This window comes from Dreissena polymorpha, chromosome 5, assembly GCF_020536995.1.
Source record: "Dreissena polymorpha isolate Duluth1 chromosome 5, UMN_Dpol_1.0, whole genome shotgun sequence".
Taxonomy (NCBI): Eukaryota; Metazoa; Mollusca; class Bivalvia; order Myida; family Dreissenidae; genus Dreissena; species Dreissena polymorpha.
In genome coordinates, this window is record NC_068359.1 from 94,921 (window position 1) to 167,009 (window position 72,089).

The following is a 72,089-nucleotide window of genomic DNA, read 5'->3' on the forward strand; positions in this document are numbered from 1 at the left end:
TTTCCTGATGGCATCTCTGTATGTACATTAGGAAGCTCTACTGTGTTTTAATATTCAAATACCAAAACCATTAAAACAGTTATTAATTTAAGCCAAGATGTGAAATGGATTATAAAATGCAAAAATATAAATATCTCGCAAAACTTAATACTCGCACATAATTTTGCCTGATAGGTGTTCGTCGGATAATTTGATGTCATTGGTCTTTGACAAAGCTATTACTTATACAAGTTTGTTGTGCATTGTAAGACAATCGAGGCTTTTCACTTCAATATGAAAACGATACAAGCACTTTGTAATTTAAACCGCGAGGATGCAAAACTAGATAAACGGCGCACAACCCGCAATACTCGCGTAAGTAATTGCCCCGATTGATTTTCTTGGATAATTTAATTGCTTAGGCCTTTGGACAAAGAGAGAAGTGATACAAATAGATGTTCTCCTTTGTAGACGCCACTGCTTTTCATCTTTAAAATGATCACACACAAATTAACAATTGAAGCCTTGCACTATTCCATCGTTTCCTTCCCTGATGAACGTCGGTTTCATTGTAATCTTTATAATTATAGACGAAATGCGACTTTGATCTAAACTGCTCATAGCACTGATGATTAAAACACTTAATGATTCATATGTGGGGTTTGATGATTACCGTAACCACTTTTCACAGCCATGGTTAACTTGCATAAATGGATGTAAAACTATTGTATTTCGTTAATATAAGAAAACATAACACATGTTATAATGTGGTCCTGGGGAATCAAATATTGCCCATGTCGTGTTGTGTTTGTCTGTTCTGTTTACGTTTTATATTACTGAACCGCCTTCGATAAATAAAACAACTTTTAATGTCGATAAGCTTTTGAGTTATACTACTTTAGATACATGGTTATTCTTATTCGGGGAGGAAAGTATATGATATAATATCATTTAACAGTTTATATATGGGAGTTTTCGGCGAGGAAAGTAAATTATATAAATATTACATGTCTGACAGGGTGTCAATAAATTTGTCAACTTGGGGAAATAGTGTATTTTTCCGAAAGTTGACAAATTTACTGTCACCCTGTCAGACATGTAATATTTATTTTATTATACCGAAAAAATTATTCAAACATGAATAATTTATATTATTATTATTATTATTAATTTATATTATTGCATTATTTATGGTCGTATGTTTACAACGGCAATGCAAAACTGCGTTCTGCGCATGCGCGAACGAAACAGTATATTTTTTACCATTCCGCACGTGATTGCTAAGGAAGGCGGGCGACAGTATTTTTGGACAGTGTTTTTTCCCGCAAGGTCTGACAGTATTTCTATGTCACGATGACCTATGGGAGTTTAGCATTGTGAATAAAAGTGAGGTATAATACTATATCAATATTACACAGTAAATTTGCCAACTTGACGAAATACTGTCGACCGAGGCGACCAATCAAGTTGAACAATTTACTGTCACCCTGTCAGACATGTAAACATATTTATTTATTATACCGATTTTTATACATGAACAATTTATATGAACCATGAACAATGTTAATATTCAATAATTGTATTTAATTTCAGCAATGAACAACCGTTAATATTTTGATAACAATAATAAAAGTACACTGGTTAACACAGTCAATTTGTTATCACAGACAATACAAATTCAATAGTTAAACAGTATTAAGTATGTCTCTTAAAGTGTTTTCTAAGTCTATTGTAACTCTGCTGAATCACTTGCTTTTGAATATCATTTGGATTACTGACAATTGGCGATACACTCTGATTATTGACAACTGACAATGCACTTTGATTACTGACAACTGGCAATGCACTCTGATTACTGACAACTGGCAATACATTTGGATTACTGACAATTGGCACTGCATTTTGAATACTGTCATTATTAGTTACATGTAACAACTCTTCAAACGCATTATCATTTAAGAAAATATTTAAAAGGTCTTGTTCAGACAGTTCATTCATGTCATTATCACTTTTTACAGTAGCGTTATCTTTTCTATTTGAAATGGCTTGCCTAGACAATCCGACATATCTCGTTGCTGATCTTCAATTAAATGTGTAGAATAACTTCGTATCGAAGCTTCTGATTTGTGGCCTGAAGCCGGCATTATGTGCCAGGCTGCGAAAACATGTTTATCAAGTTTTGTAATAGATGTAGCCCTCAAGCAATGGTTAGTGTACACCTGTGAAAGTCCGGCCTGTCTGGAAATGCTAGGAATCATTTCGGATAAAGTATTCTTGCCTTATGGTACAGCACAGTACCAAATGTCACTGGTCTCTTCATATGATTCTAACGGTCTTTGCCATAATGCTTCAAGTTAAGGGTTCAGTTTAGATTGGCTTAACGTCCTGCCCGGCTGCTCGTAGATCTTTCCTTTTCCAGTGGTATCATCAGGCGTATCGTCAATTCTAAGAAGATGAGTTCATAAAATTAGACACAGAAATCTGGTCTGACATTTTAAATTGCCCAAAACTGAAAAAAAAAATTTTTTGCTTAAAGATTATGCGGTTGATGTTTTTTTTTTCTGTCAAACAAATTAAAAGCCACGTTTTATAGTAAAATTCCTTGCAGCAACTGCCGGCTTTCATTAAAAGTACTACAATTTGAAAGTTTGACATTATTTATATATTTTTTTTAATTGAACATACCCGTGATTTTTGTTGATTCTCCGATGACCTGGTGTATGAACTTTCTCCCGGTTGAATCAGTTGCTATAGCAAATGTTGGCTTCGTCGTGGACCGTAAATTCTCTTGACCTCTCCTCGGAAGGTAGTACACTAAGTTTGACCACACTTTGTTTTGGAGACCACACGGAGTGTTGTAATTAAACAGTACATGTTGCCACTTAATTTTTCCAGATCGCTGTCGGATATATCAGGTTTGTGGTCGACACTCCCATGTCCACTTCGCTTTAGCTACTTAACTTTCGACTTGTAGGTTTAATTACTTGATGAAAATTGCTGGTCTTTCAAATTAATGTTATACGTGCTAGAGATACTTGGAAATTCCATACTTCAGATGGTCCAAAGATTTTTTTTTAAGTTCCTCGCCGTTTTTCTGACGTACAGATGCATAGAAATAGCGAAACTGGTTGTTTAGTTCAGCTGGATTTTCCACGAGATCGTCAAGATCCATGTCACTGGAACGAAAAATTTCGTTGAACAAGTTCACATCCCGTTTAACTACACGTTGAGTGTTTTTATAGTTCTGGCTACCATAACTTTAAATGTCGCTTTTAATGATTTTTTACTGGCGCGACTTTAAAGTTATGGACCAACCCCATTAGGTCAGTCAACCAGAAATTCCCGAAAAGTTGACAGCTAACAAAGACCGGTCCAATCAGCTTTTAAATGCAGTTATTGGCCCAAATCAACCACTTGTCTTGTTTTGTCTTGGATTTTCCTCCCTTTGTCATGGGAGCACTCCTCTATAGATGATGAATTTTCCATTTGTTCAATTAACGCATAATGTTGAACTTTTTTAAACTTAACTTTTTAACGAGAACTAATGCGTATATACAGTCTAGTATTTACAAATACAACGATACGCGCGGTCGGCCATCAATTAAGGTAGTAGGTCTAGTACATAGTATCGAAACGAAACGCGTGAGGACAATTATTATTATAATAATTATTTTCATTTATTCTGAAGGATTATATGTACAATTTGGATACCCATTATTTGCTACTAATTATTTTAGCTCTGTGCGTGAGAGTCTTTCGCAGTAGGCTTGGGACCATTTTTCTATGTCTGTCTCTTGTTTCTGTTGACAATACAACAAGGTTGTTTAGCGATGAATGGGTACAGTCAATAATCATCTGAATCAGCATATCAAAATCTTGTGTGATGGTTGTAAATTTGTTGTCATCGGATAGAATTGCTTTCAATCGTGTGACTTTTCTTCTCTGAGTTGGCTAATTGCCGAACATCTCCCCAGTATGTGTTCCCTTGTTTCATCATCTACGCCACGCAATTTGCAAGTTGCAGACACTTCACTCGTGTTGTACTTCATAGCATTACTGTGAAGGATGAATGTACCCGTGAGTAGCCGAGCTTTAATTTCAGCACGTTCTCCTTCATGTTGCCTTGGGCGAGTTGATTTCCACAAGTTGTGTGGGTTGTCCACCACTGGGTGTTGAACCTGTAAGTACTCCATAGTGGATTGAGTGGCCAATTCTTGTCTCCAAGTGTTTTCCCAGTATTCATTCGAAGCCTTTTTGAACTTTTCCATTTATCTTTTGTTTGCACCTCCTCTAAAAGCTCTTCGGGAGTTAGTGAGTTGTATTTTTCCAATATTTTCCTGAAGTTTCATGTGAGCGTTTTACTATCTGGATCTGCCATGAGCAGCTGTCGTCTGAGGATTTTATATTCAACATATTCTGGTAGACATGCAATAATTATAAACAGTGCCAAATAATTCCTTTCTAAGAGGAGTTAAATTGGTTTTCCACCGATGAGTGTGTGTAAAGCTGATGTTGATGTTCGTTCTGGTAGACCGTGTATCTGTTTTAAGACTTTCCTCTGATAACACTCTAACTTTAGGAGGTTTATGTGAGTAAGGTTTTGGACTTGAATCCCATTTAACAATCTTGGAGTTACATAAGTATTCCAAATCTTGTGAGCAACAATATGTGAGAACCCCCGTCTAAAATGCGAACCCGGACCTAATAAGGAATAAACAGTCCTCTGTGCAATTCTTAATTTTTCTTATATGTTGACAGTATGTTTTTTCCATTTCTGTAACTACCAAGATGTTTCACATCTTACACATTGGAGATTTCCCGACCATTCAAAGTTGCTTTTACAGTATCTTTAGATTTGACAGTAAGTATTTCTGATTTATCCGGGTTGATTTTGACTTAGTCACGAGATGTATTGAATTCTACGAGGTCCAACATAGGTTGCAGTTCATGTGGCGAGTTTGCTAGTAGCGCAGTATCGTCTGAACAAGTTGGGGTTGACACGTTAATATTTCCAATGGAGGCTACTAAGCCAATTTCACTAACATACTTCAAAAGATCGTTGTACTAAATTGTGTATAACGTCGTTGACAGTTGTGCTCCTTGTTTTTTGCCTTGTTTCAGTTGAAATTCATTGGATAGCTGACCCTCCCATTTGACTTTAACTGTAGATTGTCGTTATAAGTTTCGAAGAAGTAACCAGAATGGAATCTGTACACCAATGTGGTATAGTTTGTTAAATAGTATATCATGATTTACACGATCAAACACTTCCTGAGCGTCCAGCGTTTCTAAGAATAGAGGCTTGTTTAATTCCCTATGGTGCTCCATAGCCTCGGATATAATGAAGACTGCATTCATGGACGAGCTCTTTTCTGTAAACCCTCTCTGTAATGGATTTTGAAAACTATTAAATATCTTGTCAAATATGTTTTTGAGGATTATTTTTAGTATTTTAGCGAATGTATCCGATATGACGATTCCTCGGTAGTTATCTGTAAAAAATGTGTCGTTTCCATTTTTAAGCATTGGGTTTAGAAAACCACATTTTATAGAATTTGGTACATCAAGATTTTTGAAAATGTCGTTCACAATGTCAACGAGTATGGGAGTTAATTCACCTTTGGCGCATCTAAAATGGTCACTGGATATTCCATTCTCATCTGCTGCCTTTTCTATATTCAATGATTCCATTGCTTTCTGTACCTCAGAGTTGTCGGTATTTTCTAAAGTTTCTTGACCATTCTTGATTCGATTCTCAATAATAATGTTCGGTTCGAGTGCTAGTTTTACTTTGTCGTTTTCCTGAAATTCTTTATCTTCCGGGGTTGCTAGTATCTGAAAGTGATCTTTCCAAGCTTCTAATAATTTGTCTGTACCATTCACTTCTTTTCCATTTACTTTTAAGGTTTGGACGTTCTCATTTACAGTTTGCCTCTGTTTCTTAATTAGAGTATAAAACAGTTTGTCATTTGAGTCAGCTGATTCCATTATATCATTAAGATGCTTATGTTTTGTTTAGCATGTGTCTGTCTTTGGTGTTGGCGCAATAACTTCGTTTTCTGTTTTAATTCTAGTTACGTAGCACTACATGTTCTATTTGAGTTTTTACATTTATTAAAAGAAATCTTTGCTTTTTTCGAAGAATTCCCAGTTGGCGGATTCCATTTTCCCCGCCCTATCATTATCATCTATGTAATTCGTCACGTAAATCGCCTGACAGACAGTTCGGGAAAGCAGCTAGGACTCGCCAATGTGCCAATACAGCATGGGAATTTACTTCCTGAAGTGAGAGCTCCGGTGGTACTTCCCGGTTTTCTTTGGCACACATATTTCGCATCCATCGATGGTCCTCATCTGCAACCGAACTATCGGCAGGCAAATATACGGGTTGAGTGTGTCTAATATATTCCAGATGGCAGGGAATGGAAGGTCTTCGTACCAGTTTTTCTGCTAGCCATAACAAGGATTCCATCCGCTTTTCATGCCAAGCCTCATCGTGGAGACGGACTGACCGGAAACGCACTGGAAGATGTTTGGTCATTACATGCTTTTTTCAGAATAAATGGCCACCGGAAAAACTTTGCAAAACCGAAATTTCGCAAACTTAAGTACCCTATTTGTTAAAGATTTGCTACTTTGAGACATAGTATGCGATAAAAGTCTTATCGTTGATTAATAATTGGTTATTTTCACTCAAAAAACGCGTTTTCTTTACTATGAAATTTATAAGCAAAGTTGGGGTTCCCATGGGATTTTTGCATTTTCCCATGGGATTTTTTCTCCCATGGGATTTTTTTTCTCCCATAATTTGCAAATGGGAGAAAAATCCCATGGGATTTTGAACATTTTAAAAAACGTGTTTTATTTGCGTTTGCAAGTATTTTAACGTTATTTAAGGACTGTATATTGGTTTTATGCCAATTATATATATAAATATATAGTAATAAAAAAATCCCATTTTAAAATGGGATTTTTTTCTTATTTTGAGAGATTTATTCATGAAACTTTCAGAAACATCATATTTTATGAAATGATGAACAACTACGATATTTTAATGCGTTTAGTCGTGTTAAAAAAAAAAAAATTCCCATGGGATTTTTAAATCCAATGGGATTTTTAAATCCCATGGGAATTTTCTCCCATGGGATTTTTTTTCCAATGGGATTTTTCAGTTTCGTAAGCCGAATTAGTTTCCTTAATGCGAAAAACAACAATAAAGGAAAAAATAATTATAATTATGAATAATAAATTGAATAATATAAATAACATGAATATTTTTAAAGTAAGTTAAAATTAAAGGTTTATGCTAGTAGAACTTATCATTTCTTGTTCGAGCAGATGGTTGAGTCCAATTGGTGAGTATGCCAGCTTAGAAACAGTATAAATGCATCGCAGACAGACAACGCTGTCATACTGTTCACACCACTGAGTAACAATCTTTATTGCATTTCATTTTGCAGCAGAAAATGACTCCGTAGTATAATTGATCTTATATATGCCCTCTGCTTTTGAAAGCGTGCAACACATTAACATAACAATAAGTCCATGCCAAAAACTATGTGCAAATTCCATTCAAAACTATATACACGTTATAAAGGTCAGATGACCCGCGTCATGCGAAAATGGGTCTTATGTCATATGCGGCCAAAGTTGGTCCATCCTAGCTTGTCCAACCGCGCAGTCTGGTCAGGTTCTACGCTGACTGTTATATAAAGTCAAGCCATGATTCGTGATCTCATATCCAAACTCGGTAGCTCCTGTGCGAAACTTTCACCGGAAACGACGGCACCGAGACGGGCGCTCGAACTTTGCGGATGCGCGTTATATGTTATATATAATAGCGCGATGTGTTTTTTCTTGCCTCAAATTAGTAAGCCCAATCAGCGTTTTATTGTGTTCTTTGGTTCTACTATTAACAAGAACTTCAACCGATACGAACATGAATTTTATTTTAATATGTTTATTTAATGCTCGGAAAACTCATTGTATATTTAGACTACTACTTATAAAACAAAGTCGGGTTTTCAACATCTGTTTTCGGCATATAAATTGTTATTCCAAACCAGATTTTACGCACTTTACTGTACAAAAAACCGTTAGGGCCACCGTGGTTACTCATTAAAATCCAAAGGGCGAGAATGCGAGAACGCGAAAGTACGATGACGACAGTGCGACAATACGATGGCGACAATGCGTTCGTACGATTGCGAAAACGCGCTAGTACGATGACGACAATGCGACAGTGCGACAATACAATGGCGGCAGTGCGATAGTACGGGGGCGACAATGCGATAGTCATATCGTACTGTCGCCGTGGTATCATCTCAATGTCGCCATCGTTCTATCGCATTGTCGCCATCGTATTGTCGCACTGTCGCCATTGCATTTTCGATTTGCCGCCATCATACTATCGCGTTATCGCATTGGCACCATCGTACTATCGCACTGTCGGCTATCGCCATCGTATTGTCGCACTGTCGTCATCGTATTTTCGCACTGTCGTCATCGTATTATCGCACTATCGAACTGTAGTATTGTCGCCATCGTACTATCTCACTGTCGCCATCGTATTGGCGCACTGTCGTCATTGCACTGTCTGATTGTCGTCATCGTATTATCGCGTTCTCGCATTGTCGCCATCGTACTATCGCATTGTCGCCATCGTATTGTCAACCTGTCATCATCGTATTGTCACATTGTCGCCATCGTACTATCGCGTTCTCGCGTTCTCGCCCTCTGGATTTTAATGTGTAACCACGATGGCACTAACGGTATTCCGTAATACTGCTAAAGCACAGTATGATTAGGTCACTCCCAATGCTCAAATCTCTATGTCTATTTTAGTAACAACACATGTCTATGGAAGGATATTTAGGTAAAAATTACATCATTCGTGGTGAATATTTACATTATGACTGATGCTTATTCTAATTTGCTTTATGACAATTCCAACATGCTTGTTGTCTATTCGTTGATACTTGATGATTGCTGCAACATTACATCATTCATGATGAATATTTACATTATGCGTGATGTTTATTCTAACATGCTTCATGACAGTTCCAACATGCTTGTTCTCTATCGGTTATACTTGATGATTGTTTCAACATGCTTGGTGATTAGCTTTATTTCTTAAAATTTGACCCAGCATGTGTAGAAATATAACAAGATATATACATTTCCTAAAAGGAAATTCATTTCTGCGTTGAATAAGACCGTGTCACGAAAATCGCTGCAAAATTAATTTAGAAATGGCTGCTCAAAACGATGCACCCCGTTTGCGGATGATTTCGAGTTGGATACCTTGTTATATATAAAACGATAGTGAATTTTTTTTATAGAAAATTTGATTTTTCGTTTTAATATGATTGTTTATCATTCAAAAAGATGTTTTCACTAATTATTATCATAGCCACACGCTAACCACCTGTGTGTCCAGCACGTGTGCCGGGAGAACAGGGCTTAATATATTTTTTTGTTAAGCTCTATAATATTTATATCCAATCTGTATGAAAACATGTCGGTGAACATTATTCCGGTGTTAATTTTTGAAAATATTGAGGCATTCGTTAATAATGGATCTAAAACGGAACATTAATCCGCAAAATAAACACCGGGCATATTGCATATTAGATCGGACACATGAAATTATTTCGAAAGAAAGCAATAAGAGTTTCAATTCTACATGAGTAAGTCTCGCTGTGCACGATTACGCTCTTACTGCTCGTATATATTTGACTCTTGGCAAATACCTAGTGTTTTATTTTGCTTAATCTAAATTGTGTCATGCATCTATATGTACTTAAAGCAGCATAACCAACAGCTCTTTCATGTGTGAAAGAGATTGACACGAAATACCTACCCATCTATAATAAAGTTTATATGTGCACTTCAATATTATAGTTTTATAGCATTTAATGTGGTGCAATATAAAAGTACTCTAGTAAATTTGAAATTATGTAATCGATTTCCTCTCAACATACATGCATAGTTCCAGATAACTTTTTCAGCAAAATCTTGGTTTACACTCTATAAAAAATCCAGCCTTAAAGTCTATTATTAATTCTTTTTTTCAGGTAAGTATAATTTTTGGCACATCCGCATTTAGGTTTATAGTCTAAGAAGAGCTCATGACAATTGCCGGGTTACAGCAGACTTTTTGCGATAAAAGGACCAGATAATGGAAAACGTTCGGCTTTTCGATTGTTGTAAAGATGGTCTGTTATTCATAATAACGTTAAAGTGCTGTTGATTTCATAATTGTAATGAGGGCCTAGACGAGTGGGAACTCATTGATAAAGTGTTTACATTATATGCATTGATATTGAGTTTTACGCATGATCACACATTTTGAATTCTTATTTTATTTTTCCAATGTGTAACCGTACACACAGAATTTAAGTCTACTTTTTTACTAAATTTAATTCAATTTTTTACGACTTTAAGCGTCTTATCTGGAGCTCTGCATACATGCATTAGTAGCATATATTGAAATATATCCATAGACTTTCTTTGGTTATTGAAGGTAAATTACTGTACAAAAATTATGGTTAGTCATTAACCAAAATAAAGTTAAGTCTACAAACACGCGGTTAATTTCGGTTCAGTAGCAAATATCTTACAAAGGTGCGCAACTTCTCCTATAACATAAAATTTCCGTTATACGCCGTAAATTTCCGTAGTCCTCCGTAGAATTTCGGTATGACTGTCAATTGACATCATTGTATCATGCATGATAGTATGTTGCTTTGTGCTTGGGTGAAACTCACATCTTGCCATCGCGTTAATTTATTAAACGCAATAATATTTGATTCCATTATGCACTGCGCCTATTGCACAAGTCTCTCTGCACAAACCAACATACACATATGCAGCATGCAATTAACGAACAAGAATGTTGCATCTGTACACATGCATGATACCATTAAGCAGAATGTAAATGTAAGTGTCATCAAGCATGAAAAGGTGTCTACATACTAATTGAAAGTACCATCAAGAATCATGACACAGTCACAAAGAAGGATGTAATATTTTACCTAAATACCCTTCCATACTGTGTGTTTGCTTAATTTCACTGAAGAACGTCTACTGGTAAATCTTACAAAAAAAGTGATAAATAAGACTGAGTAGCAATTTTTTCGGCGTTGCTGTTTAACGTCAAATTTGGCCTTTCAACGAACTTTTTAAAAGCCCATTGAATTTTAATAAAGAAGTTTCCCGCTTGTAGGTCCGAATGAATTAAATCAAATTTTGCAATTGGCAATTTGATAGAAATCCCCATAAAACATTGCACATAGCTTTCTGAACTAAACAGGCCACATTGAACGCATTCACGATATCCAACAGCTCTCTTTGCAAAGACCTATCTAGTGTTTCTTGGCCGTGTAAGATCTATAATTAGAACATCGTCACCTACTAATAGAAGAGCATATTTTGGGGAAACAGATTCAATATGAGTATAAAACGTCCACGATCAATAATGTGTAGTTCGTTAAAGATATCACGGCAGTAGAAACATAGCACTTAAAAGAGACCACAATCTGGTACATTTGGTCAATTGTTGCGTCCGTGGCGGACAATACATTTTTAAAAAGAAAGCGTACAAAAAAGCAAACACAAAGTTCTTCGTAAGCTTGTTTTAATCTTAAAAACACATAATCGACAGTCATTCCAGTCAAATACAATACTAACAATCAGCACTCTAGAGATCAAAATTGCGGATATTAATATTTAATTCAGGGATATCAAGTGTATTAAGTTCGAATTCCGGAAAAAATAGCCGGTAGTCTGGGGCATTAGGTCCCTTACAGGGATAAAAGGTAAATCCCCGCCCGAGCCGTAGCTAATTGAATTATTGTAGTCTTTCTAGTTGCAATTTCTGGTGAGTACAATGCGGAATATTACGGATATTTGCAACATGTCGAAGATTTTCGGAAAGTAGCGAAGAGGTTTTCGTCAGTTAATATTCATGTCCGTGCCGGCCGCTAACTTATCAGAATCAATAAAAAAGAACCAGGAAAAATCGGTACCGATCGCAAATTTCCGGAATTCCGATAAAGCTTCAACATTATTTGTTCTCAATGATCGCGTACTCGAACGAATCTGTCCCTACGCCTCCAACTCCCTTAAAATCTCATCGGACGTACATTGATCTCAAAATCTATCCTTGACGACTCAAATCATATTTCCTGAATAGTTTGGCCTATTGACGTCCCTGTAATTATAACAATGGTCTTTTGGATAAACAACGCTATGTTGTTGCAATATAATAACAGTTTAAAATAGTTACCGGTTTTCATTTAATAAAATGATTAATTCATATTCGAGATTTCAGCGATTGCCAATATTTTGCTTTTGTTTCTCATAAGCATATGGTGCTTGGTATCTGCTATTGACTCCTATGTAGATTGCAAATATTACATAACCCTTACAGCGGCCGAGCGCAGATATCTGCACTTGGCCGCTAAAAAGAAAAATCTTTGCGCATTAATTTAACTCAAATCTCATTATCATAATCAAAATCATCATCATCGTCGTCGTCGTCACTACTACCACCACCACCACCATCATCATCATCATCTTCTTCTTCTTCTTCCTCCTCCGCCTCATCATCATCATTAACAACAACAGCAACACCAACTTAACATCATCATCAAACAACAATAAACATCGGTAGCATACAATGTACTTCATCAACCATACATAATTATATGCGTTAAAACACCATAATAGAACAGCATGAATGAAGCTGTCTATTACTCTATTATATTTCCTATACCAATAATTTTTTTTCGTTAATTGCAGGACTAGTTGAAATCTTCTATAAAAGCCCCCCCCCCCCCCCCTAAATAAAAAAAATAATAATAACCCAGCAAACAACAATAAACATAGATTAGTTAGTATACACTGTGCTTTAGCAACCATGCATAATGAATGTTTATGACTTCGGACCGTTGTGATCAAATTTAAAAAAGCAAGATGGTATGTATGCGGCACACAACAAATAGATAATTATAGTTTTATACCTTTAACGTAGTTCATCAAAATAAAGATAAGTTATTATCTATGTAATACTTAAATTAGTTTTATAACCTATGCATATTTGTCTAAAACTTGTGAAATGTGATTCGTAAGCCGACGACAACATTATCATTCGGACCCTTCTCCCCACCTAACAATCGAGATTAAACACCTGTGGAGATCCCGATCTTATCAATGAATAAACCGGTTCAATGATGTCAAGTCAAATAAAACATACTATTACTTTCCAAATAAATATCTATCAAAACATCTAAATTGATATACCTACTTAACTAAAACTAAACTTAAACGATTAGCAACAAAAATATATAAAGAAGAAGCAGGCAAAGTAGACAAATTAATTGTAACATATGTTTTCTCAGTCTCCCACTGTTGAACAATATAAATAGTATTTATCGCCACTCCAAAAGGGATCTTTATCACACGTTTGGCTCAACTAATATATAATTGTGACAGGACAAACTGTCAACAAATACCTTGTTAATTTTTTATACATAAGTCCATTCAAAAGTTAACTTCCAAGGAAACTGCGGCATGTTAAAACTGTTGATTATAACAAAATGTTGCTTAGTACAAATCAGTACAATAGCGTCTGTAATGTGGCCTATACTAATTCAGTTAAATAAAACTTTAATCGCAGAAAAGTTTAGATTCTTTACACCTTTAAGAAAATATATATAACAGTTCTTTCCTGTTTTAACAAAATGATACATTTAAAAATAAATTATGAAGCATCGCTAGCAATAGTAGAAAGAGAAGTAGAAGGAGAATTATTATAATTAGTAGCAGCAGTAGCAGCAGCAGCAGCAGTAGCAGTAGCAGAATCAGTAGCAGTAGCAGTAGCAGTAGCACTAGCAGTAGCAGTAGCAGTAGCAGTAGAAGTAGAAGTAGCAGTAGAAGTAGCAGTATCAGTAGCAGTAACAGTAGCAGTAGCAACAGCAGCAGAAGCAGCAGCAGCAGCAGCAGTAGCACTATCAGTAGCAGTAGCAGCAGCAGCAGTGGCAGTTGCAGTAGCAGTAGCAGTAGCAGTGGCAGTAGCAGTGGCAGTAGCAGTAGCACTATCAGTAGCAGTAGCAGCAGCAGCAGCACTGGCAGTTGCAGTGGCAGCGGCAGTGGCAGCGGCAGCGGCAGTGGCAGCGGCAGTGGCAGCGGCAGTGACAGCGGCAGTGGCAGCGGCAGTGGAAGCGGCAGTGGCAGCGGCAGCGGCAGTGGCAGTGGCAGCGGCAGCGGCAGCAGTAGCAGTAAGAGTAGCCGAAGCAGTAGCAGTAGCGGCTTTTTGCTTTTTTTTTTAGAAGTGTTTGTCGTATAAGAAGAACGCAAGGAAGACAAATTAATTGTACCATGTGTTATCTTAGTCTCCGTTGTAGTAGTATTTGTTGTATCTACACAGCCATTTTTCAGTCACCCGAGAGACATGTTTTTATAAGAGATTTAATTGTGGACCAATACATCGTGTATTAATATCAGTGTACCCACTGGGACACCACATGGGGCGAGGATTAACAGATAAACTAGGCCTTCAATTAATTATGCGCCTAGAAGCAAACAATACTATAACTAACTGATAATTTTAGGATTGGGATGTGTTTGTATCTTATTTGAAATTAGCTTGCTTAATTCAAAAACTAATTATAGCCTCATTATTATCACAAGAACATCATCACATATTCATTGTTCAATATATAATCATATCACCATCACAATATGCCAGAGCGTTAGTATTTATTGTGCATACTAATCCTACAGCAACATTTACAAAACTTATTACAAACCAACCACTCAATCTTTAATTAAGATTGATTTCAATTTATATTATGACATACATTAAAGATCACTGTCAATTAATTAAAAAATAGCTTGATGCTTCGTACTCAACGATTTAAATAAAAGAAACGTTGCGTACACATGAATTGGGGTTAATAAAAAAAGTCTGCAATTAAAATAATCTAATTTAAATAATACTAGATTTAGTTTCAAATTGTCGCTCAAAAAATGTATCAGTTATATCAGTTACTAGGAAATCGATTTGTTTAATCTCCGCAATCCAATAATAATTATGGTGTTTGTATGACAAATTAATAGCTATTCGTCATTGAATGTATGATACTCATAAAAATATTGAAACAATAACCACAACAACAACAACATGTGTGATTATGTATATATCTTCTTCAGATACTCTGTGTCATACTATCAAAATTATCCTCATAAGATTCATAATAATAAAATAAACACTATTGCAATCTTAGTAAAAACCAACTTAGCCGTTATGCTAATGATTTTATGTTCAGTATGCGTGTACATTTCAATATTATATAACAACAAGTGTTCACAAATACCTATGTTTAATAAATATTTAAAACATGAGAACCAATAAAGGTATTGCATTTTAATAGACTAGTTTTACCGTGTGTGTACATTCATATAAAATCTTTTGAAAATCACACTTGAGATAATGTCTTTAGGTTTTGCTATTTCTAATCGATTTAAACACCATAAAACCACCGTATTTTCTCTTACATTCTAAATTTTCTTACATTTCCTTTTTAAGCCAAAATATTTATGTTTTCATGATTCTAAATTTTCGGACATACGGATTTTCGTACAGTCAGTTAAACAGCGCTATTTTATCAGATTTTTGCCCTGTTTTTGCTTATCGGATGACCCTTCAATCATGCATTTTTACAACCGGATTAAAGTAATAAAACAGAATCATGCCTAAGGGCAATCGACCATTACATTTGCGTACTTGGGTAAATTACCTTGTAAACCTCTAATAAGCAATGGTTCCTTCCAACAGCGTTTGAAATGATATCGTATTAAGAAAGCCAAACGTTTATTGTTTTTACTTTTTATATTTTATTAAAGTTGATTGCAAAGCTGTTAAGTTGTATTTTTAAAGTAAAGAACGAAGGGAACAACACAATAAAATTATGTACATTGATGTATTATTTCTACTTCAATTAAATAATTGACAAACAAACATAACACACTTTTCTCTAAATATTTTTTGTATTTAAATTTTCCAACACGAAAAACAATATCTTTAAGTGACCGGAAACTTATAATTATTACGGCATATAGTAAAAGCAGAGTTGTCTGAACCATAAGTAAAATAAAAAATAAAAAATGACACAGCTTATTTTTCCCTCAAGTGTTAATGATAATATGGATAAACAATTAAAAATACATAAAGTCAATTGTGTTGATTACTCGTTATTGAAATATTGCAATGCCAATTATAAGACATCTGATTAAAAACAAAATGTATGGTGGAATACCTAATCTGGAAATACAAACTAATGATACTATTAATGCAACAACAACAATCACATCTTTTCAAGCGCAATCAGAAAACTGCTACAGCTTTGTATTAACAAACATAAATATGTTTGTGCTTATAGATTTAGATAAACTTCAAATCTTTAAGCGTGCTATGAATTGAATATAATTTATATTTAAAAGTTTTGCTACTCTGTTGATAACTAGCAACAGCAATAAGGAAGATACAATTTTTTATCATCTAATTTTATTTATATTTCATTGTTTATTTGTTTATGATCACAAGGATTGTTTGGATAACAGAGTGTGTCTAGATATACCGGTACCCTTATCAATATTTTTATGAATTGCAATAAAGCGTAGAAATTAAACAGGCCCTAATTCAGACACCATTTTTATCGGAATGCGATTATAGTTTCAATAGCAACTCGTAACGCTTTTTGGATTGAATGTGTAATGAATACTTTTAGCGACAAATTGACTTGGTCAAATACTGCATCTTAAACGGATAAATAAAATTGAAACCATTTATTTTCAATATTATCAACATTATTATTTAGTTATTAATACATTAAGCAGCAAACTCTATTAATCAAAAAGATTTGATATAACATCCGAATTCACTGCAAAAATGAGCTGAGCGATAGGTTTTACGGTTGTTGAAATTGTTCATGATGATAACGATGATGACGATGACGACGATGATGACGATGACGACGACGAGGAGGAGAACAACGACGATAACAATGACGATGATGATGATGATGACACTGATGATGATGATCACGACGATGACGACCATAACGATGTTGTTGGTGATAGTGACGATAATGCTGCTGCTGTTGCTGATGACGATGCTGCTGCTGATGATGCGGTGGAGGCGGAGGAGCAGGACGAGGACGAGGGCGACGACGACGACGACGATGATGATGTTGATGATGATGACGATGATGATGATGATGACGATGATGATGATGATGATGATGATGATGATGATGATGATGATGATGATGATGATGATGATGATGATGATGATGATGATGATGATGATGATGATGATGAGATGATGATGATGTTGATGATGCTGATAACGATGAAAACGATGATGTTGATGAAAATAACGATACTGTAAGTAGTAAATTAACTTATTAATTGTTATTATAATACACAAGCACATGCTAATGGATCTGTATCCGCAAGGCGGTCAAATGAAAACTCACTTGGTATAAATATGAAAAATTGAATCAAAATATCATAATGCGGAGTGTTAAAATGTGTTCAAATCTAGCGAAATTGTTGCAGTACTTTTCTACCGAAACCAATGCTTAGCCCAGTTATTTTAAAAATAATTTAAAAATACCACGATACACGTCAATTGGCTAACAAATACACTTGTAAGTTTTACCTCACTCAAAAACAGTATTTATTGAAGACAGAGCGTCAACAATGTCCGAGTTTCATCAACGTAGCTTAAGTACCTAAAGTACTTTTCCGTTTGATTTATCGCAGGATCCTGGGTCCGCACCCACAGCCTTTTAAAGTGTCTGCATTAAAAAATATAATAATTGTTGTTTGTAATAATCTTTGACAGCTCATAAAAACATGTAAATCCTCAATTCGTAGAGTTTCAGTATGATTTCATTTATATAAAAAATAAAGACGGTTAACATATTTTATACACACATATATTAGTAGCTATACGCCGTATAACATAGGACATAATGTATATTATAAATCAAAGCGCTGAAGGCACCGAAGTTGTTCGCTGTTGTCGTCCTTGATTAGCTTGTTCGCATTGCATATGCTTATCATTGTGCACAGGCTAATCTTATTTGACGTGCATTAAGCCCCGTTTTCCATGAAAGCAGCCAATATGTGCATATTTTAATGATAAACACTAGACTGGCCAATGGCGTTTACAAGCTGGTATATACATTCACTGCTAGGGAGAATTATTTGTCGTCTGCTGCAGACAGGCAGTGGTAATCGTTCCTAGCAGAGTAAGTTGTGGTTCTTGCCGTACTTAAGTCTTCTAAGCACCTACTGATATGCATTTATTACCCATTCTCTTGAAACGCCGACTAATAAAGTGCGATAAACCGCCTTTAAGCGCTTGGCACATTAACAAATAAGAACATTCCACACCTAACCGAGAACCGACGTCTTTAATCGCGAAACTATTACCAGAAATTGAATACCGCCAAAAACAACAATGAGCTCACTTCGATTAAAAATAAACACACTATATTCATTGTGTCCTAAGCAATCTAACATATAACCGAAAATACCAGCGAATACAGTATTATATATATCATCGGTTTTATATATCGCCTCAGACATGCGAGAGCGCCACGATGAGTGAAGAGTGTGTGTATCAGAGTTTGTTTACAGGTCCTAATGGCCTCTTCACGAGATTTGTGTAGCCCGACCTGAATGATGAATGAAATGGATGTAGTAACAATTATATGAACACGATATATCCGTACCAATATCCATGCGAGCACATACTAATAATAATTAATTTTTTAATCGCCATTAGCTTGAAAATAAACGTAAATAGATACAACAAAGACCAATTCGGAGACTGTAACATTTAAAATTACCTCCCCTGCAATAGAAAATATAAATGGAGACTCGCATTCTATGGAATATCAAAATCTCAATATATCTTTCTCCGATTTTTTTTTCTGGTAAAAATCATCTTAAATTTAGCTGTATATTCGTATGTAATTAATTAAACAACAACAACAACAACAACAACCTTTATTAGCATATAAGCATAATACAATGCTTTTTTGCCACAAAACAGAAAGTTACGCAGTGTGTGTGTTTAACAAACATTGATTCAATATTCAATAAGAGAAGTTTACAAAAAACAGTAGTACGTACAGCAGTAATCAATATAATTATATCATCAACTGTAATACGAGGAAAATGTAGAATTATTTTAATTATACAAACATATTCAATGAAAAAAATAAAATAAAAAATAACATGGCTATGTCTTGAAGAAGTTAACAATTATAACTGATTGTCTATATTATTACGCATTTCATTAGCATTGAAAATATATTTAGCAAGGCTTATTATGTCTCTTTTATTTGCTGACTGCATTAGAAAGTCAAATTTATTGAACGTTGGCCACCTTTGAAAATATGATTTTAAATGTTTCTTTCTAATTTCTCTATATAAAGGACAAACAAGTAGAAAGTGATACTCGTTTTCTATAGCGTGTCCGTTGCAAAACTTACATTTTCTATTATCTCGTAGTATGTTATTATAACGACCTCTTTCGATTTCTAATCTATGTGACGATAATCGAAATCGTGTAAGTGATGTTTTGTATTTCTTATTTGTTATAAAGTCAAGATATGGTTCTAACTCAAAAGTGTTTTTAAATCTACAATAGCTCATGAGTCTAGGGGAATTATTTATTTCACTATACCAGCTTTGTTTGTAATTATCTAATAAACGTTGTTTAATTGTATTGTAGATGAATGTTTGATCGGTTTGATTTATGATAGTTGTTTGATCCGCCCATATATTGCGTAACCCAAGCTCGTCAAGAGTGTTTCTTATGTGTGACGCCCAATTTCGATGGTTGTATGTGATATTTTGTTGTGCATCGTTAAATATCACAGAGTATATTGTTTTTGTGATACTGTTATCACTTGATTTAAGTATTTTTAACCAATAGCGGAATATTTGTAATTTGCGTATTATGTATAGCGGGTATCGTCCTAATTCTCCGTACATACCAGCTAGATTTGTAGATTTGTTTACTTTTAAGATTTTTCGAAGTAGTTTTGTATGTATTATTTCGATTTCTTTACCTTTCGTAAATCCCCATACTTCTGCTGAATAGTGTAGGGCTGGGGTGACTAGTTTATCAAATAGGTTTAATTTTTCGCGTGTTGAGAATTCGTATTGATTAATAATAGTGAAAAGTTTATGTAGAGATCTATTTCCACGTTCTGCTAGTGTTTGGGCTGTTTTATACCAGTTACCATTCTTAAATAGTGTTATACCTAAGTACTTGAAAGATGTCACTATTTCTAATAATTCCCCGTAGAGGTAAAAGTTATAATTTGTATGGCGATTACTTTTTTCAAAGATCAAGACCTTTGTTTTACGTGTATTAATTTTAAGTTGAGATACTATGCAGTAATTTTCAATGTCATTCAACATTGATTGTAATGATGTTGGTGATGTCGAAAATAGAACTTGATCATCTGCGTATGATAACAAGAAAAACTTAATGTCGTTAATCGTTATAATTCCTTCTGTGTTTGAGTTTATGTTCTCTACCATATCATTGACGAACATTAAAAAAAGTATGCTTGAACACGGGTCTCCTTGTTTTACTCCTGTATTAGATATTATATGATCGGATATTTGTGATTTCATTTTAACGGCTGCCTTAACAGAAGTATACATAGCTCGAAACGCGGATACAAATTTGGTACTAATTTTTTGCGATATCAGTTTTTGCCATAATAGTGCACGGTTTATGCTATTAAACAAGAGTTATGAAAAGGCATCGCAAAAATATCGCGTTTTACTTGAATAAGTTACCTTAAGCCTATCGGAATATCAAAAATACGTATATAATCAAAACGCGTTCCTTGCATAAGTGATAATAAAGCGCGTGCCCGTGCCACTCGTCCTCCAAATACTTACTAAATATAGTACAACGTATGTACAATCATTGCGACTAACTCAAACCTCAGTAAATAAGTAACCAGGATAAATATACGTTTTGGTAATTAAGGTATAAAACATACATATAAAAATTTACATGTTCCCTGTCTGCCGAACCCGATCCATGGACTATAGCCACAAGAGGTTCCTATGTACCTATGTAGCCGGATTGCGCCCTCGGAGCGCCCAACACCGACACAGATCACGCTACTCTCCGGTCAAACACAATACTACATAGGACTGCTGCCTTTGTCACCATATTATCAGAATCATTAACGTGCAAAATGGAAACTTTCAACTGTCCTTTCACTTCATACATAAGCCTAATTATGATCGTTTATCGGAGTAACGGTGATTTCGATATCCGAGCCTTAAGGTAGCGCACCTCTAATGATTTCCCGCGATTTATTTTACGATCATTGCCGATCTTCAATGATCGCTTATTTCCGAGAGATGCATTTTATTTTTTTAAACTTCGAATTTTGATATATGTTTAACTTATTCATTTAGAATACATTATTTTCACTATAAATATTGACTTTGATCCAATTAGCATCTGAAAAATACGACTTCGCGATTTCTTCAAAGATCGAGCGAGCCTTTTTACCTGTTTACTTATATATATCTAATTTAAGGTAACACAGATGTGATGTTGTCGTGGCCGAGTGGGTAAGGCGATGGATTAGAAATCTTTTGGGATTTTCCCGCGCAGGTTCGATTCCTGCCGACATCGCATACTTTTTGCGACGCGTTTTATTTCTTTTCTAACGTAATTTGATTTAATATAGCACATAAGCTATGTTTATTGTTAAATATGTTGAAAATTGTATGCACATCCTTCAATTTTAAAATTAAAACAACGTTATGGCTAAATTGATTAATTTACTGCTGAAAATACGAATGATGCATGTTGCATTTTTATTTTTATTTCAAAAAGAAAACGGTAAATCTGTCTATTTTTTTGGTATTTTTGCTGTATATAGTGTTTCTATAAAAACTAAGTTTAAAATATAACTTAAATGATACTATTTTGAATTTTATGACACTTTGTTTTTAACCGAACCAATTTTTACTTGGCTGAAATCACTTACATTTCATGGCGCTATTCCATAGATTAACATTTGCAAAAAATAAATGTCTGTAAAATAATACTTATTTCATCTTGTGTAAACTTTAAACACCTTTACTGCATCTGTACACACCAACTGCATGCCCATATTTGGAAATTTGAATGAATTATGGAACATTTATATACCCCAGGGGTGAAAATAAACTGGACAAAAGCCGAGCGTGAGGGTGGTTTTGAAAAAATCGGTTCATTTTTTTTTAAGCATGGAAAGCCTACCTACAAATTTGCATGTAGTTTAGTGAAATGATGCTGATTAAAAAAATAATTAATTTTATTATATTTGGATATGTGCCAATTAGAGGTGCGCAAGCTTAAAAAGGTAGAATCACCGAAATTCCCATTCTTACACGTTGTAGCATGGATCGGGTACTGAACACGATACACGTGTGTATTAGCACCCTACTGTAGTCCCGGCGGGGTGCTCGTTATCAACTGCATCAATACACCGGACAGCAACCAGGGGAATATCATATGAAAAAAGAACTATCATGCATGTTTGATGTGTTAAAGTGTGTCACAAAATTTCCCTAACTGCCGATGTCGGCTATAATTTCGGTATAAACATGCAAAGAAATTAACATATATATAATGTTATTGCCGGTATGTTATTGGACATTTTGTATGTCAAATGTTCATTATTTGTATTAAAATTAAGACGATGCTTATTTGCCAGAAAGCGTTTATTTCAAATTCAAAACAAGCAATAATCATACACACTGGGGGCTGACGAGGTCAAAGCGTAGTCCGTTTCGCTACGACGTCGAGTATATGTTTTACTACGAAAACATTGTTTAAATACACATGACATCGAGAACGGATAAGTCGAAAATTGTGTTTAAAACATGTAAGATTATGATTTTGTAATAACAAAACTCTGAATTTAAGCACAATGTCATTTCATAGGTCTGTTACATCAAATTATAATCCAAGATGTGTCTGGTTTATGCGGTTAAACATGAAATAGACCGCTGATTTATCAAACCGAAGTCAAGTTTCACTTTAAAAAAATGCAATTAAGGTTTACAACTGTGTTTAATTGACACAATTTTACAATTTCCATATTGATCTATGTATTGTTAAGCCACTGGGGTGTTTAGAAATGTGTAGGGTGACCCAGTTATCAGAAATAAAGGCTACATATTATTATAAGGCATGATCATGTCTCTGACAGCATACGTATATGCCTCGCTACGACAACGCTTTCGCGTGCATGCGTTTCTCACAGAAGACGTATTGGTTATCTCTCAAAGGCAAAATAAAGAGGAAAAAAAATTAATACAGAGTCATGGAGTGGCTGGATGTTTCCTTTGAGACAGAGGTAGTAACAACGGCACAACATGATCCGAAGCGCACAGTCGACATGGTAATGCACATTTTTATGATATAATTACATTCACGACTAGGCCAAAGGAAACGATTAAAATCGAAAATCCATATATAAGATGACAGTTGAGAGTCGAGAACCTAATGTCGTCGGTCTCAATAAAAATGACGCATCTTCACCTTTTGACAATCCCTTATACGTTCATTTTGATAGAGACCGACGATAGGTTTTCAGCATACGGTACTCTTTATCAAATGACATTCGATTCTCGTTATTCCCAACTCGCTTATCTCGAAACTCTGCTTATGTCAAAGTAAATCCCATGTTCCAACTTCGATCATTATTTATCTCATACGGATTTTGATTTTTACATTGTATATATCAAAGCGATTTTCTTGAAAATCGGTAATCGTCAACTAATTTTGAGGTGAATTTCATGTTCGTATACATGATTGTACCTGTAAAATCCACACCTGTAACAGCCGTAAGGTGTGGAAAGTAGGACCCCAATGGCACAAATCCGCAATTGCATAATCAATATATTGTTGTAAAGTTGTGGCAGTGGGTTTCTGTCACAGGTTATTGTTAACTGCGTACATGACGGCCGGTAAATTTACTTCGTGTTACAATGCGGTTAAGGCCCAGTCTCACTATGATGCCGGCGGAGCCCCAGTGCGTGATCAGGCATCTACCGGGATGAACCGGGGCCCTACCGGGATGAACCGGTGCTCCACCGGGATAAACCGTGGACGACCGGGGACAACCGGTGCTCCACCGGGAAAGTATTAAAATGTTTAATACCTCCGGGATGAACCGGGAGTCACCGGGTAGGACCGGCAACGACCTGCGTGGCACCTGGAACAACCGGGACTGTACCGGGAACAACCGGGACGGCACCTTAGCTCCATCGGGGCCCAAAACCACCCCGGCAGAGCTACGGCAACGCCCCGGTGAATGCCGGCAGAGTCCCTTTATAGCTACGTTACATAAGTAAACCGGTGCTCTGACGGTCCCGGTTGTTCCCGATGCAGTCCCGGTTGTTTCCAGTGCCAAGCCGGTTATTGCCGGTCCTTCCCGGTAACTCCTGGTTCATCCCGGAGGTATTAAACATTTGAATACTTTCCCGGAGGAGCCCCGGTTGTCCCCGGTTAAACCGGGGCGTTGCCGCAGCTCTGCCGGGGTCTGATGCCGGTATAACCCCGGTGAGTGCCGGCGTAGTGACGGTATACCGGGGCTCTGCCGGGACTCTGCAGGCTTTCACCGGGTTCAACCTTTTTTCGTTTGGATGTGCATGCGCACAGTGAAGCACGGCATCTTTTGCACTGGGAAATGGCAGTCTGCAGTAACTGAAAACTGCATGTGATATGTCCAGAAATGGATACAGAAACTTCGTTGAGCAACCTATACATTATATTTGTACTTCGTTGCGCAACCAATACATACTCTGTGCGAAACCTTTACATAAAACGACTTGTAATTTCCTTCGAAACAAAGAATTTGCATAATTAAAATATATGTTCGTAACCTGTTTTGTACTTTAAAATGTGTAATGTACACTGAATCGAAGTAAAATGTAGTTTTATTTAATTTAAGTTACCGTAATAGGCTATTTTAACAGAATAACCACCTTATGCATTGCTTCAAATCAAAATATTTCGATTTTAGCTCAAAATAAACTTAAAGGTTGCAACTACGCGCATTTGTTATTAGTTTGTTATTGAAAATAAGTACCTACCATTACTGGATGTTCCGTTCTCTAATCCATAAACACCAGAAAATATGGAACTCGCCTGATTAAGTAGTGTATTTACACCATGTTTTCGTAGTAAAACATATACCCGACGTCGTAGCGAAACGGACTACGCTTTGACCTCGTCAGCCCCCAGTGATACATAATACCAAAATATAAAACTAACAAAATGCCAACACTCTCGCTTAACGCAACGTTCAGAAGCACGCGCACTTAACAAAATTATTGCAACTAATGCAAGCTGTAATTAATATGTGACTACTTGCTATACAGCCAGTATCATGCGAAAATTGATCTTATTTAATTGTGGTTCCCTCTTTGAATTTATGTTGCCTGTCGACTTTTAGAATAATGTGTCAGTAAGAAATGTATTGCTCGCTCTACAACCAGCATCATGCGAAAATGGATCTTATTTAATTGTACATCCCTCTTTGAACTTAAGTTGTCAGTCGACTTTTAGAATAATGTGTCAGTAATAAATGTTTTTCTTCAGTTTCACATGTTTTTTTAAAGAAAATTTAGTGAAAGATGCAAATGTGTCTTATTTATTTTTTTCCGTGTCTTCAATGTATCTTACTTATATGTGACTGCGTGCTTATTTTTTTTTTCAAGAAATGAAAGATGCAAATGTGTCTTATTTTAATTTTATCCATGTCTTAAATGTGGCTTATTTATATAAGATAAAATGATATACTGCCAGTGTCATGCAAAAAGGATCTTATTTCTTATTATCCACATTCACGCTTTGTTCTTTATTAGCACCGTCTTTAATTAGGCTATCTCTATTTAAAGTACAGATTACTGTGAACTTAATACTTGCGCAACGGTGATGTTGATCCATTATCGTTGTTAATTTAAAATGTAGACAACAAGTTAGCAATTAATGAAATCAGTTATTTTGGAAGTAAATCTATTTTTTTCTGTACAGTAGCCAGGTGGATGTGTATTGAGCGGCTAAGATAGGGATCACCACAACAGGTTTCTAATACACAGTATAGACTTCCCCTATTATTGTATTTGTTATTTACCTGATTGGCATAAATAAAGTGTTAAAGATCATTTCATGTGAAAAGCAGGATTTCTGACATAATTTCAATCGTTTTGCTTTTATACACAATTTCATGGAACAATGAATATATTGGCGCGATGGAACACAATTTATAAATCAAGCTGACAGTACAGTATCAGTTTTTAATTATGTGTAATTTAATTCGCATCTTTCCCTTAACTCGTTCAATGACACGTGAACTTATATCAATTATAAAACATCACGTGCATCATTAAATATTTTTTTTAATTATGAAAACATATTATATGTTCTACATGGTTTTGTTTAGTTTTTTTTACTCAACCAGAGAGACATTATAAAACATTGTTATATATAAAGCGCTTTACTTTTCTACATTACATAAAGATATATCGATTTTTTTGTTAAGTGTACGTGCTTGACATATTTATAAAAAGGCAGTGTTTATTTTTGTAATAAAATCCAAAATTGACATTTAATTTGATGAAATCCACATTGTTTAGCGGCCAAGCGCAGTATTCCGCTCTCGGCGGCCGATGGTGTATTGCAATATATACAATTAAAAGCTGGGTTTCTGACATAATTTCAATCGTTTTGTTGACGCGGAAGTGCTTTTTGGTGGCCAAAATACTATTGTTCCCATTATTTAAACCTAAATCAGTATTTTTTTACACTTGAAGGTTTGTACAGCGGGGATTTCGGTACCGGCGCGGGTTTATGTGCTTGTTAAGAATTACCGAAATCCCCGCTAAGAGGCAACATATGCTGATTTATGCTTTGATTAAACATTGATAACTAAATTGCAAAAGTGTAAAGCATATTGTAAATAAGGTAGTACGATATCATTTGTTTCATCAGATTTGTTTGGAAATACTTTCTGAAGACTTATTATTACTATGTCATGTTATATTTACATATACTTTTGTGTAACCAATGTTTTAAATGTACATTTTACCTTTTTTACATTCGTTTACACATTTTTCACATTAATAAACTATTTAATAATGGAAAAAATATTCTGATAAGAGTGTTTAAATGATTAACACTAATATGATTGTGTACAAATCAACATTAATGCAAAGCCAAAACCCAAACATAATGACATATAGACCCTTTAAGGCGTAATATGGGGGATTGGCGTAAACATGGGTGATTTCGGCTCTGGGCGTACGAATGTAGCAGTACCGAAATCCCCGCTAATTATTTTCCAAAAGAAGTAACCGAATGGGAGATAATACATGTCACTGGTTGCTAATGAAAAAAAAACACTTTAATAATTTTGTTGACACTTGAAGGTTTGTACAGCAGGATTTCGGTACCGGCGCGCGTTTAAGTTCTAGTGTAGAATTACCGAAATCCCCACTGAGAGGCAACTTAATGCTGTCAAGAGTGCTTAATAATTAAAATTAATATCATTTTTTTTGCACCTTAACATTCATGTGAAGTCAAAAACCATTCATACCGATGACCTATTGACCCTTTAAGGCGTAAATATGGGGATTTCGGTACTAGGCGGGCGAATGAAGAATTACCGAAATCCCCCTTTCATCATCGCACATTAGTGTAGCATAAATTTTAACACAATATATGTAGGGAAACTCATATGATTCGCGTAATGTGAAAATGATTATTATGCTATAATTCGACCACGAAACTTGACGTGACTTAATACCGGACATTATGGAATGGAGCTACGCTGGCCGTATATGACATAAGACCCATTTTCGCATATTATCTTATCAATGCTTATATGAATTTGATTGCTATAATATAATGCGTATTCGACACGGAATTATTGTCAAGGTTTTCATTTTGTCAATATTTATCATAGCAGGGGACATTGCTGACATCAATATGGATACTGTTTTCATTTTCTGTCGAGAAATGATATGACTTATTATCAAGATTATTTTATAGTACGGTAGCGTTCTCTACACAAGTGAGATTTATTTGTACTTGTAAATTGCTCTTATACTCACCATTCGGCTCGAATAAAAATGTTAGTCGCTTAAAAGTACAAATTCATCATATTGAGCACGATTATTATTATAATTATTATTATAATTATTATTATTATTATTATTATTATTATTATTATTATTATTATTATTATTATTATTATATAGCATTTAGAAACTTAAACCTTAAAAAAATCCCATTGGAAAAAAAATCCCATGGGAAAAAAATCCCATGGGCACAAAAATCCCATGGGAACAAAAATCCCATGGTTTTTTTTTTTAAACACGATTTAACGCGTTGAAATCGCGAGAATTGCTCATCATTTGTTAAAAGGTAGTGTTTCTGAAGGTTACATGAATAAATCTCTAAAAATCAGAAAAAAATCCCATGGGATTTTTTTCCCATAAAAAAATGGGATTTTTTTTCCATCAAAGAAAATTGAACGAAAATAAGCACAAATGCTTTAACAATGCTTAAAATCGATAACTAAGCACAAACGAACGTGTTTTATGTTTTTGAAAATCCCATGGGATTTTTTCTCCCATAAAAAAAGCTGGAGAAAAATCCCATGGGAGAAACCAAAATTCCCATGGGATAATGAAAATCCCATGGGAAAAACAAAAATCCCATGGAAACCACAACTTAACAAATAAAGTTCATAGTGAAGAAAACGCATTTTTCAAGCAAAAATAACCAATTATTAATCACAAGTTAGACTTTTATCTTATACTTTATCACAAATAAGCAAACTTTCAAGAAAAAGGGTACTTCAGTTTGCGAAATATCGGTTTCGCAAAGTTTTTCCGGTGACCGTTAATTTTGGACCTCATCTTGCAGGCATCTATCGGACAGTGGGACAAAAAGGGAGTCTTATTTGTTTTATGTTTGAAGCAAGGATTTTCAGGACGCGATTGGTTCCGTTCAAGCTTCACTATGGGTATACCCTTCAAGTTCACTCGTCTCACAAGAGATCTGGAACGATTCGAAGACCGAGTAAATACTTGGGTCCAAATTTCCCGATCTTGTGCTCCTTGACAAACGTATGCTTGATCCGATTCATCGTTCCCATCGCTGATTACGATGACCTCCTGGTATTGTACTTGAGGAGACACTTCATCGCAATCCATGCCCTCTGTCTCCTTTCTTGATCAGACTTCCCGTTGCACTTCCTCCTGAGATGGAATGGAACATGCTGGCTCATTTTCCAATAGTCTATTAGGACTCTGGAAATCTGAGTTCACCGGACCGCAGACTTCCTGTTGCACTTCCTCCTGTGATGGAATGGAACATGCTCGCTCATTTTCCTGAATACCTGAATACATTGGACTGCTTCCTCCAGGTTCCTGTTTTACAACCAACGGAAGAAAATTCCCGTCGTCAAACACTATCGGTATGTCCTCCGGTCGACACTTTTTTGTTGCCGGAACGATTTGTACCCTTGACCGGCCTGGAAGCGACGAACCAAGTGTGGACACCTTCCAGCTCCGTTTCGGGGAATCTACATCAGACATCCTAACATTTCAAAAGTATATCAACATGTACTTAACATACACCATGAAAAGTAAGTATCTTGCTAATGGCTACACGAGGGACATTTAAATGTTTTAATATTCTGTGCTTCTTCCTCAATTACTCCTACGCATCTTCCATGGAACCATTCGTCACACCAGTCGCACCCAATAATAAATCCTCCATCATCCGGCTGTCTACATAAACAATATAACATACCATAAACAATATAACATACTAGCGTCATTAGTAGTAGACTACTGTCCATTCAGCAATATTTGCCGAAGAAATGTTAACCAAACAGGAAGATTACTGTCCAAACATGGTTTCATTCTGTCATGATTTATTGTCATTTCTATTTTTCTACCTCTTACTTTAAACAAGTAGGCAAAAATGCATTTAATCACCAAGAAAGGACCCTCCCATTGTTTTTGCAATTTTACTTTGCCCTTTCTTAGATGAGTTATTGAGTACGTAAATTGCATCTCCTACATGTACCGCATAAGATTTTTTATGCAATTTAAGATCATAATCTCTCTTTCTCACTTCAAGCTTTTGTTTCAGCTGTGACCTAGCTAAAACATGAGTTTCCTGCATAGCTCCCTCCAGTTGCTTGACATAGTCATGACTGGAATTGAATGCTAATTTGGATGACGGAAATACCAATTCTGCTGGCGTGTACACTTTCCTACCCAGCATCATCATGTTAGGAGTATAACCAGTGCTTCTACAAACAGTTGACCTTAAGGCTCCTGCTAATTGTGGAAGCCAAATATCCCATGAAGATTGTATATTCCACACGTAACACCGTACAGCATCCATTAAAGTCCTTTTATACCTTTCTACTTGACCATTGGCCGAAGGACGGTTTGCAGTTATTTTTGTTTTATGTATGTGCAATAAGTTACATAATTCGTTAAACAATGAACTCTCAAAATTGGTGCCTCTGTCTGTCAAAATTTTAAAGGGAATACAAAATCTGCTGAAAAATTCATTGACAACAGCCCTTGCGGTTTCATCTGCCGTTTCTGATGGAAGAGGGATACACTCTACCCATTTTGTGAACTGATCTACAATCATCAAGCAGTACTCATTTTGCCTTTCAGTTTTGGGTCATGGGCCTAAAAAAGTCTAAATGAATTCTCTCCATAGGTACTCCTGAATGATAGGTAGTCATTTCACATTTAGCATGTATATTGATCTTTTTACATTGACTACAAATAGGACAACTTGCCACATATTTTTGTACATCCTTTTACATCCGGTGCCAAAACATATATAACTTTGATTTTACTTAATGTGCGATCCTCACCCTGATGACCAGCTAATGGCACATTATGACTTAACTGTAAAACATCTTCACGACAATTCCTTGGCACAACTAATTGAATTAGGTTTGTTTTGGGGTCTGTTCTCCATATAATGCCTTTGTCTATTGAAAAGCAATCTCGGTTTATCCAATAGAACTTTGCCGTTGAACTTGCAAGAAACAAATCCAGTGAAATTGTACTGATTGAAGATATTTTAACTGGGTATGCACTCTCAGATGTCATATTACTTACTGGAATAACATCGTCTATTTCCACTGAAAATTGTCCCAATTATTCTCAGCCTTAAGACAGTAATTACATCCCCCACAAGGTAAATTCTTAGCCTGAACTCCCAATTGATAAAAATCACAGGGAATTTCAGATTTAATACGAGATAATGCATCAGCATTGCCATTTTTTTTCCAGCGCGATGGATAATATACATTTCATACTGGCTTCATTCTTCTAACGAGCGAGCAATTTGCCCCTGAGGTTCCTTAAATCTAAGTAGCCACGTTAGACTATTATTATGATCGGTTCTAAGCGTGAATTTCCGTCCCAGTAAATATGTTCTGTATAACCGAGTAAATCTTACAATAGCTAAAGGTTATTTACGCGTTGTACAATACTTCCTCTGTTCTTTAGTAAGAGCAAAGGAACCATATGATATAACACGATTAATCCCTTCTTGAATTTGTGACAACACCGCTCCAATTGCTTGGTCGGACGCGTCGGTATCTAAAATAAATGGATCCACTGAGTTTGGCAATCCTAAAACGGATGAAGTTGTTAAAGCATGTTTAAGATCAGTAAATGCCTTACTTTGCTCTTTTCCCCAATGAAACTGACCTTTTCCTGTCAATTCCTACAAGGGTCTTGAGCGATGAGCATAATTAGGAATAAAGGTTCTATGGTAGTTCACCAATCCCCAAAAAAATTCAACATCTTTTAAGGATGTTGGTGTTGGCCATTTGATCACCGCCTTAATATCTGACTGAGATATTTCCAACCCTTCAGGTCCCACCAAACGCCCTAAAAACTCTACTTTGTTTTGAAACAGTACACATTTCTTAGGTTTAAGCTTTATATGGAACGACCTAAAGCGCTGAAATAAATCATTTAATATCTCTTAAGTGTTTTTCAAAAGTATTTGCCATGACCAAGATATCATCTAGGGATGCTAGAACAGTTTTCCAATTAAACCCTCTCAACACTAAATTAACTACCCTTGAATAAGTAGCGGATGCGTTACAAAAACCAAAACACATCCACTCAAACTGAAACAGACAATATTTAGTGATAAAAGCGGTCTTTTTTGTGTCGGATTCCTTAATTTTAATTTGCCGATATGCCGAATTTGCATCCAGTTTGGAAAACCATTTTTGACCAGAAAGTAAGTCAGTGAAATCCTCTACTAATGGTAAAGGATATATATCTTTTACAGTAACTTCATTTAAACCTCTGAAATCAACACACCAACGCACCGACCCATCAGGCTTTCGTACTAATACAGGGGCGGCAGCCCAATCTGAACAAGACGGTTCTATCACCCCTGCATCAAGCATTTTCTGTAAATGAGCCTCCTCTTTTTTAACAAAAGCCATAAGAGTGCGTCTTATTTTAGCTTTGACGGGTCTTGCATCACCTGTGTTAATTTCATGCTCAACAGCAGTAAAATCTCCCAAATCAAATTCATTTTTAGCAAAGACTTCCTGATATTCTATAAGTAATTCCCGCAATTGAGTTTTCTCATCCTTACTAAGCAATTCACTTGATATTTCAAATAAATCAGTGAGATGTTCAGGCAGTTCTTGTACACCTTCATTTCCCCTTTCCCTTAAATACATATTTGACTCTTCCACATCTTCAACTTTTTCAGCAGTACCAACACATTCATTTTTTTTCAACTTCATGTTATGAGGAGTTAAATTCATAACACTAATAATGGGTCCTTCGGAATTATTATGTACTGAACGAGGAATTAACAGTTTTTAGGCTCATTGGACATAACAGCGTTAGTGCCAATTTGATCATCAATATGACACTGCACTTTTGTTACAGTATTTGGCCTTATAAATGTATTTCTTGCAATGGTAATTTTTGCTATGATTGGTGTTTCCTTTATATTTGAATTAGTCATATTTAACTTTTCGGTACCAAATTTAATGACTGACTTTAGAACATCTATTTTTGCCTTGTATTTTGTTAAAAAATCAAGTCCAATCAACATCATATCCTCTATTGGAGCAACATAAACATTTTCACGTATTTGCAAATGCCCTAATTTCATGTCAACTAAACCGATCATACAACCTTTCATTTGTAAATTTCTTCAAGCATTATTTAGAATAATTTCCTGTAAAATGGGAATCGAGGGATTTAACTGCTGATTTAATATATCAGATATTAATGTAATTTGTGCTGCTGTGTCAATAACAGCTAGCACTTCCCTGTCCCCTATTTTCACTGGAATATGAAGCAGAAGATTTAACCTGATTTATTTGAATAACTGGCAAATTTGAGCCAGTTATTCTTCGTGGATCAAATGACACATTTTGGTCTGATATTCCTGAATCAGATGGCAAGTTTGGAAATGTTCTTATTTCTGGGTCAGGATTTAGCCCTCCGACTCCGATTCGCTCGTGTATAAATCATCCTCACAGCCAACCTGTTTTACTTAACTAGGTTTTTGTTTAGAATTAGGACAATCTGCCTTTAAGTGACCTTCTTGATTACAAAGGAAACATTTGGACTTTGAAGGTGACATACTCTTCCTTGGAGAAGGCGACCTTGACCTTAAAGAACCTTCTTGTGACATATGTCCGCGTCCGTTTCAAGTATAGCAAACAACTTTAGCTGGACTACTGACTCGAGAAATGGATGATTGAGACCTTTCCTTCCGAGTGGACATAACGGATAATTTATCCATAATGTTATCAAGTTTTTGCTCAAACTTGTCCAATTTCTGCTCAATTTTATCCGCTCTAATCTCCAATTTGTCGATTCGGGCTTCTTTGGGATTTACATTTCCAACAGATTGGACCTTAAAGCATTCTTCAGAAGGGTTTTTAGAAATAGATCTAGATCTACCAAACATAAGACCATGAGTGTGTACAGCCCATTTAACTTTATCAATAGCTTCTTCTATTGCTTTAGGCCGCGTGTTTGCTACATTGTCTCCTGCTTCCTTATCATTTAAACCATGACAAAAGCGTAGGACTACTTGTTCATTCATGTAATTGTCTGGTAAATGTCTGAAATCCTTAGTAGCTAATGTGAGAATCCTATCGGCTCAATCATCAATAGTTTCATTATTTGTTTGTGTCGCATTTGAGAATTTTATCATGGTAGTTTCCGGTAACTCCTTGTAACCGAAACGACGTTCAAACTTCTCAACTATATTGATAAAGCTTAGATTATCTCGTTTATCAGTAACCAATTCATAAAACTCACTGGCTTTACCAGTTAGACTCAAACAAAGGTAATCTTTCATTTCCTGAGGGTCCCATTCATTCAGAGTTGCATACCAGTCAAATTTGTGTAAAATGCTTGCCAGCTACTTTGACCATCATATGACAAAGATCTCGGCAATTGACCTAATGGACGACGGTTGGAATTGTTTACCAATCCAGATCTACTGGAATAATTCCTTCCTGCAGCTGTGGACTCGGCAGTGTAATAAGGCTCAGAGACTCTCTGTCCTGAAGAAACAGGCTGAGAGACCTCATTTTTTGTATTTGTAAATGACGGCATCCAATCTGGGGGCATCATAGGCAACCACGGCCACATTTTAGGATATGGGAATTGTTGCATAGGATTTCTTTGCAAATTATTCCAATAGGACATGGGAGCTGGATTTGGTATCTGTTGGTTCATTGCATACTGATGCGGCACAGGGGTACTACCATGATTAATTGTTGATGTCATGTTTGAAGGAGACGTAGGATGGTAGTGTTGATACTGTCCATTATTTGTCATAGAAGGAAATTGAGATAACCTATTAAAGTAACCTGCCCCAGACTCATATTGATCATGTGTTTCGGATTTTTCCACGAGGTTTCGAGAATAACGTGCAGCTGCCAGTTTACTATCGTACCGATGAGTGGTTTTTTACTGCAAATTTATCTCTGCCTTATCTATTACATCAGTTTTTTTATCTGTTCCCTTTCACTCATTTTAGGCCTTACATCTAATCCTGTCATTAATTGGTTTACAGGGCTGTTTATTTGTTCCCTTTCATCTATTTTAGGCCTTAAATCTAATGCTGTCATTGATTGGGTAACAGGATTGTCAACATCACTATTTGTTCCCCTGAAATGGGGAATAGCCATCAATTGTGATTTAGTTATACGTGATTTAGTTATACACCCCTGTAGAGGCCTAAATGTGCTTTGCAACTTAAACTATTACAAATGCCTAAAACTGAAAATGTGCAGGTGTTAAATACTTTGTTCTTAGAAGTACTTGTGTAACTTCTTAATGTGTAACTCGTGTAACTACTTACATTAATAGCACTAGCTATCACACTGTCGTAAATACGATAAAATACTTAGTTGTAAGTAAGTAAATTAAAGTACTTCCGATAGTAGTACGTGTATTCGCCGTTATTTCAATTATGCAATTGACGAATAATAAACATAAAAGAAATTATATGGAAATAAACCGTGCTCATTCAATACCTGTTTTCTACCTTCTTAAATGGTATATTTTAACCCTAGCACTGATTTTTACAACACAAATTATTTCTAAACATCAAACCGGCCGCGTCGACGGACACAAAATACAAAAAATATAATGCAATAACACCAAATGCAATCAAAGTTTGCTAATAGTGTGCTATTTGCACACAAATAATGATCAATTGTTTGTTATTTACAACATACAGAAGTACAAAAACAGAAAAATCAAACCAAGATGGCGGACCATTTTCCGCGGAAGGTTCAATTATTGCTACTACAAAAAAATGAAAAAAAAAATAAAAAAAAATAAATTACTCGCAGCGCGGTCTCACACCTCACAGTTCTGGGTTACACATCACTAATTACCACAACAGCGTTTATGAGAGACTACGGGTTCCGACGACTGTACCAAATATACTGTTCCTTGTAGTTTCAGGGAGGATATCTCGCCAAGAGTATACGTAAATAATCATGCTTGTTTCTAATGTATATGTTAAGAGAAGGGCTTACCTTTTGTAAACGATAATATCGGTTGATAAAAACAACCATGAAAAGTTTTTTATTATAAGGAACAATACTCGCAAGTTAGGAGTTTGAACGTTACAAATGTACGATCATGCCTTCGGATCATTATAATATTAAATATTGAACTGGTTTCTTATATTGCATACAAGTGTGCACGTAAAATTGTTGTGAGTTTTGGAATTTTGCATAAATGGAAATCAATCCTTAAACAGAAGGCGTGGAGAATTTTTAACTTATTGAACTTATTGTTTCTTGATTATTTTCACTTTTCATATCCAAAGTCAGATTGAACATAATAGCTGTTTCGATAAAATATCGCTTTCTATATTTGTATAATTTACCATTATATGAAAGATTATAAAAAAAAATAAAAAAAGGTTCTCATCGTCTATGTCTTTAGTCTTGCAAGTTTCGCAACGTAAAAGAATTATGTTTGTTTTCCTAAATCGCGTGACAAAATTTCAATTTTTGATAATAAAATAATTTTTTTTTTTATTGCTTTGCAATGCTAATTAACTTACGGTTCTACACATAAAGAGTCTTACAGAACTATTAAAAGAAAAAGTACCAGCACGTAACCTACGATCTACCGTCTCGTATGACGGATGTTATGATGTGAAACGCACAAAGAGAAAAACTTTCATTGACAGGAGTTTCGGAGTTGTTGGTCCGAAACTGTGGAATGACCTTCCATTAAGCATCCGGACTTCCGCATCAATAAACATATTCAAAAGGAATTTGAAAACATTTCTCTTCAGAGACTTTTACACCCTATTTTAATTTGAATACCTGTGATTAAAAAAAAAATCGAGACTCAGTTGTACGGGCTTATTTGTCACTAGAACTCATAGGACCAAGCAATTAAAGAATTGGTCGGGCTTCTTTGCTCGAAAAGGAAATTTATTGTACAAGTGACTGGTAACCAAGAATCATTAGGGCTTCTTTGCTCAATGATTGGATTACATCACAACCAGCTGTCTTTTAGTCATGCTAAGGCCTTCTAGTTGTGTCTTATAGTCACACTGTCATTTTAACCTTCAAGTTGTGTCTTGTAGTCACACTTGGTCAGTCTATTTGTGACTTGTAGTAACGATAGTTCAAATAAGGTTAAAACCCAATAGGAGTGTCCTTAAGTATGACAGGTGACCGGTAGCTGTGGGATCAGACAGCCAGAGTGCAGAAATATCCTTTAACGTATCCTTTAAGTAAATGAAAAACAGTGTCTTTATGTTGCCAAATATTTGCTCATATTATCATTATAATTATTGTCTTAACTCTAGTTATATCAATTTATTACATAATATTTTACTTTAACTTTGTTTTAATAGTGTAGCCGGTATTGTTTTATTGCTTAAGTTCCTTAAAACATTATTATTTATATCACACATTTAAAGATCATTAATCCTTTAATTAATGCTGCATAATATTATCAATACCGCTTATTTTTTATCAATTTTATGTACATATATATGTTTTGTACAACGACATTGAATATAATTATATAAATAGGCGTTTCATCAAATTAGCATGTTTCAAGTTTCTTTGTTACCTGTGTATAAGTTGAACCCATTGTGTAGTAGTTTCAACTACTATCTTTATAGATCAAATCTAATCGTTGATCTATCTAGTTCTTGCGGAGCTCCTTGTGATAATGCGTGGCATTACTTTCTTGAATGTTTGAATTTGCACACATAAGATGATTAACTATAAGCAAATTGAACCATAACCTTAATCTTATTTTTTTGCTACGTAGTGAACCCAACATGTCTTTGGATATTAATGAAATGGTGTTCAGAACGGTACAGACATTTATAGCAGATTCAAAAAGGTTTCAAATTTTGTATGCAAATGTCAATAACATACATACAGTTGCAGATGACTATTCTTAATAACTTAACAAGTGTTTACCTACTTTCATGTTTATTAATCTTTGTATCTGTTATACTAACTGATTGTGTTGTTGAACTGTAAGTATTGTATTTTAGCAATTTATGTTGTATATAACTATATGGGAGAGGTCCAGATAGTGTTGAAAAAACGTGTAATATTTTATGCAAAAAATAAGTTAAAACTAACTCACCCAATTATTCACACAATATGACGTCTGGTCTTTCATATCTAACCTGTTACCTGTTCACAAATATGACTTCATGTCGAGTTACCAGTGTAATGAATTATCACCATAAGATAATAAACATCATTCACGTTAGCAAGTGCATCATTTCCTAAATATCAGTTGAAGTGCTATTAAAGATGGCATTGATTAAATATATACATTATATGATTGATGATTCAAGTGCATAATTTAAGTGTTTCAAGAGATCTTGCTGGCTAACGTATTTGCCTAAAATGTATGTCCGCAAACGTCGTAACCATGTTTTATGATGACGCGATTAAAACTATTTTATTTAAAGGGTGAGCTAGATCAATTTGGCTATTTGTGTAGTTCAATGTCTACACTTTATAAGTGTTTCAGATAATCAAGCTAGTTATCGAATTAGGTGCAGATTTTATTAACGCAAACATTGCCACCAAGTTTGATGATGATAGGATTAATATAATTTCAGTAATAGGACGAAGATGGTCAATATTTCCGATTTGTTTTCTATGCCAAAATTAAGAAGTGCTTCAGACGATTTGAATGATTTTCCAACTGGTACTTGTTGTTATGCCCACATTGAAAACGTTATTAGGTGTTTTCGTCTTTATTTCTATCATATTGCGTGTTTAATGTTTTCATATATTTTTATTACAAATGATTCGAAGATAATAACGCAATATGCATTATAACAATATCAGTAGGCACAATTTACACAGGACACAGCACAAAACCATGCTTTTATTAACAGCTCAGCAATATGTATGAAAGTGAAATGCAATATTGAATATTGAAATGATTTGACAGCAGTAAGTGCTCGTTTGTTTCCCGATGTTGATGTTATTGATATCGGTATGTATCGAACAACTTAATCGAAAAGCATCGACAGTCATCGTTATGTTTCGTACGATGTAAAATCGACTGTACCCTAGTGGCAGAAACATACTTTGAATTGTCAAATAAATTCAGCCTTACATACTTTTGTTTTCATATATGCATGTACGCGTATATTCCATGTACAAGCAAGACATTGGGGTCGTGTTTTTTTTTTTTAACAATTACTCAAGATCGACTGCACCCGATAAGCAAAAACATAGTTTGAATTGTCAAATAAATTCAACCTTACACGCTGTTGTTTTCATATATGTATTGAAGCGTAAATTCCATATTAAAGTAACACATGTGGGTCGTGTTATTGTTTTGATTTACAATTACCTAAGTGGTGTTGTCTGATAATGATAGTATCAAGTGTTTATGTTTTATGTTTAAACATACCAACAAGGCATGACAAAAGTCTTGGTTTAAAATTATGTAATAGCCTAAAATTAAGCGTATAAAAAGTTATAACATAAATTACAATAATATGGATAGCCTACTATTACACAAACGTTTTACTTTGTAACTTCAGTAATTTGTTTGCTAAAATTTACAAGATTTCTGAGTAAATTGTTATACACAAAACATAAATAAACTCTCAAACAATTACAAAGAACAAAACAGAAGACTACCTATTCAAACAAACGTATAAAAATGGTTTCGATATTTATCCACGTTTAATGGTAGTGTCTTATGTTTAAAGTTTAACCATTACAATTTCGGATCCTCGAATGTTGTTTGCCACAATTCGGGCAAGTACGGAATACATAATCGTTACATTAGTCATTGCACCGTAAAACCATAAATTGGATTTGTTCTTAAGTGAATGGCTCAATTAGAACTTTATCTCCAAATTACATTAACGCTCTCTATATTTCACAAGAAAAGCATCATGTGCTTGAGGTGTTGGGCTACTATTCGGAAATCCCACATGTTTTATTTTCCTGATGACTGGCAGCACTCTTTGATTACACATAAAATCATTCTACAAGCAACTTACTTTGCTAATATTTTGCAATATTTTTCTGGATAGAAGACGATTATGTTTGACCAAGATCATTGTACAATAATACCCCTGAAATCGCTCATACGCGCAAAATTTTACATTTTCTGATATACTGCTAAAATTGTAATTCAATGAACTGTTATACCAACACCTGATCTAACAAAAGACGTTTACGTACAAACGTAGAATCTTGAATTCTGCTTTGTGTAATCACGATAGATCAACAGTACGAATATATTAAAGATACACGACACACCACTTTGAACTGATATCCACGAACGTCGGTTGTAGTTGTGCGTATGATAAGCTTTGGTATGGTTTGTGTAGTTGTTCAAGCAATACACTATATTGAAAGTTCATTATCAGTTGCAGATCATGACTTATGTACATGTTTTTCGTAATATTTCAACGGAAACAATTCTTTATGTGAAGTATGGTAGTACATACATGGCTTGTGCTAAATGAGTATTGATACTGACTTCTGACTTACTTCTGCAATACAAATGCTTAGAAGATATTTCAATGTATTACATAGAACAAGATGTAAGTATGCGTTTATAGTTTAAAAATCGGAGGTGTTTGTTTTAAAACAGAACCTGCTACAAATTATGTTACTTTTGTCTGCAATATTTCCTCAATCATTCATGAACACATGAATGTCATTGTTAGTGGTAATCTTCTTTGGGGATTTTTAAAATTCTAACGCGTGTTGCCGAACAGCTGACTTTGTGATTCTTCTGAAATAACACAAATCATTATTTAGCCAAAGCTATTAAGTTGATTTTTAAGTTCCACCAGCATAATTTCGTGTAAAAGAAAACACACAACTCCGTTTTAAAGAAATTTGAGGAATGTGTATTTGAGTTCAATTTGTGCGACATGAAGCGTGTTTTATATTAGTTTAAATGGTTGGACAGGAAACAAAATAGGCTTGACTAAATTAAACAATATCACCGAACTTCATTATCGATATAATATTCTTAATGGGAACATCGGAATAAATAGAACATTGAATGCTGATAACATTTTTAAATAAGTACAAACGTCAAAAGTGGATTTGGCAAACAATATATATTCATGTCACAAATGGGTTAGTATATGGATATATGTGGATCCCATAAGAATCCAATATGACCCTTTCCTGTATAACCAATATATAACTACGGTCGGCCTATAAAGTGCAACATTTGATTTGTGATACCCAAATGGGTACATATGGGTAATATATGGGACCTATGATAACCCACAGAGGGCTTTATCGTCAATACCCATATTTGTCTTAAGTATAGGATTTGATACGGGTCCCGCATGGGTAGCCGATATAATTTGCAATCTATATACGTTTTTTCTTCCATAAGAACCCACAGTGGACCATATTTGCGTTACAATTATGAGTCGCGACGACCGGCATTGATATTGGTCCGCATGGTAAGCTTTTACGCTGCAAAATAAAGATTTTGCAAACTGTTTCCCTATTAACCAAATATGGCTTATATATTATACTTTCATTTGGACATACAGTTGAATCTGTGTTTTTACATATGTGGTGTCTGCATGGTCAGCCTTTCAAGGCTCACATGAGATTTGAAAACTGTGTATTGGTCCCATATGCGGTGAATAATGGGGTCGATCTGCTTGTCATAAAAGCGTGCCTTGGGTCGTATAATTCTTACGATATTGAACGGGAAAGGACGGCCTTTATAGGCCCACATGGGATTTGCACTCTTTATCTTGCATGAGTCCATTTTGGGATGATAAACTGAATCAATTTGTGGCTATGTTTTAAGTTTTAAGTTGAATGATGTACAGTAAACCATGGTATTAAATCCTTGATATAAGCCTACAGCGGGTCATGTATACTTACTGTATTGGAAGCATATGCCAATGTTACAGCCCAATATCATATTTCATTTGTGTAAAATATGTTCATTTATCCTACAGCTAAATGACTTTATATAAAAAAATTAAGGCCCGTTGGATAAAGATAAGGTTTATTCAACAAGTTGCCTTTATCCAACGGCTAGTGCATGTACATAGGGATTACTTTTGTGGTCTTTCATCTCTCGTTTATTTGTTCCTAAATTTAAATTTAAATATTAATGGAATATTTAATTTTCAAATCAGTTTACCGTATGTAAATAAAAGCCGTAATTTATCTATCCAAATGCAGCGTTTCTTTTATAATTCGTTTAGCTAAAAAGAAAAAATCCTGAACCAAACGTGGGATTGAACTAGTTTCCGGCGTGGTAGCCAGACACTCTTACTGCGACGCTAAGAAGCTTACACAATGCCTAATATGTTAGAAAAGTGCTTATTCTACTACACAGCTAGACCTTATTTTATTACACAGCTGACGAAATCACTTGATTGCATCATTCAGGTCAACGACGCTAATGTCTGCATTTGGTACGATTGTTTGTGTTTACGATTGATTATTATAAACAATGTGAGTAAATGTGTTGGAATACATTACTCGAAATGAAACCGGTGAGACTGAATTTTCGATTTTATTGATGTCGAATGTACTCGAATGACGCGATGTTTTATTGAACAATTGACGGTTTAAGAAAAGTGTCAGTGAATATGTTATTTAATTTTTCGAAAGAAATTGATGTTGACTTAAACGGGTTATTTCTTTGATGAATAAGTCGTTCTTTTGTCACTCGACCAAAGAATGTCTATCAAAAAAAAAGAATTTCCTGCTTACACCAAGTGATTTAAAATGGAAAAGATTGATGGCAATGAAGAAATGTACATTTAAATAATGTGTGCATAATTTTAATGGAATTTTCTCGTCATGGCAGCAAACAACATTTGAAGAAAACAAACATGGTTGTTAAACAATTTTGGTGAGTAGAACAATAAGCAGAAGATGTTTGAGATTTGTATGCCAATTAGTAAAAGTGTAAAAAGAAGAGCTGTTTATCTACTAAAATTAATAATATTGGCGGGGATAAATTCAGAATCATGCTTGACGAGTAAATTCAAAATGGCAGCATTTTGTTTATTTAGCAGTCGTTAAACTAGAATTTTAGTTTGAACAAAATCGTCTGTGTTCTACTCTAGTGTGTTACATTTGGAAAGCTGATTAAATTTGAATCGATGCATATAGCGATATTTTGTCTTGGTAATCTGCTTTTGAGTGGAATTGTTTCGAGAGGCGTTAAAGGGAACACAAACAAGTTTAATATTACTACTCAAGGTTAGATTCAGTTAATTTAAACTGTTCTTGCTATTGTTTTTAGCAATTAAAGAGTAAAGAAAAAATATTGGATCAGGAACAAACTCAAAAAAAATTGTAGGATAAATAGAATAAGTGTGATTGTGAACTTGAATTTATCCGTCTCGTTTCAGACAGGCTCTCACGGCTCAGCAAGCCTCGCCATGTAAACCTTTCTTCAACTCGTCGGATAAATTCAGGAACACGATAACACTAACATAGTATTCTCTATTTCTCACTGAATTTGTTTGAATATACATGCGCCAGAGTACAAATATACATTGAATAAAGAAAATTAGCTCTCAGATATCACATAAACATGTTAAGGATATTACAATTTTTATGATTTTCTCGATATAGAAAAACAGAGACGTAGATAACTACGTCTCTGATAAAAATAACAAAGTTCATCTTCACTAAATTTATTCAGAAAACTAAAACATAGAAAGTAACTTTAGACATTGACTTTAAATACTTTTAAATATAACATTAATTGTTTCAATTATTAGCAAACAATTGTTGTATGAACGGAGTGTTTTATACATATGTCACAATATATGTTACTTCAATTTAGAGAAACGTTTGTGTAACATCAACCATACCGTACGAAAACAATCTTTATAACAGCAAGGTATTTTCCTAGAAATCAATGACAACTAGTACACAAAAGTTCACAATTACGATGCAAAAAATATAAATTCACTCGATTATGTTAATGCACAAGAAAGGAATTCGAATTCGAATCAATAATTATAACAAATATTTTGCACCAACTGTTTACACAATATAAAACAAGAAACTGGTTTTGGAGTAAATATACTATTTCGAAATTCCCAAACACATTCGCACATCACACATCATGTATTTCTTTTAATCGATGTATAGACGCATTCATAAACGTAGTTGTAGGCACCAAGACATTGGTAACATATAACCTACAAACGCTGATCTTACGTCTGCATTTACAGTCACATTAGGCTCCAAAATTGCGAATGGGGCTCGTATCTATAAGCAACAAGACTGAACCATGAAAGAAATTACAGTATAACATTAATCGAGACTAATCAAGATCGTCATTCTGGAAATATTTGCTTACAAATTGTGTCGTTAGGTCTTCAATAATAAGCTAACGTGTCAACCACTCAATATATGATAAATGAAAGAATATAAATCAAACTGATGGAGACTCTGGTAAGCTACTTCTGCAACCGACCAGAATAGCTTTAAAAACTTAGAAAGGGGGTCCCCTTAGGATCATTGCTGTGATTGTTCCTTGAAATATGTACAGGAACTTAGGAGGATAAGTAGGTGAAAGAAAACATTAACGCACACAAAAACTCACGCACGCACTGACGGACGACGCGCAACACAGTGTCCTTAAAGTTACACATTAGTTGTATGCGCTCAGATGCGCTTATTTACAGTATCACTAAAACGTAAATACTCTCAAAATTTATATATATGTTGCTATTTCCTTTCGCATTAAAAATATAATTTATAATATACTTAAGTATTTTATTAGGAAAGGTAACAATGTTAAGACCTTCTCTAAAGACTTATTTCACAACAGAAGTGTCTCAGAGCAATTAAAAATAACTTTAACATGTTCATACAATGTCTACATATACTATAATAATTAGATTTTTGCAACAAACAATTTACAATGTTAAAGATATTTGTTATATTCTATTAACCATGTTGAAAGTAATGTTATCAGTAATACCTAATTATTTTATTAAAATAATGTTAATTAAGATCAAAATAAACAAAAGCAGAATAAAAGGATATAAAACATGACATTAATAGGCAAATACCGGTATTAAATTTGGCTAATATGGAATTCCAATATATTGTTTGAATTAGCCTTTAACAAATGACTCGCGGACAGAACTTAATATCTATTGACACTGTTTTTGGAGTTGTATTATTTTTGTACATAAATGAGAGAAATAAAAATTTATAACCAAACCAAGTAGGTATATTAAATACATTTAATGATGGAACTTTAAATAAAGCAGTTCTTTACATTATTTTGTTATTGATAGGTACTCGAAGAAGACGGCGATATCTGACATCAGCAAGTGTCATTTATTTAAGCCTAAAATTATTAATTGTCACACTGATTTGTATATGCATTCACAATACCTTTTCAAAGCTGTCCTTTAGACTGTTGTTCTAGACTTCCTTGTGCTACTCCTTTGCTCAAAATTGGCCCAGTCTCATTCACATGCAGGGCAGTCCATCCTGATGTATTCAAATATGAGAACCATAGCTTATAATATTTATTGTAGGAATTTAGGATTTATAAACTTTGACCTCATACCGTTTTTACGCACATGACCAAGGGTCAAACTTGGCCTAGATATAATTGAAAAAAAAAACACACATTCTGACTACATTTCATTAAGATTGCGTAATAAACATCATACATGTCCTCTAGAGCAGAAATAATGCGTCTTTTTAAAAAAAAATCGATGATTCAGCAAATAGTCATTAAACGAGCAATATCATTCTAAAAAATCGAACAATATTCATAAACTTCACATAATAAATACATTCGAAACATAAACACACTATCGGACACATGATGTCTCATCATTTATGTTACATTATTAATCTGCAAAAGATGTATCAAGTCGAAACTTGAAAGTTTCACCTTCGTCATCTTCTGTACCCGATGCATTTTTAAAATCCTGTACTGTTAAATTGCAACTACGGTTGTTGTTGTCGTTTTTTATATAGCTCACATGGAATAGAAGTAATTATCCCCGCCGAAATTTTTAAGAGGGGATATAGTAATTGGTCCCGCCCGTCTGTCCGTCCGTCTGTGCGTCCGTCCTTCCGTCCGAAACTTTGTCCAGAGCATAATTCCAAATCTACTCAAGGGATTTACTTGAAACTTGAAATATAAAAGATGGCAAGTATGAGAAGTGCAGTAACTAAAAACCATAACTCTGTCTCCTTAGTTTTTGAATTATCTCCCTGTATTTAATTTCAAAGTATTTTTTTGTTCGGATCATATCTCTAAATCTACTGAAGGGATTTACTTGAAACTTGATATATAAACAGATGGCAAGTAGGAAAAGTGCAGTAACTAAGAACCATAGCTCTATCTACCTTAGTTTTTTAATTATCTCACTTAATTTAATTTCAAAGTAAATTTTTGTCCGGATCATAACTCTTTTCTTGAAACTTGAAATATAAACAGATGGCAAATAGGAAATGTGCAGTGACTAAGAACCATAACTCTCTCTACCTTAGTTTTTTTATAATCTCCCTTTATTTAATTGCAAAGTAAATTATTTTCCGGAGCATAGCTCTAAATCTACTTAATGGATTAACTTGAAACTATTAATATAAACAGATGGCAACTAGAAGAAGTGCAGTGAACATAAACCATAACTCTTTCGGCCGTATTTTTTATTATCTCCCTTTATTGTTTTTATTTTTTTATTTTATTATTTATAATTGTTAATTATATTTAATTTAATTTCATAGTAATTATTTTAGCTTTTCAATTTTTAATATCTCCCTTTATCTAGTTTTACAATAATATGTTTATTTTAACACTGAAGTATTCACTGTAAATTGAGTTTAAGGAAAAGTACAGTGATCAAGAACAGTAACTGTTTATAGTCTTCTTTTTTAATTACCTCCCTTTATTTCTTTTTCGTATATTTTATTCTCTACAGCATAACCTCAACACTATATTACTAACTGATCCTTGAAATATAAAAGGATAACACAGGTGCCATGTTTTACAAATATTATTCTGCTCTCTAAAACAAATGTTTTCATACAAGCAAACACATTTCGGCGGTGATTTGGCACTACTGTGACAAGCTCTTGTAATTATGTAAAAATCAGCTTTAGTGTTCGTTTTGATGTTCAATCAAAATACAATTGACTTAGTTGAGTTCATTGTTTGTACATCGAATTGATCAAAATCATACATAAGAGTACGTATAATTGTAGTTCAAAAGATGGTTTAAATGAAATCTATTAAACTGTGAAACAGTTGAAAAAAATAAAGCATACGTATGTATTTAGCCGAGTGTTACCCATGCTCAATCCGTTGTTTAGCAGCCTTTGTTTGAATGGGTCAACATTGCAAACTTGCTAATTGTAAAGACGTGAGTGAACTAATTGACATTATCGGGGAATTTATTTCTCATTACGGGACTATTTTGTATAGTTTAATACCTCCCTTGATTGTATACATTGTATTGACTCCCTTGAATTTACATTTCGAAATGTTAAAGTTAAATGAGCACATAGAGTTTCACCTGCTGTCAAATGTGATATAAAAAAATGTCATTCCCTAACTGTACTGATAACATTATTTCCACATCTATATATCCCTTCTGCGATTATATTAATTAATATATTACCCCAAACACTATCCGCAATTAATTTAATACAACGCCAATTAATTATGATATATTTGGGGTTTCCACAGCCGATTTGCGTCTTGTAAACAAAAGTAAATGTCTAGGGGATAAAATTAAAATCCATCACACATTGAGGCAGGAAGTCTTGGTACCAACGTAATTTTAAAATCTAGAGAATGATAATCCAATGCTGTGATTAGCGTTCACTTACCCGCCATTGTGTTTCTCATGTCACCGTTCTAAATCAACCACATTTCGAAATAAAAAAAGAATACAACCGTAAATCTTAAACATTTAGGCAATTCAAGGGGCATAATATTAACCTTGTTTACGAACATGCTTTTTTGGAGACCGTGACTTTTGTTGCTGCTCGGGTCAAGACGTCTATAATCAAGGTCGTGATGCCTGTTGGTACGGTAGGTCACAGCCATCGCTACATTACATATTCAGCGTATTCATTTAACGTGCGCAGTGTACCAATCCTGACAAATGTTAAATTTAATAACCTGTCAAATACGTTTGAAATGTTATACGATGTGAATAGCAATGTGTGAGATGGTAATTTCACCTTTCTCCTGAAGTTAAGTTTTGACTATTGTTTTAATTATCAATACTTCATTAAGATTATGGACTATGTGTCATATTTAGAACAGTTCGACAAAAATAAGCTATTAAGCGAGCAAACAGGCTGATCTTCATCTTCAATTAAGCGCTTATCATCGACAAGATGAGCAACGAAATAAGAAATGGTTTACGTATGACTGAACCCGACCTAAAGGAGTAAAGTTCTACAATCGGTAACTGTGTGAACACAAAAGTTATTCCAAACCATTGTATACTCGTAAAAATTGGTTGATTCGGACAATATTTAGCGTCGAGTGTTTAGTCAAGGAGGCAACACAAATGCCATGTTTAATGTTAAAAGCTTTCTTTGTCTGTTCATTTCGTCCAATCAAAAGTGGTTTTAAAAGTGTGTTTACAGGAATGTATGTACATAGTTCTAATTAGTTTCATGACAATTCAAGGTTTTATTGCCGATATCGATATGAATGTGTTATTTCGGTTTACAATAGTAATTAAGAACATCATTATTCGCATACTGCATTTGTTGTTTTATTCATGTTTAACAAGAAACATCGTTATTTCTCGTGATATTTCTTTGCTACATGGAATTGGAACAAATTTCCTGGACCTTATCCGCATACAGAAAACACCGGAAATGTATATTTTTATAACTTTTTGTTGTGTTTAGAAAGACGCGACAGAATCGCAAGTAATGTTCTTCGGAGCAATGTATTTAAATGCACGTATACCAGTGTTTCGAATTAGTCTATTTTAGCCCCATAGGTTAGAACGGGGAGTTAATTATCGCCTAAAAAGTTGTTTGGTAGGTCAATTTCGATGATGAGAATTATAATCCGACTGATAAATAAGTACACCGCTTGAATTGCATGTACTGCTTTATTTTTGTTTTTTTTTAAGAAATTGGCAATGGTTTGGAAATGTTCATCTTTGATAATGCTTATTGTAAAAGCGGACGTTTTTATGTTGTCTTTCATAGAGACTTATTTAGTTTTACTTTTATTCATATGCCAGTAGGTACAGCAGCAAAACAAAGCCATCATGAGAAGTTTGGAAATCTTTCGGACATTCATATATTTAAAAAAAATGTATCATTGGCGTACCCATAGATATGGAGTTTAAGACATCATGTTAAGTTTTGTTGATCATTTATATCTACACCACTGGATTTATGGAGACGTCTGATGTTTTCATATCAGGGGAGACAATTAAAAATAACTGCTGAAATATGTTTCGCTTGTCACACTAAATTTTACGACAAGAAAATGTGACGAAAGCGCATCATTACAAGTGATGAATGAACATTATTATTTTAATATTGGAGTATATGTTTAAAATGACATTGTACAATTGACTATTTTAGTACTTTTTTCCATAAGGCCCACTTTTTATAATTGGATGCATGAAAAGCATAAATGCTCGGTAATGTGTTGATATTTTGTAGGACTCCTTTGTTTGTTATGATTGGGATAATTGAGCCAAACTTGTGGAATAATGATTGTGTCAAGGGCACAGTTAAATAATTTACAACAGACTGCAGATACTATTGATATCGTTGAAATAATGTATGCTGTAAAATTATTGTTTTATTGATTTAAGGCTTCATAGTGTGTAAGGTTATTCACGCATTTTAATATTTATGGTTTGACCAGTTCTAACTTAAGGTAGGTATTTGAGTGTTACATGAAAATAACTTATGAAGCGTCCATCATAAATTGTATTAGAATCGTTTGTTTTAAAATAATCGTAGAACTCGTAGATAGTAGGGATATATTGCATAGCTTTATAAATTATATGATTGAGTGACCTCAATCTCGTTGGTATTCTTTCAACAAAAAATTGTATTAAAAAATATAATTGTTTAGTTGTTACTTGTTAAAATATTATTTTGTTTGGTTTGTTTATTTATGGGGGGAGGGGGTTTAAACTAGGGATTCTTGTTGGTTTTACATAAGTTTATTTCTATAACCGTGTTTAGCCATAATGTGCATTATCATGTCCAATTGAATAATACTGCTTAACAATTAATCTAATCGTGTGCACTTCTAAATCAAGAGACACACACATGCTTGTATCGCTCTTTGAAGGATGAGGTAATGAGCGTTTGAAGCAAACTTACATTCAGCAAGTGGAGACTAAATTCTAAGGAGATTGCAAATTTACACATGTTTGATTTCGTTAAAACTCATACCGTGGACGATTTTTTTATCAAAGGAATAAAATATTCGTACCAGTGCTAGCAAAAGTAAAATATATTTATCATTTATTTACTTAGCAAATATTTCTCGATAAATCTTAGAAAGTAAACCCGTTTAATTTGTATTTATTACGCTTGAAAACCCTATACAAAATAAATTGTATTTGAATGCGTTTTACATTCGCACAATGTTCTATGATGCACAATGTTCATTGATGCAAAATTTTTGGGGTTGTTCAGTGCCAGTTTGGATTACAATAAAAGTGACTGTGGTTTTCAATAGTAATGTTTAGGGACTGCCACTTTTAATACGATTAGCCCGTCATGTATTTAATTTGTCCTTACACGAGCAGAAGCAAGGCAAAAATTAACATGGACAGTGCTGTAGGTTGATACAACGTTAACAGAATTAGTAAAAAAAAGTCACAAATATAAAAAACGCATATGTATTTTTAAAAACACATTAGAATGGTACTTTTACAATGATAAATGATAAGTAAAGCTTGATATCCCTCTATTTTTCCTTACATGTAAACATGTGTGGACTGGAAAGTCGGCCTGGAAATTATGTTTCCATAAAATTGAACGCTGAGTCTAGTATTGACATAAAATACCCCGGAAATATAAAAAAACAACATTTTCGCCTAAGTTTGTTCCAAGATGACCATCTCCATTTCCTGCTAATTTAAACTGCACCATCAAATATTGTCGGATATCCGTTTATGCACAATATGACTGTTGAACACTCAAAGAAAAGTTAACAGAGTTGATGACTTTCATTTGTAAGATTTAGTGTTTCCAATCCATTCTTAGACAAAATAAACATGTGTAGGCAGTACTTAATACATGCATCGCTATTTAAGTTTACTTATTTTTATGTTTATCGGTATCATACCGTTCGTGGTTGTATAATATTACAATCAAACATCAGCGCATTGCTTATTATGTCTGAAATCTTTTGAATTCACCAATATCACTTAAATTATGTTAATAAAACAGTGTTGTATTTAACAACAGTTTGCTTACCAGGAACGCCACAAAAGTGCCTCGCACAGTGAAGTATTCGAATAGCGTTTCGTCAAATAGCACACTCGTGTTGAAATTCATGAAAAGTGGTGTTTCTTGGACCGCAGCCAACCAACACACTTCCACACATTTGTCGTAGTAGGCCCGCAAATTGGAATCAACCTCGTTAGGAATCAATGCCTGAAAATGTGTCCACTATGTACATAATACTAGTATACATATCTCATTCAGTCATTCGCAATTATTTCGGTTGTGTATATAAAACACATTCAAACGTATAACACACTTTGATCGGGACATTTTTTTATATAAAGAGCGTTTTTCAGACTTTTTATCAGGGATTATGAAGGCATGGGTCATATAGGTCATAACAATCATAGACTATAACATTTAAAGGATTAGTTAAATCGGTCGCCGTGGTGTAATGGATATGCTGGCCGCCTTGCGACCGGGAGGTCACGAGTTCGATTCCCACTTCGGGGAAAGACATATGGTACTGGTTCTAGGACCAAGAAACGGACTGGAGAGCGTTTCAAATGAGAACTCGGGTCTGATATCGAAACACCGCATCCAGCAACTAGGGACAAGCAAATCAATACACAACAAACAAAAACTAAGAATAATGAAACAAATAATTATAATGCTATTGTACAAGATAAAATTGAACAGAAACGGAGTGTAGCATTCACTATCCGTGAACTGGAAACAATAAGATGCAGTCCTATGAACAAGCAAAGATAATAATAGACATAAAGACCAGCCATCTGAATATATATGCACGTGCATTGTAACGGCTCGATGTACAGGATTGGGGAAATTTGAAGACATGATGTAAGACGATGAGCGTCTACGAGTTGATTAAACAAATTGATGATAGGGGTTTTAAAAGGCAGTTATTTCTAGAAAGAGATGGTAAGAAACCTGATAAGCTAAATCTAAATCGAAAGAGAACTACATGGGCTATAAGAATGCAAAAATCGACGAACTGGTAGATCGTTTAACACGCAACAGAATCAAGAAGCTGGAAAGCGAAACAGAACAATAGTCGAAGAAACAAAAGAAAATCCAGGTCTGTCTGCAATCGATAGCTACGTAGTCTGCCCAACCAGCATTACCTAAATAGAGACAGCATTTTGACGGAGTCAGACTTAATCATAATGACATAAGTCTACATAAAGGCAGACTTTACAAGACTGAGCCCACATTTGTTAATGCGCAATTAAAAGAAGGTGAGTGATGTATTGCAGTGCAGGATGTTTGGCCAGTCAACGGAAGTATTCGCTACAACAACAATTATGTACACTGCATTATGCTTATCTATGTACCTTTAACTTTCTCCATTTCCCTAACCGCTAATTTTATTTTTCGAAGAATATATAAAACAAAAGCACACGTATGTATGCTCAATACAATACAATATATTTTGTAACGTAAATGAGTCAACCGTACTCATCACCACGTGTAACAATTTGACCAGTTCAATTCAGTTAAGTGGGGCCGTGTAAAAAGATATTTCATAATGTGTAAACTCTTATTGCGATTCAATCAGTACCTAAAATATACTTTGCACATTGAGTATTATACAAAAAATATTAATGCTGAAATATAAAATGTATGTATTGAAAAAATATAGTATGCACATCCATAAGCTATAACATAATTAATGGGGTAAATCATATTTAAAGAGATCCAATTGATTAAACTATTGAACGTTTTGGAGATGCAGAATCTACTTGGAGATAATGTGCTTGATTGCAATGTGAATATATCTTTATCGAAGTGACATAGAATGATAGGGTAAGTATGGCGTGTCAAACGTTGCAAAATTCAAATGATATATTTGTTGGATAATTTTCATATATATGTTTGATAATTTTCATATATATGTTTGATAATTTTCATATATATGTTGGATAATTTTCATTTATTTGTTGGATAATTTGCATATATATGTGTAGGATAATTTTCATACATATGTTGGATAATTTTCATATATATATATATATATATATATATATATATATATATATAATATATATATATATATATATATATATATATATATATATATATATATATATATATATATATATATATATATATATATATATATATGGATAAGAGGATGATGCACGCCAAATGGCATTGTACACCATCTGTTAACAACGGAGTTATGGCCCTTTGTATCTTGAAAAAAAATGCTTTTTTGAGTGTCAAATATAATACTTTTGTGTCCAGAAGCATATTGCGGATATCAATTCAACGAATTTGCTTGTTGTTTTTTTTGTTTTTGTTTTTTTTTTTGGGGGGGGGGGGTTGGATCAAGGAAACTATTACAAAAACTAAAAGAACAGTTACCCGTCAATATCTTGAATGTGGATGGAGATATTGCTCTGAAATGTTTTATGTATGTAAGCTTTCAATAAGATCTAGTTTGGGATTGCATTTTGGGCCAGCTTGGTCAAGCGTAATGTCCCTGTTTAGCATTACTTTAATAAGAAAAAAGCAAACAAATCTTTCTGATCAATAATTGTAGTTTTTATAGATGAAACTTGACAAAGTGCGTGCGTGGAAATCAAATTTGGGTTGTAGTCAGGGAGGTTTGGATACAGATCAAAATAACTGTTACTCAAAATTAGAAAATTTACTAACTCTCAATAATTTATATGGAAGTATTGTACATAAATTGTGTATGTAGATTATAGGAAGACCTAGTTTGAGATTGAATTTGGGTCCCGTTGGGTCATTGTAAGTTGTATGCCATCGTTTTGATGTCATATAGAAGTCGAAATGTCTGTCTATCAGTGCGGCATTTGTTTTCTCAACGCTTTCACATATTGACCTGATTTTTGGTGTGTGAGTCTACGTGCATCACTTACATATCAACTTCAAGTTTCAGTCTGGTCAATTGAATTTTTGCAAAGTTATGAGCCTCTTTGACTTAAAAATTATCTCTACAATAACAGTTTTCTGTTAAACGCTATTTACCTGATAATAAGTGTGTGAGTCTATCTTCATGACTTAAAAATCTAGTTTGAGTTTAGTTAATGTCCCTTGATTATTGACAAAGTTACGAGCATGGGACTCAGAAATTTACTTCCTTCAGAATTGTCTTCACCTGGTGTAATTGTATGTTGTTTACATGTGTATCTAGGGATTCATTATAAAACAGTTGTGTGAAGATCAAGCTCACTTTTATTTTAAATACAGTGTGTGTGTTTTGTTCAAATTTAAGTCCAGTAGAGGACCCATTCAAAATTGTAAAAAGTATGTATTTTATCTCAAATCGGATCTACACATTTCCAATTGAAGGTTTCCAAAATAAATAACTAATAATCGTAACCCTTTCAGCGCTGGAACCAAATTTTAAAGGCCTTTGCAAACAGTTTTGATCCAGATGTATTCTTTGAGAAAAAAACGAAATAATGCTAATTTTAGTAATTCTGCAGACGACATTTTAGCAGACGACAAATTTCCCAGCATGCAAAGGGTTAACATAGATTTCATCTCCCATCAAGCTCTATACGTTGAATCTTTGTAAAGTTATTGAAACCCCTTATTCCTCAATTTATAGTATTTGTTAGCAAACAAAACAAACAAGATTTATTTCCTAATTTAACCCTTTGCATGCTAGGAAATTTGTCGTCTGCTAAATTGTCGTCTGCAGAATTTCTTAAATTAGCATTTGCTTCTATTTTTTTCAAAGAATACTATCAAAATAGCAAACAGTTTGGATCCTGATGAGACGCCACGTTTTGTGGCGTCTCATCTGGATCCAAACTGTTTGCAAATGCCTTCAAAATTCGGTTCCCGCACTTAAAGGGTTAATCCTAAACAACACACGTTTTACCAAATCCTAAGTGACCCAGCCCCATCCCCAAAGAGGCAATAAAAAAACTGAAACATAAAAACTTATTCATCTCAAAGGCTTGAGTTTTTATATGGACATTGTTCTGAAAGTTAGTTTTCTGTACGTTTACGGGTAGACCTTACTTTAAAATGCATTTGCGACTATTTGAATCAAAGTCAATGTCATTGTGGCGTTGCCATGTTTTCTTTTGTATTTTCCTTTTTGATCAATTACATTTGCTTTCTTTCCTATCTTTGAGAGTGAGTGTAAGTAAAATCGTTACATTCGTTGACAGACAACATTTATTATCATTTCCACGTTTAACAATCAACCATTTAAGGCAATTTTCACAAAGCGGATATCGATAGTGAAATTTTCAGATTATTATTTTTTGTATCCAGTTAAACCAAATTGTTTTGTATAAACATAAAAGTTATGTAAAAAAAAAACACTACCGTATATGCTACACTTAAGTAATTTAAGTATGTCGGAAATTCATTATACATGTTATTCAAAACGTGTTAATGTTTATGTTCCTAAAATGCTTTAACATATTTATCCTCAATATTGGCCATATTTTGCTTGAAAAAAAGAATATGTGATTATATTGGATTATTGGGCAATCAAAAGAGTCTAAAACTATATATCCCTTCATTCAAACAGTAGGATATAAGTATTCAGCTACTTATGTATGAATCGGACATTTTTTGTTGGTGTTCTGAATACGATATATTTGCTCTACTAAAATTGTGGATATACACAATATTACATGTATGAAAAAGAATGTTGATGCTTTGATTCGTCATTTAGGTTTTATTTAATGCTCAAATTTTGTTGCATATTTGCTGTGGTTTCAGTAATCTATACACAAATAACCTTACAGTGGTGTTTGGCAAAAGTCGCATTGCCTAAAAATAGGTGTTTCGACCCTCAAGCGTGAATAAGTTGATGGATGATCTTTTTTCATATTTATTGTATCCCATTCTGATTCTATCTTTATGTAAATTGTTAGAATATGTTAAGTTAATTGTGTTTTTATTAGGTTTTTGGCTTCAAGTAAATATGCTTATGTTTTCTGTTCAAGAATTTAAAGGTCACCAATCAGATATGATGTATTGAAACATATGTTTTCGTCATTACAGGATAGAACGCTTTTAGAAGTTTAGAAATAAATATTGCTCAATTATCAATTGGATAGCTATATACATTAAAGAAACTTACATTTTCTTTAAGTAAAAGAAACTATCCTGGTAATGTTTTAAGGTTTACAAATTCAATATCAATATAAGTTTTTTTTTATTTGGATGAAAAGGTAAATGTATGTAAAATTCTCATAAACCAAGTATAAACAATGAATAGTCTAAGTGATATAAAGCAAGAAACCTCAAACACAGAAAAGCTAGATGAATGAGTCATACTATTTACGAAATGTAAAAACTGTTATAACTCTATCTACCACAAGTTATTGATCAGAAAAAAAATTCAATCTTAGTGTGACAGTGACCTTGACATTTGACATATGACCATATTTCAAAAAGGGCTATTTAATGGCAAAGGCCAATGCACATGCAGTGCTCCCTCTTGCCCAAAATTTTATGTAGCCAAATTTACCATTTGATGTCTTAATTCTAGGGATGGCAACAAATACCGATTTTGGTATTCGAATATTCGGTCATCCTTCCGAACGAATATTCGGATATTCGGTCAACATCTGTTGGAAAAAATGAACAAAATCAACTTTCTTTACCGTACTATCACTTCATGAATTCTACTTTCGTTTTTAACGGAAGTTCAACAGAAGTGACTAAATATTGAGACAGCGTTGCCGTCGCTAATTCGAAGTTGATTTTGTTGCTTATTTTTTATTAGATGTTGATCAAATATACGTGAATATTTGTTTAAAAGCTTGATCGAACAAAGGAATCGGACTTTTTTTCATTGAGAGGGAGATGGGTAGGGGAATCGGGGAATTGGAAGGTAGGTGGTTTCATTCTTGCGGAAATTGAACGGTTACAGCCACGTCTAGCTTTCAGTGTTAATAACGTCAAAAATTTCAAAACGTTCATATAAATTTGATAATTTTGGATGACTTTTGTTTATTTTGATATAGTGACTGTTTTTAGCTAGATTTAATTGCTAAAATTTAATGACAAAAACTGTTTTTAAACTTTGAATATTGTACAGCAATAATAGAATGAGAAACATAATATTTACAATACTCGTAAGAGGTTGAGAAAATTATTTTCTAAAAGCTTTTTTTATTGGACAACGTGATTGTAACCATACGATACGCATTTACTCAATTTAATGAGAGCAAAAAATAACATTTTGGATTGGAGAACGCTATTTACGTCAATGAAAAAAAATCTTTGACGCAAGTTCTTATTTATTTTTACACCAAGTCGGCTTTTCCTTTACTCATTTAATTTTGATCATTTTCGAGTCATTATATCAAGTGCGGGTCGGTGTTTTAATTGCCGACGCGATTTGCATCATAATTTTGACACAAATTAACTGTCTTTGTTCAATTGAAGTTTCCTAAAGGTAGGCAATCACCGGGTTTTATGACAGGTATACTGTCATCACCATAGCGACGCATTATCGCGCCTACCGGAATAAACACTATGACACAAGAAACAACTTTTTTAAACAATGTTTGAATCAAATTTCACAAATACGAAGTCTTTGAAATTACTCGATTTTTTAATTTGTTATCTTCCGAATATTCGATTCGGAAAATAGTATTCGGATATTCGTTGCGGGACCGAATATTCGGATATTCGGATATGTGTTGACATCCCTACTTAATTCTTATTATTATGGATATATTATGTGTGATAAATGTTTAAAACCTTCTAGCCAAATGGAATTTTGTGTAGCCACATTTCCTTATATGTAGCCATTTGCTTATTTTGTGAATGACAGAGTAAGCCCTGCACATGGGAAGTATCAAGCCGATTTGTCAATCCATTCACAAGTTATTGATCGGAAATTAACTGGTCTACTGACAGGTTGACTGACCTACCAACTGACATCCAGCAAAACAATAGACCCCCCTTCTTTGAAGGGGGGAGGGGCATACAAATAAAAAAAAACTTGCATACCTTAAGTCTGATCCATTTTTTTACACAATATCTTCTTCATATGCAATGTAATTCTCTGCTTTTTCACCTTGACTTGGCTTTTTGTCTCTGCATATTTCAGCAAAGAACGGTATTGTCAGTGTTTGGCCATCTATAATGTTCAATGATTAAGTAAAAAGGCACGTTTCCTTATGTAGGCAAACAATATCATGCCTGTATAAAACAAGGCAAAAAATGTGTTATTCAACTCAGCCCTCTAGGCATTTGTCCAAGTTAAATTCCTTTAATATTACTCGTACAAAACTTTAACAGACTGTGTCCATGACAACTCATGAACACGAAGATACATAATAAAATAAGTTAAAGAACTTACAGCCTTCCTTGAGGATTTACTGTCAATAATTTATAAATAATGCAACATGTAATAATATTTACACTGATTTTAGTCAACTTATAACATTTAAAAAATATATGTCTATGTGTATCATTTGCGAATACAATGATACCAGGACTCCCTATCAACATGGACAAAGGCAAATTAGCAATCCTTTAATAATAGGAGACAATAAAAAAATGTGTTATCCTTTAATACTTATCGCAACAAAATAAAACCAGTGTTTTTTTCACCATTTCAGAAAAAGGAGCCTATGTCATTTGGATTTAGATAAAATGCTTTGACTAAAATTGCGAGTTGTTTTTATTTAAAAAATAAATAAATATATAATTTAGAATATTATTAGTATTTTCAATATTTGCTATGGTTCAAATAATAGAGCTGACTAGGGAGATGAGTGTTGTTGTTGTTTTTTTTGTTGTATTTTTAAGAAATCTATCAATTTGGAAATGTGTAAGACATATAGAAAAAAAACATCTGAACGGGGCTAAATTTTCAGCCCCCCCCCCCCCAAAAAAAACAACAAAAAAACATTCTGTTATGACTAAAATTGGTACATTTAGTTGTTTTCCTGCTGGCAAATACTATAACATACGGAATAAAAATGTTTGTTTTTCAGTTAATTTACCGAGGCTTAATTCATAGGACTTAAACGGAAAATGAATTAAATGTTGCAAAAAAAATGAGTTAAATTATTATTGATTTAAACTTTATTAACATGTTTTTTTTTACCAGGTAGCTGCACGAATACGTCACTGTCAGCAAATCCACATCCAACATTGAAGCTTGATTCTCGTTAAATCCTTCAACTTTCAGCCGCACAGTAAGATCGTCATTCGACTCTGTCCATTACTGGGAAACTAAAAACAAAGTATCAATTTGTATCTTTTCTCAAAATAAATAGGCAATACACATTTACTTTTTATTAAAGCAACACACCTTATTTGGCATAAGAAATTTAAGTATATTTAAGAAACATATTGTATCTATGCCAATTAGAATGTATCTGGTGGTTATAAGGTAGAAATCCGTCTTTTTTGCGCTTTAAAACTTAAAAATAATCGCGTTTGTCGAAAGTGACGTATACGTCTAGAAATCATACTTTCGGTTTTGAAAGCGGTACCGTTTGAAAAATAATGAATAACTTGCTAACTAGGCTAAAGATTTATTTTATCTATGTCAATTAGAATATATCTAGTGGTTACAAGATAGAAATCCGTCTTTTCTGCGCTTTAAAAAGTTAAAAATAATCGCGTTTGTCGAAATGGACGTATGCGTATAGAAATCCTACTTTCGGTTTTTAAAATTAAAAAAAAATAAAATAAATTACTTGCTAACTAGGCTATAGATTTAATTTTATATATGCCAATTATAATATATCTATAGAAGTCTTATTTGAAGTCCTATCTTAATGAAACTTTGTCAGAACATTTGTTCCAATTATATCTCAGCTGAGTTCTAAAATGGTTCTGGTTCATTGAAAAACATGCCCACAGGGATAGGGGTTTAGCTTATATTGGCTGTAAAACCTGGTTAACACTCTAGGAGTCACATTTATAGTCCAATCTTTATGAAACTTGGTCAGAACTTTTTTTCTTATTATAGCTAGGCTGAGTTTGAAAATGGTTACAGTCCGATGAAAAACATGTCCGCCAGGGGGCGGGGCATTTTTCCTTATATGGCAATAGTAAAACCTTGTCAACACTCTAGATGTCACATTTAAAGTCCAATATTCATGAAACTTGATCATAACATTTGTCTCAATGATAGCTCAGTTCATTTTGAAAATGGTTCCGGTCCGTTGAAAAATAGTGCCGCCAGGGGGTGGGGCAGTTTTACTTATATGGCTATAGTAAAATCATGTTACCACTCTATGAGTCACATTTATTGTAAAATCTTCGTGAAACATGGGCAGAACATTTGTTCTTATGATAGCTAGGCTGAGCTTGAAAATAGTTCCGGTCCGTTGAAAAACATGGCCGCCATGGGACGGGGCAGTTTACCTTTTATGGCTATAGTAAAACCTTGTGAACACTCTATAAGTAACATTTATAGTCCAAACTCCATGGAACTTGGTCCGAAGATTTGTTCTAATGATAGCTCGGCTAAGTTTGAAAATGGTTACAGTTTGTTTAAAAACATGGCCGCAAGGGGAGCGGCAGTTTTCCTAATATGACTATATTAAAAGCATGTTAACACTCTAACTGCAATGAGGATGTTAATGCACAATGATGATGATGATGATGATGATGATGATGATGATGATGATGATGATATGATGATGATGATGATGATGATGATGATGATGATGATGATGATGATGATGATATGATGATGATGATGATGATGATGATGATGATGATGATGATGATGATGATGATGATGATGATGATGATGATGATTATGATGGATGTTGTGGTGGTGGTGGTTGTGATGATGATGATGATAATGATGATGATGATGATGATGATGATGATGATGATGATGATGATGATGATGATGATGATGATGATGATGGTGATGATGGTGATGATGATGATGATGATGATGATGATGATGATGATGATGATGATGATGATGATGATGATGATGATGATGATGATGATGATGATGATGTCGGATGATGATGCTGCTTCTGCTGACTGCTGCTGCTGCTGATGCTGCTGCTCTGCTGCTGGTGCTTCTACTGCTGCGGCTTCTGCTGCGGCTCTGCTGTATGCTCTGCTGCTGCTGTGCGGCTGCTGATGTGATGATGATGGTGGTGACTGAGAGTTACTGGTAATGCGATTCAGACAAACATTCACACTTTAACAACACCAAGGTCTTCTTTTTGCTCCCTTTCGTTCACTTATCCTATAATCTCTATCCAACTCATTTTATACCTGTGTATTGTTTCAGTACACTAGTGTTGATTGATGCCTTCTTAATGTGTAACACTCCCTCGAAATTGGCCCCAATTAACTGGTCACTCTCATCAAAGACCTTGATCTTGATGTCAGTTGGACACCATTTATAAGATAGATTACAACTTAAAACGTTTTAGGCCTACAGTTTGCATTCAGTCAGTAGTTTGTGTGTGATTATGAAATATTTGTGATTTTAACAGGGTTTTTTGTTGTTTCAATTGGAAATATCATTGCATGTGAGTCTAAAAATTAGTCCAGTTGTTTAAAAACAATGTGTAAAAATGTGAACAATTTGGTATTTAAAAAAAATGTATTAAAAAAAATTATGACATCTTTTAAGAAGCACAAAAACTGTTTGGTTAAGAAGAAAAGTTGTTTTGGCAGTTAATTTTGCAAACATAATGTATTTATGTTACATATTTTTCGTGCATTTAAATTATAAATAGTTTGACAGTTTTTTTGATATGATATATTGTCCAATGTCTTTGTGTGTTTACTTCTATATTTGCACACATTTGTAACGTAGCTATAAGACAGATCAAGTGATGTTCTGTATATCTTCAAAGAATAGTCTATGTTGAATTTCTAGTACATTATTCTCATACTAATTTACTTTTTTACAACCAACTTTGATAAATGATAACAATTCAACATATTTCATAAACACTCGATCTATTGAAAAAATACAGTTGTTTTCAGTATCTTGTAGCAAAAACAAGTTGTATATTGTCATCCCCTATAACATCCAAAGATGCTGAGCTATCATGCTTATCTCATGATTTCAAAGCTGGCAACAATTTGTGGAAAAAATGTACTTCCATTTTCTTTTGCTGATTCTCATTTTTAAAATACTGTCCTCATATTACTTTTATCGAAAATATAGCTTTGTGGCAACGGGTAACAAATGTCTGTTAAAAAAAAAAAACTAAACACACACAAAACTACTTATAACGCATATATGTATATATCTGACAAAGACAACAAACCCATTTTTTTCACAAAACAACGATAGCAGCACTTGCTTATCGTTAATCTACTCAGGTGAGCGACCCAGGGCCACCATGGCCCTCTTGTTTATTTCACTGTTTTCTTATATAAAGATATACCTTATTAATCAGTGACGTCTTTCGACGCTATTTAGTCCATAACGTCGTGATAAGAACAACACACCACTATTATCGTGATGTTTGTACTTCCCGGTACTGTACTGAACATTGAATTACTAGTACTATACAGTTCTCCCGTCGTCAAAATGCACAGCCGCGTGCTAGACAGCACAGACAATAAATTTGTGCAATGTTGTTGTGCATAAAAGCATATTTTAGCGCAACATTGATTACAATGAACATTCTTATATGCTAGTAAATTCAGGACACAGAGTTTTCTGTATTCAGATATTAAATACACTGTTGTCTGTTTTGCCCAACTTTGAAGGTGAAAATATCACTTTGGTCAAACTACTTTAGTTGCATTATACAATTCCAATGGTGACACTTGTTAATTACCGTTAATAATAAAACAAAAACGAAGAGGTAAGAGACGCGTAGTGAGTGGTTTTATATCGAGGAACCACGAACGTACGTTACCATAACGTTTGTATTAGGTTGACGGATTACTTATAGCATGATCGGGTTTTTCGCATTCTGCCTACCTCCGATAATTACATATACGTGCTCATGATGAGCTTTTGTGATCGCCTTTTGTCCGTCGTGCGTCGTCCGTTGTGCGTTGTGCGGCGTCAACATTTGCCTTGTTAACTCTCTAGTGGCCACATCCAATTTTCATTAAATTTGGTCAGAAGATTGGTGTCAATGATATCTTGGATGAGTTTGAAAATGGTTACATTTGCTTTAAAAACATGGCTGCCATGGGGCGGGGCATTTTTCCTTATATGGCTATATATGGCTATATATGGCTATAGTGAAATTTTGTTAACACTCTAGAGGCCACATTTATTGTTTGATCTTCATGAAACTTGGTCAGAAGATTCATCCCAATACTATCTTGGATGAGTTCGAATATGTTGCCGGTTGGTTGAAAAACATGGCCGCCAGGGGGCGGGGCATTTTTCCTTATATGGCTATAGTAAAACCTTGTTGACACTCTAGAGGCCACATTAATTTTCCGATCTTCATGAAACTTGGTCAGAAGATTTGTCCCAATGATATCTTGGATGAGTTAAAAAATGTTAACCTTTTCTTGAAAACATGGCTGCCAGGGGGGCGGGGCATTTTTCCTAATATGGCTATATATGGCTATATAAAAATCTTGTTAACACTCTAGAGGCCACATTTATTGTCTGATCTTCATGAAACTTGTTCTGAAGATTCATCCCAAAAATATCTTGGATGAGTTCGAATATGATGCCGGTTGGTTGAAAAACATGGCCCTCAGGGGGCGGGGCATTTTTTCCTTATAAGGCTATAGTAAAAACTTGTTAACACTCTAGAGGCCACATTAACTTTTCGATCTTCATGAAACATGGTCAGAAGATTTGTCCCAATAATTTCTTTGATGAGTTTGAAAATGGTAACCTTTGCTTGAAAAACATTGCTGCCTAGGGGCGGGGCATTTTTCCTTATATGGCTTTATATGGCTATAGTAAAATCTTGTTAACACTCTAGAGGCCACATTTATAGTCCGATCTTCATGAAACTCGGTCAGAAGATTCATTCCAATAATATCTATCTTGGACGAGTTCGAAAATGATGCCGGTTGGTTGAAAAACATGGCCACCATGGGAGAGGGGCATTTTTCCCTATATGGCTATAGTAAAACCTTGTTAACACTCTAGAGGTCACATTTATTTTTAGATCATCATTAAACTTGGCCAGAAGATTTGTCCTAATGATATCTTGGATAAGATCGAAAATGGTTTTGGTTGCTTTTAAATAGGGATGTCAACACATATCCGAATATCCGAATATTCGGTCCCGCAACGAATATCCGAATACTATTTTCCGAATCGAATATTCGGAAGATAACAAATTAAAAAATCGAGTAATTTCAAAGACTTCGTATTTGTGAAATTTGCTTCAAACATTGTTTAAAAAAGTTGTTTCTTGTGTCATAGTGTTTATTCCGGTAGGCGCGATAATGCGTCGCTATGGTGATGACAGTATACCTGTCATAAAACCCGGTGATTGCCTACCTTTAGGAAACTTCAATTGAACAAAGACAGTTAATTTGTGTCAAAATTATGATGCAAATCGCGTCGGCAATTAAAACACCGACCCGCACTTGATATAATGACTCGAAAATGATCAAAATTAAATGAGTAAAGGAAAAGCCGACTTGGTGTAAAAATAAATAAGAACTTGCGTCAAAGATTTTTTTTCATTGACGTAAATCGCGTTCTCCAATCCAAAATGTTATTTTTTGCTCTCATTAAATTGAGTAAATGCGTATCGTATGGTTACAATCACGTTGTCCAATAAAAAAAGCTTTTAGAAAATAATTTTCTCAACCTCTTACGAGTATTGTAAATATTATGTTTCTCATTCTATTATTGCAGTACAATATTCAAAGTTTAAAAACAGTTTTTGTCATTAAATTTTAGCAATTAAATCTAGCTAAAAACAGTCACTATATCAAAATAAACAAAAGTCATCCAAAATTATCAAATTTATATGAACGTTTTGAAATTTTTGACGTTATTAACACTGAAAGCTAGACGTGGCTGTAACCGTTCAATTTCCGCAAGAATGAAACCACCTACCTTCCAATTCCCCGATTCCCCTACCCATCTCCCTCTCAATGAAAAAAAGTCCGATTCCTTTGTTCGATCAAGCTTTTAAACAAATATTCACGTATATTTGATCAACATCTAATAAAAAATAAGCAACAAAATCAACTTCGAATTAGCGACGGCAACGCTGTCTCAATATTTAGTCACTTCTGTTGAACTTCCGTTAAAAACGAAAGTAGAATTCATGAAGTGATAGTACGGTAAACAAAGTTGATTTTGTTCATTTTTTTCCAACAGATGTTGACCGAATATCCGAATATTCGTTCGGAAGGATGACCCAATATTCGAATACCAAAATCGGTATTTGTTGCCATCCCTACTTTTAAAACATGGCCACCAGGGGCGGGGCATTTTTCTTTATATGGCTATATATGGCTATAGTAAACTTGTTAACACTCAAGAGGCCACATTTATTGTCCAATCTTTATGAAATTTGGTCAGACGATTGGTATCAATGATATTTTAAATGAGTTCGAGAATAATTATGTTTGCTTGAAAAACATGGCTTCCAAGGGGCGGGAGATTTTTCCTTATATGGCTATAGTAAAATCTTGTTAACACTTTAGAGGCCTTATTTACTATCCGATCTTTATGAAACTTGGCCAGATGATCCATCCCGATAATATCTTGGACTAGTTTAAAAATGATGCCGCTTGGTTGGAAAACATTGCTGCCAGGGGGCATTTTTCCTTAAATGGCCATAGTCATATAAAAAGGTGAAACTCCAGCTGCTGGAGCAGTATTGAATTCTCATTATACACAATTAGTTGGTCCTTTATTTAAGGCAAGGCAAGTGACCAATTGCCAAAACAGTACAAAACAGCACAATACAAAACAACATACATAACACATAAATTAATAAAGCTGGGGTCAACGCCTTGGAACGGTCAATGCAAAGCATGGGAATAAACCCTTGTTAAGACTCTTGAGGCCACATTTGTTTTCCAATCTTCATGAAACTTGGTCAGAAGATTTGTCCAAATAATATTTTGTTATCTCAGGTGAGCGACTTTGGGCCTTTCAGACCCTCTTGTTGCTAAATGCACTAAATTACTATAAAGGTTGATGTCATTTTACTACATTCGAGCGAGTTCACTGATGGATGAGTGAATGGATGGATGCATTGACGAACGGGCAGACAGACAGATAGATCGTTATATAGATGTACATATACATGCTTGAATGCATACTTACAAATAACCCGATAATACAAGTTTTAGGTTTCTTTCAAATTAAAAGATTTGACGAATTGTTGTCATTCAAATGTTTATATAACTAAATAAATATTTGATTGCTTCTGTTCATAAGGTTATACATCTGTTATTGACGTCGCAATTAAAAACCATCTATAAAAAATACCTCGATTTGGTTTAAACTCACAATAAAAAATGCATTTTTATGCCCCCGAAGAAGGGGATTTAGTGATCGCACTGTCTGTCCGTCTGTCCTTCCACTTTTGCGTTTAGGTTTCAGATGTAACCTTCATATTTGGTATGCATGTGTATATGGACAAGGCCTTTCCATACGCACACAAATTTGACCTTGAACTTAGAGTCCTTGTTTAGGTTTCGAAATCTGCTTTTAGGTGTCTAAAAGTGTTTTTCGGGGGCCTATGTCTTCCGATGGAGACAGCTCTTGTTTAATCTGAACAAGCAGCGAGCTTACTAACTGCGCTAGTACCTCGAATGTTGAAAAGTTACGGTGCTAATGGTCAAGCGAGCCATCTCATTTTCATTTTTTTCAGAAAATGATCTTATTGACATAAAAACTCGTACGGTGTGATGGAGCAAACGTTCGGTCACTAATACATGGATAGACGAATGGATGGTTGATAAATACATGCATATGAGCCTACTTACTTAAAGACAGACCCATGCATTAAGTGGCTTATTATAATAAAGTGATTAAAGAAGTCTTAATTGTTATAAAAATGTTTAATAATAAGACATGTTTCTTTATAATTTGTTATATATTTGTGATAAGCATTGTTGTTTAAATTACATTCATGAACAAAAATTGACTTCCCTGAAGTTTGAACTAAAAAAATGTCCAAGATCAAACCATGTGATCTATCTGGCTTATGACCAGACCAAGATCCAATGAGTTGAGCTATCTGGCTTATGACAAGACCGGGATCAAACTAAGAGAGCTTTCTGGCTGATGGCAATACTAGGATCCAACTCGGTGAGCTACCTGGCTGATGACAAGACCGGGACCCAACTAGCTGAGCTAACTGGCTGACAAAAAGACCGGGATCCAACAAGGTGAGCCATCTGGCTGATGACAAGATTCGGATCAAACTAGATGAGCTATCTGGCTGATGACAAGACCGGGATCAAACTAAGAGAGCTATCCGACTGATGGCAAGACCGGGATCCAACTAGGTGAGCTATCTGGCTGATGACAAAACCAGGATCTAACTAGGTGAGCTATCTGGCTGATGACAAGACCGGTATCCAACTAGGTGAGCTGTATTGCTGGTGACAAGACCAGGATCCAACAAGGTGGGCTGTATTGCTGGCGACATGACCGGGATCTATTTAGGTGAGCTATCTGGCTGATGACAAGACTGGGATCAAATGCGGTGAACTATCTGGCTGATGACAAGACCAGGATCTAACTTGGTGAGCCATCTGGCTGATGACAAGACCCGGATCCAACTAGGTGAGCTATCTGGCTGATGACAAGACCGGGATCAAATAAGGTGACATATCTGGCTAATGACAAGACCGGGATCTATATAGGTGAGCTAACTGGCTGATGACAATACCGGTATCCAACTAAGTGAGCTATCTGGATGATGACAAAACCGGGATCAAACTAGGTGAGCTATCTGGCTGATGACAAGACCGGGATCCAACTAGGTGAGCTAAGTGGCTGATGGCAAGACTAGGATCCCACTAGGTGAGCTATCTGACTAATGACATGACCAGGATCGAGCTAGGTGAGCTATCTGGCTGATGACAAGACCGAGATCAAACTAGGTGAGTTATCTGGCTGCTGACAAGACCGGGATCCAATTAGGTGAGCTATCTGACTGATGCCAAGAGCGGGATCCAACTAGGTGAGTTATCTGGCTGATGATATGACCAGGGTCCAAAGAGTTGAGCTATCTGGCTTATGACAAGACCAGGATCAAACTAAGAGAGCTATCTGGCTGATTGCAAGACCGGGATCAAACTAAGAGACTATCTGGCTGATGACAAGACCGGGGTCCAACTAGGTGAGCTGAATTGTTGATGAAAACAATGGGATCCAACAAGGTGATCTATCTGGCTGCTGACAAGACCAGGATCCAACCAGGTGAGCTAACTGGCTTATGACAAATCCGGGATCCAACTAGGTGAGCTTATGACATGACCGGGATCCAACTAGGTGAGCTTATGACAAGACCGCGATCCAATAAGTTGAGCTATCTGGCTGATGACAGGACTGGGATCCAACAAAGTGAGCTATCTGGCTTATGACAAGACCATGATCAAACTATGAGAGCTATCAGGCTGATGGCAAGACCGGGATCAAACTAAGAGAGCTATCCTGCTTATGACAAGACCGGTATCCAACTATGTGAGCTATCTGGCTGATGACAAAACCGGGATCCAACTAGGTGAGCTTATGACAAGACCGGGATTTAACTAGGTGAGCTTATGACAAGACCGGGATAAAATAAGTTGAGCTATCTGGCTGATGACAGGACTGGGATCCAACAAGGTGAGCTATCTGCCTGATGACAAGAAAGGGGTCCGACTAGGTGAGCTATCTGGCTGATGACAAGACCGGGATCCAACTAGGTGAGCTATCTGGCTGACGCTCAGACCAGGATTCAATGAGTTTAGCTATCTGGCTGATAACAAGACCAGGATCCAACTAGGTGAGCTGTATTCCTGCGGACATGACTGTGATCTATATAGGTGAGCTATTTGGCTGATAACAAGACCGGGATCAAACTAGGTGAGCTACCTGGCTAATGACAAGACCGGTATCCAACTAGGTGAGTTATCTGGCTTATGACAAGACCAGGATCAAACTAAGAGAGCTATCTGGCTTATGACAAAACCGGGACCCAACTAGGTGAGCTTATGACAAGACTGGGATCCAACTAGGTGAGCTACTGACAAGACCGGGATAAAATAAATTGAGCTATCAGGCTGATGACAGGACTGGGATCCAACAAGGTGAGCTATCTGGCTGATGACAAGAAAAGGGTCCAACTAGGTGAGCTATCTGGCTGATGACAAGACCGGGATCCAACTAGGTGAGCTATCTGGCTGACGCTAAGACCAGGATCCAACGAGTTTAGCTATCTGGCTGATGACAAGACTAGGATCCAACTAGGTGAGTTATCAGGCTGATGGTATGACCAGGATCCAAAGAGTTGAGCTATCTGGCTTATGACAAGACCAGGATCAAACTAAGAGAGCTATCTGGCTGATGGCAAGACCGGGATCAAACTAAGAAAGCTATCCTGCTTATGACAAGTCCGGGATCAAACTAAGAGAGCTATCTGGCTGATGACAAGACCGGGATCCAACTAGATGAGCAGTAATGCTGATGACTAGACTGGGATCCAACAAGGTGAGCTATCTGGCTGCTGACGAGACCAGGATCCAACAAGGTGAGCTTACTGGCTGATGACCAATCCGGAATCCAACTACGTGAGCTTATGACAAGACCGGGATCCAACTAGGTTAGCTTATAAAAAGACCGGGATCCAATAAGTTGAGCTATCAGGCTGATGACAAGCCTGGGATCCAACAAGGTGAGCTATCTGGCTTATGACAAGACTATGATCAAACTAAGAGAGCTATCTGGCAAGACCGGGATCAAATTAAAAGAGCTATCCTGCTTATGACAAGACCGGGTTCCAACTATGTGAGCTATCTGGCTGATGACAAAACCAGGATCCAACTAGGTGAGCTTATGACAAGACCGGAATCCAGCTAGGTGAGCTTATGACAAGACCGGGATACAATAAGTTGAGCTATCTGGCTGATGACAAGACTGGGATCCAACAAGCTGAGCTATCTGTCTGATGACAGGAAAGGGATCCAACTAGGTGAGCTATCTGGCTGATGACAAGACCGGGATCCAACGAGTTTAGCTATCTGGCTGATGACAAGACTAGGCTCCAACTAGGTGAGATCTATTCCTGATGACATGACTGGGATCTATATAGGTGAGCTATCTGGCTGATGACAAGACCGGTATCCAATCAGGTGAGCTATCTGGCTAATGACAAGACCAGGATCCAATTAGGTGAGCTATCTGGCTGATGACAAGACCAGGATCACACTAGGTGAGCTACCTGGCTGAAAACAAGACCGGTATCCAACTAGGTGAGCTATCTGGCTATTGACAAGACCAGGATCCAACTAGGTGAGCTATCTGGCTATTGACAAGACCGAGATCCAACTAGATGAGCTATCTGGCTATTGACAAGACCAGGATCCAACTAGGTCAGCTATCTGGCTGATGACAAGACCAGGATCCAACTAGGTGAGCTATCTGGCTATTGACAAGACCAAGATTCAATCTAGGTGAGCTATCTGGCTGATGACAAGACCGGGATCCAACTAGGTGAGCTATCTGGCTATTGACAAGACCAGGATCCAACTAGGTGAGCTCTCTGGGTATTGACAAGACGGGGATCCAACTGGGTGAGCTATCTGGCTGATGACAAGACCAGGATCCAACTAGGTGAGCTATCTGGCTATTGACAAGACCAGGATTCAACTAAGTGAGCTATCTGGCTAATGACAAGACCAGGATCCAACTAGGTGAGCTATCTGGCTGATGACAAGACCGGGATCCAACTAGGTGAGCTATATGGCTATTGACAAGACCAGGATCCAACTAGGTGAGCTATCTGGCTATTGACAAGACCGGGATCCAACTAGGTGAGCTATCTGGCTATTGACAAGACCAGGATCCAACTAGGTGAGCTATCTGGCTGATGACAAGACCGGGATCCAACTAGGTGAGCTATCTGGCTTTTGACAAGACCAGGATCCAACTAGGGGAACTATCTGGCTATTGACAAGACCAGGGTCCAACTAGGTGAGCTATCTGGCTAATGACAATACCGGGATCCAATTAGGTGAGCTATCTGGCTGATGACAAGACCGGGATCCAACTAGGTGAGCTATCTGGCTGATGACAAAACCGGAGCCAACTAGGTAAGCTATCTGGCTATTTACAAGACCGGGATCCAACTTGGTTAGCTATATGGCTTATGACAAGACAGGGGATCCAACTTGGTGAGCTATCTGGCTAATGACAATACCGGGATCCAACTAGCAGAGCTATCTGGCTGATGACAAAACCGGGATCCAACTAGGTGAGCTATCTGGCTATTGACAAGATCGGGATCCAACTAGGTGAGCTATCTGGCTTATGACAAGACAAGGGATCCAACTAGGTGAGCTATCTGGCTAATGTCAATACCGGGATCCAACTGGGTGAGCTATCTGTCTGATGACTCGATCGGGATCCAACTA

At 35.2% G+C, this 72,089-nt stretch overlaps 1 non-coding gene across 1 annotated transcript; it reads left to right on the forward strand.

Moving 5' to 3' along the window:
* The first annotated feature begins 21,654 nt into the window (after positions 1–21,654).
* On the forward strand, positions 21,655–21,736 carry Trnas-aga (transfer RNA serine (anticodon AGA)). The gene has a single exon. It is a non-coding gene; the product is annotated as a tRNA-Ser (tRNA).
* The last annotated feature ends 50,353 nt before the right edge of the window (positions 21,737–72,089 follow it).